Source organism: Bidens hawaiensis, unplaced genomic scaffold (assembly GCF_021521415.1).
Source record: "Bidens hawaiensis isolate Kalapana, Puna unplaced genomic scaffold, B.hawaiensis_p1.1 tig00009111_1, whole genome shotgun sequence".
NCBI classification, from domain to species: Eukaryota; Viridiplantae; Streptophyta; class Magnoliopsida; order Asterales; family Asteraceae; genus Bidens; species Bidens hawaiensis.
The window spans coordinates 332,910-404,998 of record NW_027491670.1 but is presented as its reverse complement, the minus strand read 5'-3'; the positions used below and the strand labels follow the sequence as shown (position 1 = coordinate 404,998).

The 72,089-nt window shown below is 34.9% G+C and overlaps 1 protein-coding gene and 1 pseudogene across 1 annotated transcript; one reads left to right on the top strand and one right to left on the bottom strand.

Moving 5' to 3' along the window:
* Positions 1-32,207: 32,207 nt before the first annotated feature.
* On the top strand, positions 32,208-32,726 carry LOC143531242 (inositol 3-kinase pseudogene; annotated as a pseudogene).
* A 2,546-nt stretch (positions 32,727-35,272) lies between these two features.
* On the bottom strand, positions 35,273-37,592 carry LOC143531235 (1-aminocyclopropane-1-carboxylate synthase-like). Its single transcript, XM_077026577.1, has 2 exons — positions 37,056-37,592; positions 35,273-36,370 (listed from the first exon to the last, which is right to left on the bottom strand). The coding sequence occupies exons 1-2, from the start codon at positions 37,517-37,519 to the stop codon at positions 35,371-35,373; spliced, it is 1,464 nt and encodes a 487-aa protein (XP_076882692.1). The 5' UTR covers positions 37,520-37,592; the 3' UTR covers positions 35,273-35,370.
* Between the last annotated feature and the right edge of the window lie 34,497 nt (positions 37,593-72,089).

The following is a 72,089-nucleotide window of genomic DNA, read 5'->3' as shown; positions in this document are numbered from 1 at the left end:
TTTTGGATGCTATTGTCCATGATTGCTAATTCTATAGAAGCATCTATACCTTCTTTAAATGTGGATTTTATTATTATTTGGATGGCTCCAACGTGAACCCATCCTAAAGTATTTCTTATTTCTGGTCTTACCTTTTGTATTTTTTCTTGAATATCCTTTTTAGATAATAAAGGTATCATAACTTTATTGGATGTTATATTAATATCTAGAGCCCTTTCTTGAATGTTTAATCCATAATATAAATGATGATCTCTAGGTCTTATTCCTAATCTTTGTAAAGTATTCAATTTAAGTCCTGAATAGTTTGATAACGAAAAATTTTCATGTTGTATTTGCTTAAGCTTTTACTTATCTATTAAAATTTCTTGTTTATATTCTCCTAATTGTTCATTTTGACAATCGATTATGTTATTATTTATTTTACTCCTAGAGGCTGTATCCAATCTATTCATCTTCAGATGACGTATATTCTGTTTCAGTTAAAATAAATATACTTTCATCAGAGTCTATTTCTTGAAAATCATTTATTGGTATAAAATCTCCTTCTTCGATCATTTTTCCTATATCCTCGTCTATTTCAAATATTTTAAGATTCTTTTTAAACTTTTTTGGACATTCATTTGCATAATGACCTTTTTCATGACAGAAATAACATTTACATTCCTTAGGACCTCGTTTTCTTTTATAAGTAGGCTTAAACGTCTTCTTATATCCCTTTCTCTTATAGTATTTTGTTTTACGCTTTTTAAAATATCCTTTTCTAATATGAGTTCTTTTCTTATATTTTCTTTTTATCTTTCCATAATAATATGAACTATCACATCCAATCATTAAAGGAATTTTTGGACTACTATAACATAAAGATATTTTTCTTTTTAATCCCTTGCTTAATTTAGCTAATATAGAATCTCCGCACCATTCACTTAATTTATCTCTTCCTAACGTATCAGCTGTTCCTGGATTATAAGTTTTTATTAATCTTTGTCCCCAAGGGTCTGGTATTTTTGCAAAAAATAATGCTAAATAACTATTCATATCCGGTACTTGATTATATATATGGTAATAATAATCTTGAAATACACAAATATATCTATTTATTTCACATATGTCACATAATTGTAATCTTATTAAGGCTGTTGAGTATTTTGCGATAGTTGCTGGGTCTTTTATAATATTTCCTTCTCCACAAAATTCTAACCTAAAGGCTTCCACTGCTCTTGTTATTATGTTTGCTATTATTTCATCTTGTTCAAATATTGTTCTCATTATATCTAAAGGTAAATTTTGCCAATATCTTAAAGCACTATTTATTAAAGTTCTTTCTAAGAATCCTTGAAGTGTTTCAATATCCATTCTATTAACAGAAACTGTTATTCTTAAAGCTATTTCCCATTTATCTATTGCTTCTTCCGCATTTTTTATACAATCTACGTCTAAATATATTCCAAAGGGATTAATCGGTTCATTTTTCATATTCTGGTATGGTTTATAATTATCTTCATTTTTTATTGTTGATTTTACAGCAGCATATCCTTGTGCTGACCTACGGGTTTCATCTCTTATTGGAATTTTAGGATTTGTACTTGAGCTTGTTTGTTCAGTATCATTAATATTAAAGTTTTCCTCATTAGCCTTTATATTTATAAAATTATCATTTAATTCCATATCCCCTATCTTTGTTATTAAATTTTCTATTTCAGGAGATACGTAAACTTCGCTTTCAGAGTCGTCTGAGCTCATTTCTAATTTCTTTTATATTCTTTAGGAATTTTCATATTTTGTAAAAGTTGAACTAAAGGTTCTTGAAATCTATTTAGGGTTATTTTGTTTTTTCTATTTGGGAACGCTGCTTCTAATAAATCTATAATCGTATCTAATTTAAAAATTATTTTATCTCCATAAAATATAATTCTTTTTTGTAATTCTATCATATCTCTATCTATTTTTAAAGAGTTTTCTGTTTCTATTAGTTTATTAAAACTATTATTTTCCATTACGGTGAAGGGTATTGCCAATCAGTATCATCATAATAGTATTCGGAATTAGTGAATTCATATCCACTAAAATTAAAGTCTTCATCTGAAATATAATCTTTATCAAAATCATAATCTGAATTAAAAGTTTGACTAATTTCTTCTGTTTGCATTATAAAAGTATTATTTATAAAATTAAAATCTAAGTATATTAAGTTATTAAAATCGTATTCATGTATATTAAATTCATCGGCTAGATTTTAATAAAATCTGAAGCATAATTCAATATACCAAGAAAACTTTGTACTTGCTTTTTATCTATTAATTTATTAGTTCAAGTAAGTTGTTATCCATGAAATTTAAGATTATATCTAAGTATAAGAAACTTATGAATTTTATAAACCACATATTATAACAAATATTTAATAAGTATGCAAAATTTAAACACATAGGGATTATTTTTAAGTGTAATTTAAAATTATTAAGGCAAGTATTTATATCTCTGTTTCAAATTAATTATGAGAATTTTCCTTATAAGACCCAATAGATTCAAATATTTAAAAGTATTTTAAAATTAAAAAGAACAAGGGTCCAACATGCTTCCGGACCTTTTTCCCGTTTTGACCAAGATTAAACTTAGATATAATCTTAAATTTCATGGATAATAACTTACTTGAACTAATAATCTTAAATCGTTCATATTTTTCCGCTGGTACCTCTGAAATTGGTATCAGAGCCACGCAAATTTCTTTCGCGGGGGCTCTAGCCGATGAATTTTATATACATGAGTACGATTTTAATAACTTAATATACTTAGATTTTAATTTTATAAATAATACTTTTATAATGCAAACAGAAGAAATTAGTCAAACTTTTAATTTAGATTATGATTTTGATAAAGATTATATTTCAGATGAAGACTTTAATTATAGTGGATATGAATTCACTAATTCCGAATACTATTATGATGATACTGATTGGCAATACCCTTCATCGTAATGGAAAATAATAGTTTTAATAAACTAAAAGAAACAGAAAACTCTTTAAAAATAGATAGAGATATGATAGAATTACAAAAAAGAATTATATTTTATGGAGATAAAATAATTTTTAAATTAGATACGATTATAGATTTATTAGAAGCAGCGTTCCCAAATAGAAAAAACAAAATAACCCCAAATAGATTTCAGGAACCTTTAGTTCAACTTTTACAAAATATGAAAATTCCTAAAGAATATAAAAGAAATTAGAAATAAGCTCAGACGACCCTGAAAGCGAAGTTTACGTATCTCCTGAAATAGAAAATTTAATAACAAAGATAGGGGATATGGAATTAAATGATAATTTTTTAAATATAAAGGCTAATGAGGAAAACTTTAATATTAATGATACTGAACAAACAAGCTCAAGTACAAATCCTAAAATTCCAATAAGAGATGAAACCCGTAGGTCAGCACAAGGATATGCTGCTGTAAAATCAACAATAAAAAATGAAGATAATTATAAACCATACCAGAATATGAAAAATGAACCGATTAATCCCTTTGGAATATATTTAGACGTAGATTGTATAAAAAATGCGGAAGAAGCAATAGATAAATGGGAAACAACTTTAAGAATAACAGTTTCTGTTAATAGAATGGATATTGAAACACTTCAAGGATTCTTAGAAAGAACTTTAATAAATAGTGCTTTAAGATATTGGCAAAATTTACCTTTAGATATAAAGAGAACAATATTTGAACAAGATGAAATAATAGCAAACATAATAACAAGAGCAGTGGAAGCCTTTAGGTTAGAATTTTGTGGAGAAGGAAATATTATAAAAGACCCAGCAACTATCGCAAAATACTCAACAGCCTTAATAAGATTACAATTATGTGACATATGTGAAATAGATAGATATATTTGTGTATTTCAAGATTATTATTACCATATATATAATCAAGTACCGGATATGAATAGTTATTTAGCATTATTTTTTGCAAAAATACCAGACCCTTGGGGACAAAGATTAATAAAAACTTATAATCCAGGAACAGCTGATACGTTAGGAAGAGATAAATTAAGTGAATGGTGCGGAGATTCTATATTAGCTAAATTAAACAAGGGATTAAAAAGAAAAATATCTTTATGTTATAGTAGTCCAAAAATTCCTTTAATGATTGGATGTGATAGTTCATATTATTATGGAAAGATAAAAAGAAAATATAAGAAAAGAACTCATATTAGAAAAAGATATTTTAAAAAGCGTAAAACAAAATACTATAAGAGAAAGGGATATAAGAAGACGTTTAAGCCTACTTATAAAAGAAAACGAGGTCCTAAGGAATGTAAATGTTATTTCTGTCATGAAAAAGGTCATTATGCAAATGAATGTCCAAAAAAGTTTAAAAAGAATCTTAAAATATTTGAAATAGACGAGGATATAGGAAAAATGATCGAAGAAGGAGATTTTATACCAATAAATGATTTTCAAGAAATAGACTCTGATGAAAGTATATTTATTTTAACTGAAACAGAATATACGTCATCTGAAGATGAATAGATTGGATACAGCCTCTAGTAGTAAAATAAATAATAACATAATCGATTGTCAAAATGAACAATTAGGAGAATATAAACAAGAAATTTTAATAGATAAGTAAAAGCTTAAGCAAATACAACATGAAAATTTTTCGTTATCAAACTATTCAGGATTTAAATTGAATACTTTACAAAGATTAGGAATAAGACCTAGAGATCATCATTTATATTATGGATTAAACATTCAAGAAAGGGCTCTAGATATTAATATAACATCCAATAAAGTTATGATACCTTTATTATCTAAAAAGGATATTCAAGAAAAAATACAAAAGGTAAGACCAGAAATAAGAAATACTTTAGGATGGGTTCACGTTGGAGCCATCCAAATAATAATAAAATCCACATTTAAAGAAGGTATAAATGCTTCTATAGAATTAGCAATCATGGACAATAGCATCCAAAATAGAGAAGAAGCGTGTCTTGGAATATTAAGAGGAAATTTACAATATGGAAAACTTAAATTTAATATTTATCCAAGAATTTCCTATCATATTCGAGACAAGGATTTTGATAAAACGTTAAGTTTATTACAAGATTTTAAAAGAAAAGATTTCTTTAAACAACAAAACAGGCCATATTCTATTACATATGCTATCTCTTATGCAATATCGAATACTCATCATTCCGATTGTTTTAGTATAAAAGACACAATAGATTTTCCTTTTTTATTTAATGATGTGTGTCAGATACAAACGCCTACCTTACCTAAAATAGAAGAAATAGATTCAAGACCATTAAGTCTTGATTTACAAGATAAACCGTTATTATTATCTAATAATGTTTCTTCTAGATTATCATTTTCTAATAAAAGTGTAATTAGTCACCCTTTAATAAGAGATACAAATTCTAATAGATTCTCTGACATAATTAAAGCAAAAGAAGATACTATAAAAAATTACAAAATACAAGGAGAATACTTTAATGGAAATAAATATTCTCATGTAAACATTTTAATAGATACAGGTGCAAATGGAAACTATATAAATTTCAAACTTTGTAAGAATTTACAAAAATATCCATTAGACGAACCTCACCAGTATACTAATTTTAATGGTGAACTACATGAGATTAATGAAGCTGTGGAAACTATGATAAAATTTGGAGATGAAAAAATTCCATTAAGATTACTAATAAGTAATGAGGATGAAAACGACACATTAGAAATTATGTTAGGATTGACATTTTAGAAAATGTTAAACCATATCAGATAACCTCCTACGGGTTAAAAATAACACGATATGATAAACTAATATATATACCAAAATGACAAGCCCTAGAAGTATTTATATTCCAATAGGAATCACTTATAAAGATTATAAAGCCGAGTATTTTGCAGCTTACATAGATAGTGGTTCAGGATTAAGTATTTGTAAACCAGAATGCTTTCCAGAAGAATACCATGAGGATTTAACACCTTGTAATGGTATTAGTTTTTCTAAGGATATAGTCTCTTTAAGAAGAGGAATAAGAAATCCAATAATATTGTTAGGATCATATCTAGTTAAATGTCATTCATTCTACTTTTATGATTCAGGATCAGACGTATTATTAGGAAGTGATTTTTTAGAAAGATTTAATAAGATAACTTTTGATATAATAGCATATCAAATAATATTAAAAACACCATGCCACCACTTAATAGTTGTTAAAAGAATAAAAAATGCATACGGAAGAAAATTTCCAATTAATTTTACAAAACGCGTCAGCAAGCGTGGTGATATAGGCTACAAACCAAACCCAAAACTTGAAAAAGGAATCCCGATTTTACAATGTTACCCAGAAAAACCATTAGACTATCAAGTAAATCTAAAAAATTTAGATATCCATATTGAAAATATAAAGCATAAGCTTAAACAATGTTATACAGATAATCCATTACAATTTTGGAATAAAAATCATATAACAGCAAAATTAGAAATGAAAGATAAAGATAAGGAAATAAGAATAAAGCCCATGAGATATAATCCAGAAGACCAAAAAGAATTTAGCATCCAATTAAAAGAACTTTTAGATTTGAGATTAATTAGAGCTAGCCACAGCCCACATAGTTCTCCTGCATTCCTGGTAAGAAAACATGCAGAAATAATAAGGGGAAAACCTAGAATGGTAATAAACTATAAAAAATTAAATGATAATACTGTTTTTGATGGATATTTCTTACCTCATAAAGAAAGTTTAATAAAGTGGACTAGAAATAAAAAGATATTTTCTAAGTTTGATTGTAAAAGTGGATTTTGGCAAATAAAAATGCATCCTGATAGTATTAGTTATACTGCATTCTCCACCCCTCAAGGTCAGTATGAATGGCTTGTGATGCCTTTTGGATTAAAAAATGCGCCACATATTTTTCAAAGAAAAATGGATACTATATTCAAAAATTACGATTTTATTTTTGTTTATATTGATGACATTTTAATATTATCTGATAATATCAATAATCATTTAAAACATCTTGATATATTTATAGATTTATGTATAAAACATGGTTTAGCCCTATCTGAACGAAAAACTAGCTTACTAAAAGATAATATTGATTTTTTAGGAATGAAAATAGATGGTAAAGGAATAGAACTCCAGAGCCATATTCTTGAAAAAATTATATCATTTCCTAATAAATTAATAGATAAAAAGCAAGTACAAAGTGTTCTTGGTATATTGAATTATGCTTCAGATTTTATTAAAAATCTCGCAGATATAAGAAAGTCTTTATAAGATATTTAGTTTTGATAAAAGCTTAGAAGACCAAGTGAAAAATATAAAAGAATATTGTAGGAACTTACCAAAATTACAATTACCTAAAGAAAACGATGATTTGATATTAGAAACAGATGCTTCAGAATATTATTGGAGTGAGATACTTAAAAAATGGACTATGACTCCGAAAATAAAAAAGTTGGTGAAAGCATTTGTAGATACTGTTCAGGCACTTTTAGTGACACTGAAACAAGATATCATATTAACGAAAAAGAGCTTTTAGCAGTTGTAAAAAGTTGTCAAAAGCTTTATTATTTTCTATTACCAGTTAGATTTTTACTAAGAACTGATAATACACAAGTAAAAGCTTTTATAAAAAACAATTTGCCCTCTAAACCTGAGTATAAAAGGTTAATTAGATGGCAAACTTTACTATCCGAATATAATTTTGATATAGAAATAATTAAATCTGATAAATGTATTAGCAGATTTTTTAACCAGAGATGGAAGATCATGAGATAGCCCAAAAAATGGATAAGCATATTGAAGACATGGATAGGCAGGTGGTGTCTATAAAAGAAATAATGAAAGATATGAAAGAGATGCTAAGTTATTTTAGCACTCTCCCTGAACAGGTCTCAGACCTAAAAGATTTGATCACAAGAAATTGTCTTCTTATAGACTCAAAAATAGTCTTTTATGAATATGATAGCATGATATTGAAATCTTTGGTAAAGCACCAAATAAAAGAAAGAGTGGATTTATCTCCTATATATAAGGAGGTGAAAATAGAAAAAAGAGATATCCCGTTATCTTCAAAGGGAGTTCAAACAATAGATCTTACTTCTGATCAAGATGAACCTAAAGAAAAACATTTTAATTTTAAACCACATTCTGGGCAGACTTCAAATTTTGATAATACTTTCCAAAGGATACCAACTCAACAAGATCTTGTTGAGCAACAGTGGTTTAAAATGAGAGATTTATATAACCTTAAAAATACAGATATAAGATATGTTGATTGTACTGGGGTTTACCCCAGAATTAATTACTTACAAGGTAATTCCCCTGAAGAAATAAGATACTGGTATGATTTTGGATCAATAAATTCAATATATCTTACATCACCAAATTTCCCAGAAATCTCCTTTTTACCAAAATGGGTTAGGGACGGAGTAAGGGACAGTTATCTATATAACTCTACTATTACTCCAAGTGATGTTATGGTGTTAAAACTATTTTCTGCAGGGCCTGATTTTTATAAAAACAATAATTACCCTGCATATCATCTGATTATAATAGAAAAGGTTCATGCATCTCTTTCTTACAATATAGAGACAGAAAGATTAAAAACTTTTCAAAGTTTTAAAGAAAATGATATTCATAACAGAAGAGCACTTGGTATGAAGATAGTTCTTTGTACTTTAGAAAATATTTTTAAAAGAGAATTTAGAACTTATGGAGGAAGTAAGATGCATTCCTCTGTTATGATAGCTCCAGCAAGGAGAACTCCTCCAGTAGCTAAAATATATATAGAGGATAAAATCAGATTTTTGGATACTGGTGTTATAGCATCAAGTCCTCAAGCTCAATATAAACTGTGCTTAACCAGAAAACATCAACACAATGTTTGTCCAGCTTGTTCCAAGAAAAAGGACAATATGATTATTGATTCTCCTAAAGAGAGTCAAACATCATCTGAAGATTAAGATTTTAATTAATCTTATAAAAATAAGATTTCATAAATTAATGATTTAATAAATAATGGATAAACTCTCATGAGATGCATACAAAAGTTGGAATGCATGGATCATATAAATCCAAATGTTAGAGTTCCCATAGGGAACATGGATGCAAGAGAAAAGAAAAGCCAAAGTTCAAGTTTCCATGAGGAATCTCAACACCAAATTCAATGATCTGACATTGGAGAATTTCAAGAAAAAGAATATCACATGGAAACAAGATATAGATGACAAAGTGGTAAAGTCTATCTAAAGGGATAAGGGGCCTATATAAGAAGAAAAAGAAGGAAGAAGAAGATCATCGGGCCTGGAACAAAATTTCAAAAAAGAGTGTTTAAGCTTTCATGTATTAAAAATAAGAGTGTTTGTATTTACTTATGTACTTTCTTTCACATCTTCATTGTAAAATACCCATCATGAAATAAAAACTTTCACTTTCCTTATAATACCTTTGAGTGTTCTTCCTATTTAGAAGTATTTCTCTTTTAAAAAGAGGAAATCTCCAACTACGAACTGTTCCTTTTTACCATACACCGGAAGTAGGAAACGAAACCTGGTTGAGCTGAATATTGCTGAAGGAGCCAGAGAGGAGTTACCTAAGGCTACTTAGGTTTGGTCTGGAATAACCTAGTAAAAAGACTCCTGGTGTAACCCGGCGATATCTTGGTCAAAACGGGAAAAAGGTACGGAAGCATGTTGGACCCTTGTTCTTTTTAATTTTAAAATACTTTTAAATATTTGAATCTCTTGGGTCATATAAGGAAAATTCTCATAATTAATTTGAAACAGAGATATAAATACTTGCCTTAATAATTTTAAATTACACTTAAAAATAATCCCTATGTGTTTAAATTTTGCATACTTATTAAATATTTGTTATAATATGTGGTTTATAAAATTAATAAGTTTCTTAAACTTAGATATAATCTTAAATTTCATGGATAATAACTTACTTGAACTAATAATCTTAAATCGTTCATATTTTTCCGCTGGTACCTCTGAAATTGGTATCAGAGCCACGCAAATTTCTTTCGCGGGGACTCTAGCCGATGAATTTAATATACATGAAAACGATTTTAATAACTTAATATACTTAGATTTTAATTTTTTTAAAAATGGTTACATAGAAGTATGTATTTCGCTTAATTATTATGTAAAATAAATGTTACATTTGTACAATTTTTTTTATATATAAGTGGTTGTTTTAGCTAGCAAGATGAACCCATGTTTTTCTCAAATACATACAAAGATGTTTTTTAACTCTAGTATAAATATATTGATTTTGTAAATTAATACAATATATATCTTAATGTCACGTACGTAACAATTTTAGTTGCATATGTAAAATTATTGATAATATTACTTATTTATTTTTGTTAATCATGTATGTGACATGAGGGGACCCTTTAACATGACTTGTAACATTTCATATCTTTCTTTCCTTTTACTTTTTTAAATAAAAACTCATGAATAATTTTTGTCTAAAATAACCAATAATTCAAAATACAGAAACCACCATTGGAATTCCATACTAAAAAAATACTATATTTCTTTCTTATTATTTTCTTTAAACTAGAAATGTTACATATGTAAATAGCAAATGTTACATAAGTGACTCGGTATATTGCTATGTAACTTGTTACGTTGTTATCTAAATAGCAATGTTACAAATGTGGACCAGTTAACATACGTAACATTACTGGTTAGATATGTAGTATTATTGATAATACTAATAAACTCTTGTAATAAAAAATCTCGTTTAATAAAATGAGAGAAAGATACAAGAGAGAGAGGATTGACATAAAGTGACGAGAGAGAAAATAGTGAGAAAAAAGAAATTTTTCTATGGATTTTAAAAATATAATGAAAGGGTGAAAGGACACATCTTTTCATGCTGACACTTCTTTTCATCATAATTAGTAGGGTAAATTACCCATCATGCCCTTCTCTTCACATGCCGTAGAAAATGATGAATTTTTTCAAAGTAGCTTTTTGTACAACTAATCTTATCCATTGAATTGAAAGATCTATGGTTCCTATTGAGTTTCCTTAGTTTCCTCAACTAAAGCGGGTTTTCAAAATAACACAACCCTATATAGGATCAGGATCATGTAAGAACTTTTTGAGAATTGAGAACTATAAGAACCATTTTGAACCATAAAAAACCCAAAAATAAAAAAAATCATAAAACAAAAAAAACAAAAAAATAAAAAAAGTAAAAAAACCAAAGTTCTTATTTATCATCCCGGTTTCTTAAAAAAAAATCTCGGTTTAGCTAAACTATACATATACATATATGTATAATATGTACACACATGTTTTTTTCTTATACACATATGTATAATTTAAGGTAAATGATAATGTACATATGTGTACATTACATAACTAGAGATTAAATGAAAGTATACATATGTGTATAGGTATAATATGAATTAAAAAGAAAAAAAATCAGTTTTTTTATTATACATTATGTATAATATGTACACATGTTTTTTCCTATACACATATGTATAATTTAAAGTAAATGATAATGTACATATGTGTATATTACGTAACTAGAGATTAAATGAAAGTATACATATGTGTATAGGTATAATACGAATTAAAAATTAAAAAAAATCATTTTTTTTAAAATGAAACCGAAATGAAATTTAAGAATTTTGGTTTTTTTACTTTTTTAAAATTTTCGGTTTTGTTTGTTTTATAATTTTTTTAATATTTTTTAGAAGGTTTTTTTAGTGGTCCAAAAGGGTTCTCAAAGTTCTCAATTTGTCAATGGTTCTTTAGGATCCTTACCCTATATATATATATATATATAGGATCAGGATCATGTGAGAACTTTTTGGGAATTGAGAACTATGAGAACCATTTTGGACCACAAAAAAATCCAAAAATAAAAAAAATCATAAAACAAAAAAAAAACACAAAAATAAAAAAAGTAAAAAAACCAAAGTTCTTATTTATCATCCCAGTTTCTAAAAAAAACCGTAAAAAAAATTATCGGTTTAGCTAAATTATACATATACATATATGTATAATATGTACACACTTGTTTTTTTCCTATACACATGTATAATTTAAGATAAATGATTATATACATATGTGTACATTACATAACTAGAGATTAAATGAAAGTATACATATGTGTATAGATATAATACGAATTAAAAAGAAAAAAAATCGGTTTTTTTTATTATACATATATGTATATGTACACACATGTTTTTTCCTATACACATATGTATAATTTAAGGTAAATGATAATGTACATATGTGTATATTACGTAACTAGAGATTAAATGAAAGAATACATATGTGTATAGGTATAATACGAATTAAAAATAAAAAAAAATTGTTTTTTTAAATGAAACCGGAATGAAATATAAGAATTTTGGTTTTTTTTACTTTTTTAAAATTTTCGGTTTTGTTTGTTTTATAATTTTTTTAATATTTTTTAGAGGGTTTTTTTAGTGGTCCAAAATGGTTCTCAAAGTTCTCAATTTGTCAATGATTTTCTTAGAATCATTATCCTATATATATATATAGTTGGAAGAAGTTAACAAAGTTGATTGAACCTACATAAATGAAAACAATCTTTAAGTCGTTGTTTGTGTATAAGTTTTCATTCATAAAAAAACACAAACCTTACACAAAATAATTCGTATTATTTTGCATTCATAAAATAGCCTATACAAACAACAATGGCATACACAGTTGTAATAGGATTTTAATAATACCCTATACAAACAATATACTAAAACAATATACTAGTACAAAACATTAATCCTACATAATTGATGGAAGTTAACAAAATTGATTGAACCCTGCACAAAATAACTTAAACAAATGAAAACAATCTTACACAGTTGTTTTTGTTTAGACTTTCATTCAAAAATAAACAAAAAACACTAACCTTATAAATAACCTACACAATTGAATTTAGATTGCTTTCCATCCATAAAGCAGCCTACACAAATGACACCAATCATATATAGTTGTATCTTTATACCCTACATAGTATTTTAATAATACCCTACACAAATGATATACTAACAAAACATTAATCCTACATAGTTAATGGGAAGTAAACAAAGTTGATGGAACCCTATACAAAATAACCTACACATATGGAAACAATCTTACAAAATTGTTTTCGTATAGGTTTTCATTCAAAAAAAAAAAAAAAAGAGACATCAAACAAAAAAAACACAACCTTACACTAAATAGCCTACACAAATAAATTTAGATTGTTTTTCATTCATAAAATAGCCTAAACAAACAACACCAAACATATATAGTTGTATTTTTTTTATCCTACACGATATTTTATTAATATTCTACATAGACGATATACCACAACAAAACATATTCATAAAACCTACACATGACTACACAAAACCTACACTTGCATGTTAATAACATAAATACATAATATACAACATGTTGACTATTAATATATAATAATCTACACGCCAGACACTATTTTATGTGATAATCATAAAAAAAACAAATATATAAGATGAGCATTAATTTAGGGAACTTGATGATGAGTATTAATTAAGGGAAACCGGATAATGAGCAATAATTCAGGAAGCTTGATAATAAGCATTAACTTTAATTTAATTGTGCCTATATGGAGATGACATTCCTACCTTTTTACTTAAAAAGACATTATTTTGGTGTCATGCTAATTAAAAAATTGGCATTCCTGATTTCTACCATTAATTACAAATGATCAACAGTTCAAATTGATTTCTCGCATTCTCGCTCTAATTTTATTTATCTCCCCAACCATTCCCTCTCTCTATATATATATACAGAGCTGATTTATTTCGAGAACCACTTTGAGGGTTAAGAACTCGAAAGAACTCAACGTAACAATTTTTTTTTACATATATGTAATATACGTAGGTTATATGTATGTCGAAAAATTACAACATTTTTTACAACCCGGTAAAATGTAATAAAATCTAGCATTCTAACCGTTATTGCAAAATCAAACATATTCTGGTTGCAATTCCGACCGTTGTACATCCGTTGACACTAAAAATAAGCAGGATTGTGAATGAGATAAAGGCATAGGGGTTTGAAGAAGATGGAGATGGAGATGAAGATGGTGAGACGGTTCAGTAATAAAACTAGCCTGATGAGTGAGTTAGATGAAGTTAGGGTAGACCCATGGAGAGAAAGACAATGACGACGCTACTAAGAGTTTGGTTATAACCAAATTGCATTGTTTGTTTTAGGCAGTGTTTTGAAACCCGGACTGGACCGGCCGGTTAGACCGGTCCAACCGGGACCCGTTGGTAAAACCGGTTCGGTTCGAAGCAATTATCCCTTTTCTAAAAACCCGGCCGGTTTTCACGTTAGCCGGGCGGGCCGGAACCGGTGACCCGCCGAGTAAACCGTAAAAAATAAAAATTAACCAAATAAGCAAGAAAATGTAGGTAAAACCCTGCCTCCCCATCGTTCTGAACTGAAGTCTCCAACAATGACGGAGGGGAGAAGAGCATCAGAACGATGATGGATCTGAAACAAAAGAAGCGATGCAGGTTACGATTAAATCGAAATAGTTCGCCGGTTCCGGATCTGAAAATGAACAGTAAAGCTGTAGAGAAAAGATGGGTTGAAAATGAAAAGGACAGAACTGCTATTAACCTAATTTAATAGTTGCCGGCTCATGACTTATCCTCAATCCTCATGTTTTTGTTTTTTTATTCTTTAATCTAATTTTATGATTTGTTATTCTTTTAAAAGTTTATATATGTATATTTTCTCTTTTCTAAAAATATGCATGCTGGTGAATTTTATAATCAGGTTATGAATATGATGTAGTTATGAATTTGTAAAAGACGAAAAATCTTATAATGAATATATATATATATATATATATATATATATATATATATATATATATATATATATATATATATATATATATAACGTCATCCGGGTCAAACACTGGTCAGCCCTTCCGGGTCAGTCCGACCTTTGACCAGGTAAGGCGTCCGGGTCGACGTCCGGGCTGGGTCTGAAAAAATTGGTTTTAGCCTTTAGGTATATTTCAACCTTTTATTTATTTATTTAGAACTTAAACCTTTTATTTATTTATTTAGAACTTAATAAATTACAGTTTCAAATATCCACGGGCCACGTTTCAAACTTAACCTCTTATTTTTAAATAACTTTTTATTTTATTTATTATACTATATACTAAAAGGGAGATTCTACTCTCCTCACAAATTTACTATTCCTTTTTACTACAAAAATTTAACCATGTAGAAATACATTGTAGTGCATATTTTCTTTGTTCACAACATAGGTTTGATAGAAGTTAAGCACACCAAATCTTTCAACAATGTTACACATTTACCCCTTAAATTTGTATATTACCCCCTCAAGTTTTATTTATAGTTTTTTATGACACAACCTCGTTACTTTATTTTCTTTATTTTCCTCTTATAACTTTATAAATTCTTATTTTTATAAAATTTAGAATATACCATTACGACAAGCTTATATTTATCTACGTTTTGATGTAAAATTCATTCAAAACGAAGATGTGTGTCCTAATGTACAAGTTATCGAATCACGTATTGACGTAGGCTATTGCGGTCTACTTAAAAACAATTATTTAAAGACTTCAATACCTATAAACTAGTACGGGTAAGTAAGTTCGTTTCCACAGGAACTCAAGGAAAGTGCAAGTTTATTTAACATACTAATTAATTATTGACTAAGGCGGACAGACGATGTCAAGCGATTTTTAGAAAAGATTAATTAAACTAAAAGATTATTTAGAAAAACTTTGTAAACAATATTAATAAAAAACATTCATTCTAGGTTCGGGTTATGTGTTCCATACGTTAATCACAGATTCTCTCGTCTTTGGTTTTGCAATAATTGTTAATCCTATGGTTTGATTTATGATGACAAACGATAACTCAACCGAATTGTTAACACAAATGAACCCGGACTCCACAATTGTCAATTCTATGTCTAGGACAACTAACTCAATGATAAGGTTTGATGATTCTAGTTCAATGACACAAGAGCTTAAACCCTAAATGTTGATGAACAACCAAACAAACGTTACACAAATCAATAATCGCAAACACAATCCTTAATCAACCAAATAACTAATTAAGCAAGACAAATCCATATAAAATCAATCAAGCTCTATTCATTAAGCATAAGAATCTATTTTCAACAGTATTTCACACAAAACCTTAGCCTAGAACGACCACACACGATTAGCCAGACATCGATATAATCGTTAAAGTACTTATCTTGATGAACATAAGATCTTAGGACAAACCGGAAGCTTTGGAATGATGGATAATCGCCCTAGAACTCCTCTTTTACCTCTGGAAGTCGTAATATGCCGAATGGGAAGGTTAATGGGTTTATATAAGGCAAACCCAAATTTTTGCCGACTTTAAGCATCTTCGCGTATCGCGAAGATGTTTTGGCTTGCTTCTTCGCGTATTGCAAAGGATAAAATAGTCGGGCCCTGTTTCCTGCAACTTCGCGTATCGCGAAGTTGCCCCTCCTGCATCTTCGTGTATCACGAAGATGCACTTTTTAGCAGAAAAATTATTTAATTCACTTTAATGTCTCGTGATGCGTGCACTTCCAATCTCTCACTTCTAAGCCTTCATTCCAAGCCCGTAAATATCCTCGATAAGCTCCATAGCATCCAGGTTCCTGAAAACACATAACAATGTTTGAAGTACCAATGTTCATTCATTTATTTAACTAAACTTAACTTATTAATATATAATAATAACTAACTTTTACCCAGCCATCACATCTCCACACTTATCCTTTTTCGTCCAGAAAAAGATTTTGCAATTGAATTAGAATCAGAGATCATTCTTACAAAATACTTCATAGATTATCTTAATTAAGCACAAGGAACACAAAAACCGCGATTGCCGATATTGTTGTCCACTTAAACCCATGCCTCAATACTTACCGAGAAAAATAAGGTGTGACAGTTTTATTAGTTCATATGATTAAAATGGAACCCACACCTCAAAGCCATGAAGCCACCTTACCATGTTTCATTATAGTTTTACCGAACCAGACCACCCTAACTTGACTTAAACCTTAACATTAAACGATCAGAATTTTGCACATTTATACAATTTTTCAAACCATATGTAATAGCTAAGACAATCTTGGATATTTTTATCGAACCAAAGCCTAAACTTAAGCATTAAAGTTTACCAGAGTGGCCGTTAATATGATTAAGGTGCAATTAGGTAACCAACTAGTAAATAGCCCCCACTACATGACATACCCCCGTTATCAAGCAACACCCCGAAGTCCATCACCATACGTGAGTAGGCACGAATTCATCTGTAGGGTTTACATATGACGTGACACATGTGGTCCGTTTCTTAATGGTAATGAGATGCGAGCACGGGGACCCCATATGACTAACAGCGTGTATGATCAAGTCAGTAGTGAATTTGTACTTTTAAATCACGTTTTGTGATCATGTTTAATGACTTATGAATTGGCAGATAAACTGCGGGTTTGCTCTTTTTAAGCTTATTTAATATACATAAATCCACTTAGGATTTAGGCATACCCAGATGATAAATCGCATACCGACCCATGGTCTCCGAACCCCGGATCATCCCATCAATACAGGATTTAAGGCCATAAAACCATACGCTTATGAAGTGTTAGCCACTTAAACTAGCAGTATTTTCATTTATGTTTATATCACAAGCCATCTAGCATACTCTAATGTTAAGCCTATCCAACCATTGTACTATAGACTACTTATATTAAAATATATCTTTGGTGATCAAATCTAATAGAAAGGTTTGAGTATGGCCCAATCTTTCATTCCAGTCCTTACACAGGCTTAGCTAAACAAACAAAACCCTGAAGGCGTTTCCCACTAAAAATCAAGAATTTAAAATTCAATTAAGTCTACAACCAAATTATCCTTTCATTCTCAAGGCTGAGCCTACCGGCCATCCCAAATTAAGTGTGTTCCCGTTCTATTTATCTCATATTATATAATAATTTTGAAAAATAACCCCCGATTTTTCTATCATTTTCCATTATTTTGCAAAAAATCTCAATTCAAGGAACATTAAAACTTTTAAATTTCTCCCCCATCCCCACACTTGAGGCAAACATTGTCCTCAATGTTTAAAATTTAAGACATAAAATAGGGACGGGGCTTAAAATTCACTTGGCAATTTTCAAACCAGGCCTAATGTGATGGTGGTTATTAAATATACATAAATAAAATTACTCTTTTAATACAAAAACTAATAAAACAAGGAAGGTTATGAAAAAAAATCACCTGATAGAAAATAAACTCTCATGTGCAACTCTCATGCCCTCGGTGATCTCTCGGTGAACTTACCTCCTCAACTCTCAAAAGTGATTCTGCAAATTCTCTCAAACATGTAGAAGCAAGCTTCTCAAAAATGTTAAAAATATAGGTATTTTAAACCGTTTGAAAAACCATTTATTTTAAATTACCAACCAAGATTAATTAATTTCATAACCAAATTTGTTAAACGAGTAAAAACGTTAAAATACCTAACTCCCTTTCGTAGGAATCATGATTGCATTTAACGTATGCAACAAGCCCTTTAAACCTCCCGGTACCCCGGGTGGACGAGTATGGTCTCGTGAGGGTTTATAGTGAACTACACCCACAAAGTTCAACTACAACAATAATATACACAAGCAACCACCCATAAGAATAAGTCCCGTCAAGTGTCCCAACCAAACCACCCATAATAACTATAAGCAAAATAATAATTATATCAGTACAACCTATAGGATAATAAAACATAATAAAATAAAACAACAATTAAGACCCAAAACATTGATCGGGACAGCTGCTTCCATCAACTCCTATTTCTCGTCAGAGTCCTCCTCCTCATCATCATCTCCATCTCTAGCTCGACCTGCTCCTGATCCTCCAACACCTGCATCATAAAAATCACTCGAGCCATACTGTCCATAACCGCTATACCCAAATCCTCCAACACCTGCTCAATACCCACCAGATCCACCATATCCTCCTATAGAATCATACCCAGTACCACCCATATCAAAACCACCAGTAGCAGGTGGCGGTGGCTACAAAGTACCCGGTAGTGGAATATGCCAATGATCAAACATGGTCCTAACGTAACCCCGCGACTTATCTCTGTATTCACGAAATTCATCTCGATACCCATGCAATTCGTCCCTCATTTGCAACTGCTGTTCAAACATGTAGTCTAAGGTCATGGGCTGCGGGTGCTGGTGCTGCACCACTGGTGGACTAGGTTGTCTCCTCTGGCGTGGTCGGGCATGTGGCTTCTCCCCACGCTGCCTCCGTGAACTACCCCCTGCTATATCATCCGCCATCCGTTGTGGATCTCCATAAGTAAGTATGCCCGCCTTTTGGGCATCATCTAGTGCCACAACATCTGTATCCGGTCCCTCCTCGAAATACTCCATCGGATATCGTCCAAACACCCCCAACAAAGTAGCAATCCTCGTGATCATAGGACCCAATGCTAAATGAGTCGTGGCCCCGCTTGCCCTACGACCTCCTCTCGCCATTGAACTCAACAACAAAGTGGCTCGATTAACATTCATGCCCCCAATAGTAGCCATCAAACACATCAAGTCTATATTATTAACCTTATCTCGTCCCGACTTTCAACCCACAAAAGTATAGGCTATCACCTTATGAATATACATGTGGAGTGGATTCAGAATGGCTGAAGCGACAACAGTGCTCGAATGATAACCATAGGCAATAGTACTCCAAAACGTAGCCAACTCGGTAGTCGAAATCCAATGCGGCCGAGAAGCAGTAGAACCCGTGGTGAACCCCCGAATACTTTCCCGAAACTCGGGACCCGTACCCTCGTGTTCCCCATACAAACCCGCTACCACAACGAAATGGGGTACCGTAAACTGGAACAACTCTCTCCCCAACGAAAAACTCACTGCATATGGCTCATCAAAATCATCTGGATTATGTCGAAAAGTGGAATAAAACTCGTAGACCAACTCCACATATTGCGTGTCATTAAAACTTAGTATATCGCCCCATCGTTCCGGTAGGTACTCATTAACTCTCCCAACTTGCCCAATGTATTCTAACACCTCCCAATCAAACGTACGGCAGCGCAATAATTGCATGCCCCGAATATGCTCAAACATATCATGTTCCGGGGTGCCGGGGAGAAATCGCAATATGATGTGATTCTGTTCATAGCCCCCTGTAATATCCTCTATAGCAGCCCCAAAAACCTCAATCTCGTTAACTGCATATATCTCTACATGCCTATGCTGTTGAGAAGCATAATCAAAAGTCTGCTGCTGCTAAGACCTCTTCCTCGACATCTGCAAATAAATATGCCAAAATAAGAACATGTCAAAAACAAGTACGGGCGACAACCGTATAGCATTTCGGTCGCGATTGTCCCCAATAGATAAAATTTAATTAATTAAATTTTTTTTATATATAGACTCAAAATAATAAAAGCAAAACACTCAAACCGCACGTGCAAAACAAAACGTGTAAGCATACCCCAGTCTTTGTCCAATAATCACACCCGACACCAAACACTTTATCAAACTCATTCTTGTTCACAAACCGACACATACTAGTTACTTTTTAAAAACTTTTTACGACCCCTTTCCTGGAAAAATTTCCATCATTCAAAATTACACAGCATCACCGACATCTATCAAAATACCGACCCAAAGTCACCAACTTTTATTAAACTTTTTCAAAAATTTGACTCGACAACTCGCCGGAAAATTGTTCCTGTGAACAAAATTCTTTTGAAAACACCACCATTCATCAAAAACTTTACAAGCATTTTCAAAATCTGACTAAAACTTCATTAATCCGGTAAACCTATCCCGGAAAATCCGACATCAACTACCCACGAAATCACTAAACCCGTCAATCGCGACCACAAACACACCCAATAACATGCATTCATCAACCCCAAACAATCTGTGATATACCATTAAAACTAGAAACAAACCAATTGCAAATGAAATTAAACACATACCTTTCAATCGGATTTGACAAAGATGATGAATTTAAACAATGAAAATGATGGTAATGATGGTAGCGGCTGGCGACGATGGTGACAGGGGTGGTGGCGGCCAGAAATATGGTGTGTGGATAGGGTTTGAGATAAGAAAGATATGGTGAAGTGATAGGAAATCTGGTTTTAACTATTTTTTCGTCAGATTCAAGCATCTTCGGATTACGCGAAGATGCATGTCTTGCATCTTCACAATACGCGAAGATGCAGTTGACCTTTGACCGTTGACTGATTGACTTTGACCGTTTGACTTCTGGCATCTTCGCGATACGTGAAGATGCACGCCCAGCAACTTCGCGATACGCGAAGTTGCATTTTCACAGAAGAGTTTTTACGGTTTTTACGTTTTAAATATCAGTCTTTTAAGTGTCTTTTAAGCTACTTTCCCCCGTCACCAACTTAGGTCGTCAAATACCAATCACCTACGTACCTGGGGCTCCCTCTAGCGACGCACGTGCTTTCCAATTCGTCTCCAATGCTGATCATCGTGTCGCTTCCCCACACTCGATCCTTGCTCTACACTGCACGATTTGAGGAAAACTATTAGCTAACTACACTCATTATACAAAATTTACAACTTACAAATGGCGGGTTGCCTCCCGGTTAGCGCTGAATTGAATGTCTACAGCTCGACATTCCTTGGTTCTTCAATCAACCAAATAAGTCGGCTCATCCGCCAAAAAGTAAACCTCCGACTCATGTATCTCTTTGTTCAAATCCGCATCCTCCAAACAGGGCTTCAACCGACGGCCATTCACCACTTGCCTCAGATGATCATCAAAATCTTCGATCTCAACCTCTCCATGCTTTCCAACCCTCTTGACTTGATACGTTCCCGTCCATTTGCTCTTCAATTTTCCTGGGAAAAGCTTCAATCTTGAGTTGTACAACCACACTGGTTGCCCCTCCTCGAATGTCTTTCTTCTAAGCTTCGCATCGTGCACTCGTTTCATCTTATCTTTATATGCGGACGCATATTCATAAGCTTCATCTCTCAACTCTTCTAACTCGCATATGTTCAACTTTCTTTGTTTACCTGCACACTCATAATCTAGGTTAATATTCTTAACTGCCCATAGAGCACGATGGGCTAGCTCAATAGGTAAATGACACCCCTTTCCGTAAACCAACCGATAAGGAGTAGTTCCAATAGGCGTTTTATAAGCGGTACGGTAAGCCCATACAGCATCGTTTAGTTTATTTGACCAATATTTTCGATCGGGCCTTACCGTTTTTTGTAAAATCTCTTTAATTTGCCTATTAGAAACCTCCACTTGCCCACTCGTTTGAGGGTGATATGGAGTGGCAATACGGTGGTTTACGCCATACCGTTTAAGTAGTTTGCCAAAATTGAAGTTTTTGAAATGTGAACCCCCATCGCTAATGATAACGCGAGGAACACCAAAACGTGAAAAAATATTGGACTGAACAAACTTACAAACAACGATATGGTCATTCGTCTTGGTGGAGATTGCTTCTACCCATTTAGACACATAATCAACCGCCACCGAGATATATAGATTACCAAATGAATTAGGGAACGGGCTCATGAAATCAATCCCTGAAACATCAAAGTTGTCGACAACGAGGATTGGTTGCATGGGTATCTCGTCCCTCTTTGAAATACCCCCCATCTGTTGGCATTTAACACAATTCTTCACAAACACTGCTGCATCCTTAAAGATGGTAGGCCAATAAAATCCACATGCAAGCACTCGATGTCCCGTCTTCTGGCCGCTGAATTGGCCTCCACAAGGTGATGAGTAGGCATGATACAAAACACTTCGGATCTCTTTCTCCGGTATGCAACGCCTCATTACTTGATCCGCTCCAACTCTGAATAAAACCGGATCTTCCCATGCATAGTACTTCACCTGCGAGAGGAAGTGCTTCTTCTTATTCTTTGGCCAAAACTCCGGAATGGTCTCTGCGACAAGAAAATTAATAATATCATCATACCATGGCAACATTGAAATAGAAAACAATTTCTCATCCGCGAAAGACTAATTGATGGCCCTCTCGTCTTTCTCCTCCTCTTCTAGTCCCACAAGTCTCGACAAATGATCCGTAACCACGTTCTCGCTTCCTTTCTTGTCGCGGATCTCCACATCAAACTCTTGGAGCAGTAAAATCCATATGATCAAGCGCGGCTTTGCGTCTTTCTTCTCCATCAAATACTTAACAACGCTGTGATATGAAAAAACAATAACCTTGCTCCCCTAAATGTAAGATGAAAACTTATCAAGTGCATATACTACTGCGAGCAACTCCTTTTCCTTAGTGGTGTAATTAATTTGAGAATCGGAAAGGGTTTTGTTCGCGTAGTATATGGCAACGGGCTTCTTGTCCACCCGTTGACCCAACACGGCCCCGATCGCATAGTCATTTGCGTCACACATAATCTCAAATGGAAGTGACCAATCAAGTGACAACAATATCGGGGCTTCAACCAATTTGTTTTTTAATACATTAAAAGCATTAAGACACTCTTCGTTAAAAACAAATGACACATCTTTTAACAACAAATTACACAACGGTTTAGATATAACGCTAAAATTCTTAATGAACTGTCGATAAAAACCAGCATGACCCAAAAATGCCCTTATCCATTTTATATTAGTAGACGGTGATAAATTAGATATGACTTGTATTTTCGCCCGGTCAACCTCAATCCCCCTACTCGAGATGACATGTCCTAAAACCGCCCCTTCTTGAACCATAGAGTGGCTCTTTTCCCAACTTAAGACCAAATTCGTTTCCACACATCCTTTTAAACCTTTAGTTAATTCATAGAAGCATTTTTCAAAAGATGAATCAAAAATAGAAAAATCATCCATAAAAATTTCAAGTGAATCCCCAACCATATCTGAAAAGATACTCATCATGCACCTTTGAAAGGTAGTCGGGGCATTACACAAACCAAAAAGCATTCGCCTAAATGCGAAAGTGCCGTATGGACACGTGAAAGTGGTCTTATGTTGCTCATCGAGGTGAATAGCAATCTGATTGTACCCCTAATAGCCATCTAAAAAACAATAAAACTTCTGACCTGCAAGTTTCTCGATGATTTGGTCAATGACGGCAAGGGAAAATGCTCCTTAGATGTTGCCTCATTCAACTTCCTGTAATCAACACAAATCCGCCACCCGGTTACCGGTCGGGTGGGGATTTCCTCACCTCTCTAGTTACGGGTTATCTGAATACCCGCCTTCATCGGAACCGTTTGCGTTGGACTTACCCACGTGCTGTCTAAGATCGGAAAAATGATGCCCGCGTCCAACCACTTCAAAACCTCCTTCTTCACTACTTCACGCACGTTTGGATTCAACCTTCTTTGTGCATCATGAGCGGGTTTTGCCTCGGATCGGTGATGATCTTATGCATGACAATGGATGGGCTAATCCCTCTCAAATCTGCTATCGTCCAAACAATCGCCGCCTTATGCTCCTTCAAGACTTCCACCAACGCCTTCTCTTGCTAGTCTTCAAAATTTGCAGCGATGATGGCCGGTAAAGTCTCTCCTTCCCCCAAGAACACGTATTTCAGGTGTTTCGGGAGCTCCTTCAATTCAACAGCCGGCGGACTCTCCAATGATGGTTTCAACTTCGAATCGATAGTATCGGGCAACCGCTCCACTTGCTGAGACCATGGTGGTTTCTCAATACTTGCATCATACAACTCCACTTCTTCTCTACTTCTTGCAACTATAAGACATGCTTAAGTGTTTTTCTGCAACAAATAGCACACTCCTCTGTGGCATCATCCTCACTTTCGTGAGGATTCAACCCGTCAATGACTTCAGCCGCGAAGCATTAATCACTCACCAGAGGGTTAAACACGTTTGAAAACACATTAAGCCTAAGATTCTTATTACCAAAAGCCATGTCCACTACCCCGGTCCTACAGTTAATTAAAGCATTCGCGGTGGCCAAAAAGGGCCGACTGAGAATCACGTTCGGTTGCCGTTTCGGGTCAACCGTCACGTAGTCTAGAACCAGGAAGTCAACCGGGTAATAAAAATCTTCTATCATCACAATCAAATCTGTCACGATTCCTCTAGGAAGCTTGAGTGTCAAATCGGCCAACACCACGGGGGTGTCGGCTTTTCTAAGTGGACCAAAGTCGTAGTGGTCATACAAGCTTCCTGGGAGAATACTCACCCCAGCCCCAAGATCTAACAACGCCCTAGTCATTTTAAAATCGCCCACTTGAATGAGTATAATTGGCGTTCCCGAATCTTGTAGCTTGGGTGGGAGGATACCCGTCAAAACCGAACTCACATTTGCAGTTAAGTAAACTTGTTTAGGCAACTTGTGAGTTCGTTTTTGAGTACACAAGTCTTTCAAATATTTAGCGTATGCAGGGACTTGTTTAATTGCATCTATGAGGGGTAAATTAATTTTTACTTGTTTAAATATTTCCCACATTTCCTCTTGCTGTGGGCCACTCTTTCAAAGTGTCGATGAGGTCTCGGGGTTCACCAATGCCCGAGGGAACGGGACGGTTTTACTCGTTGAGCCCGTCTCCTTGGCGGTTTGTGTTCCAGTCTTAGTTTCAGTTTCAATTTTATTTTTATTTGTTTTTTTTAATTTAGTTTTCAGTTCAATTTCAACCACATCGTCACTTTTCCCATTTCCCCCCAAGTCCTCCACCACACCTTAAACAAAAGGTGGTGGAGTTACCCCATTATTATATATTTTACCACTCCTAAGGGTACATACCTGGTTGACATGGGAATTCTTACCATTCGAAGAGCTACCACTCTGATGGCTCGGGTTCTTCAAGGTATCACTCGGCAACTTGGATGGATTTCTCTTCAAATTCGCCACTTCCTCAGCAAGCTGGCTCACCTGTTTATCCCTCGCAGCATTGGCTTTCTCTTGGAGCTCTAACCTTTGATTTACACTTTTATTTTGAGCCTCCTGATCAATCTTCATCTTCTTCAGAAAGTCCATCACGTCTTTAATCGACTCTTCCTTATTACCCGAAGAACTTCCTTGACCTTGAGCCGCCCCTTGACTTTGCTGACCCTGCTGATAACTCTTCTGATAAACCTTATTATAACCTCCCGACTCCTTTTAATTTATCCATTCTGACCATTACCCCTCCCATTCCCATACTGCCGCTGATTTGACTAATAACCTTCCTTTTGGGAATTACCTTGAAAATTCGGGTTTTGTTGCGTGTTCGGATTCCCATAACTGAAGTTAGGGTGGTTCCGGAGGCCCGGGTGATCGATGTTCGAATTCATATTCCCATTGTTGTATCGCCTCTAACCTTGAACAAAATTCACCTCCTCTTCTTACTCTTCTTCGTCTTCCAACACTACTCCACAAGTGGCCACCACATGGCCTATTCCTCCACAACCTTCACAAACTAGATATGCCTTTCCTGTCTTGCCTTTCTCCTTAGTACCTACCCCCATCAACTGATCCAACTTTCTCTCCAACCTAGCCATACGATCATCCGACTCACCACTATCCACGGCCTTCACAACTGCCCTTTTTACCATGCGATTCGACTGAGCTTGCCTCTTCAAATTCATTGCATGCCGCTCTAAGTGTTGCCAATCTTCATTTTCATCATTAGTCAAAAATGACCCATTTGTGGTTGACTGAAGATCACGAACATCGTCACTTGATAACCCGTCATGAAACGCTTTGATCAACTCCCACAATGCAATCCCATGATGCGGGCAAGTTCTCAACAACCTCTTGAATCTCGTAAACGCTTCATGAAAAGTCTCACCCGACCCTTGCTAAAAATTTCTGATGGAAGTTCGGGCCTCGGACGTTCTTTGTGGTGTGTAATACTCGTCCAAAAACTGTTGAGCCAGATCTTGCCACATGTAAATACTTGCTGACGGTAGAGATAAAAACCACTTCTTTGCTAGATCTTTAAGACTGAACTGAAAAACCACTAGCTTGACTTCATCGGCAGTGAACCCTTGACTTGAGATGGTGGCAAAAGTAGCAATAAATTCGTTCAATTGTAGGTATGGCTCTTCAGATGCTTTCCCATGAAAAGTAGGCATCCCAGTCAGGTTACTCTATCTTACGTAAAACGTCCTTCCTTCTCTAACCGGGATCATAATAGGAAGCGGGTTCGTGGCCACTTGAGGAATAAAGTGACTTTGAACTCCCAAAATGGACGGTGGAACAAATGCCCTCGGGAACCCATCATCAAACTCATACTCGAGAAATTCCGGCTCGGGAATCTCTTGTCTTTTTGGGCTCGACAGTTTCTCGATGGTTGAACGGGTTCGGGTGTTCGGTTTCGAGGGGGTTGTTGTTGTTTCCTTCTATAATACCGACCCCCTTGAACATCCTCCATCTCTTCTTCATCCTTGAACTCATCAAAATCTTCAAATCCCCTTGGCCGATCATACTCGAACTCGACCCTATTGTGTGGTGGTTCAGACCTGATGGAACGTTCATCTCTCATTTGATATCTTCTTTGAGCTCTCGGATTTCGGTTTTGGTGAATGGGTGGGTTGAATTGTGGTAGGTCATTGAGTGGTAGGTTTTGTGGAATGTTTTATGGAATGGGTTGTTCTCGATTGTGCGGCGGATTACGATCATCGGGTTGAAACCCAGGCGGAGCCGGGTAGGGGTTATATTCTTGATGATTCATATCTTCTTCTTTCGGTCTTGAAGTTTCACCCTTTTAATGTTTTGCTCGGTTTCTTCTCACGGCTTTCTCAATCTCAGGATCAAACTGCAACACCTCCTTGTCTCGAGCAAACCTCGTATGCATCAACCTAAAAGATTAACTGCACACACCAAACAAGCACACCTCGTGTAAAATCAACGAAGAATAGAAAATAAACCAAAATTAAACTATATTAAACTAAATTATGCTAATTTAAGCTAAACTAAACTAGACTAAACTAGTGCTAAGCGCGTTAAGTCCCCGGCAACGGCGCCATTTTGATGTAGGCTGTCGCGGTCTACTCAAAAATAATTATTTAAAGACTTAAATACCTATAAACTAGTACGGGTAAGTAAGGTCGTCTCCACAGGAACTCAAGGAAAGTGAAAGTTTACTTAATATTAATTATTAATTATTGACTAAGACGGACAGACGATGTCAAGCGGTTTTTAGAAAAGATTAATTAAACTAAACGATTACTTAGAAAAACTTTGTAAACAATATCAATAAAAAAACAATCATTCTAGGTTCGGGTTATGTGTTCCATACGTTAATCACAGATTCTCTCGTCTTTCGTTTTGCAATAATTGCTAATCCTATGGTTTGATTTATGATGACAAACGATAACTCAACCGAATTGTTGACTCAAATGAACCCGGACTCCACAATTGTCAATTCTATGTCTAGGAAAACTAACTAAGGTTTGATGATTCTAGTTCAATGACACAAGAGCTTAAACCCTAAATGTTGATGAACAACCAAACAAACGTTACACAAATCAATAATCGCAAACACAAATCTTAATCAACCAAATAACTAATTAAGCAAGACAAATCCATATAAAATCAATCAAACTCTATTCATTGAGCATAATAACCTGTTTTCAACAGTATTTCACACAAAACCTTAGCCTAGAACGAACACACACGATTAGCCGGACATCGGCATAATCGTTAAAGTACTTATCTTGATGAACATAAGATCTTAGGACAAACTGGAAGCTTTGGAATGATGAAAAATCACCCTAGAACTCCTTTTTTACCTTTGGAAGTCGTAATATGCCGAATGGGAAGGTTAATGGGTTTATATAAGGCAGACCCTAATTTTTACCGACTTTAAACATCTTCGCGTATCGCGAAGGACAAAATAGTCGGGCCTTGTTTCCTGCAACTTCGTGTATCCCGAAGTTGCCCCTCCTGCATCTTCGCGTATCGCGAAGATGCACTTTTCAGCAGAAAAATTATTTAATTCACTTTAATGCCTCATGATGCGTGCATTTCCAATCTCTCACTTCTAAGCCTTCATTCCAAGCCCGTAAATATCCTCGATAAGCTCCATAGCATACAGGTTCCTGAAAACACATAACAATGTTTGAAGTACCAATGTTCGTTCATTTATTTAACTAAAATTAACTAATTAATATATAATAATAACCATGGTTGTAAAATTCGTTAGGCGGTCCTAGACGGTCGACTGGGGACTTGCGAGTACTCGGGAGTAGTCCGGGATTACTCGGAAAATACCTAAGGAGTACTCGGCTGAGGCGGGGAGTACTCGATCTAGGCGGGGAGTAATCGGGGAGTACTCGGCCGCCTACTCGGGTGTTTTACAACATTGATAATAACTAACTTTTACCCAACCATCACGTATACAAACCGTCAAAGCTACTTCAAGTTTTCGATTTTTTTATAAAATTTTCCTCTTAAAACTTTAAGAACATGATATTTTATAATATTCGAATTTTCCTTGTGAGATATTTATTTTTATCAACGTTTTGATATAAATAACTTTTACATTTTTTAACAAGTAACAGGCCGCGGCGCGATGGTCCCGTGGCAAAGAGCAGGTCCTAAATCCTAGTTATTATTAACTAGTGCTTTACTCGGCACGTTGCGTCGGGCATGTCGGTAAAAAACCCATTGGTGATAAGCCCAAGCGTTATCGGTCACGCGCGTTGAGGCTGGTAAATCAACGCAATGTCATCGGTTTCGGTTACGTGAATTCAACACGAATTTAGACATTATCGTTACGCTCGTTACGGTATAGACAACATTGGTAAAACCTGAACGTTAAAACCCAAATACTAAATTCGTCAAATTAACATATAAAAAAATTAAATTATTCGACATTAATTTAGTCGGTAAATCCACGAGGTGGTAAAATCCATGTGTTGTCGGTCCCGGGTATTGATATGGTAACTCGACACAAGTTCGGACGTCGTTTTGGTTACTTTTGTTACAGTACCGTAGCTAAAAATGAATATATATATATATATACATAAATTTGAGGTGGACCAATAGGGTGGTGTCGGTTGGTAAAACCGGGCGTTGATAAAAACACAATTGTTATCGGTCCGAGACGTTAAGCCCTATGCATATTCGATCGGTTTCCGTTATGTTTGTTACGATACCAAAAAAAACAAAAAAAAAACCATAATGCCAATAACCAATTTGGTGCCACCAAGTGTCCCAATCGGCACTTAGCGGCGCCAAACTACTTAAATGTTATATATAACAAGTGTTTAACCCAGCGCGTTGCACCGGGACAGATTGGGAAAACACGGACGGCGATAAACTCTGTCCTTGTCGGTCCCAAGCATTGAGGTGATGAGTCGACGTGAATATGGATTATCGGTTACACGCGTTACTGTGTAGACACTATTGGTAAAACCTGAGCGTTAAAACCCAAAAAAAAACTATTAAAGTAACATATAAAAATATTAGCATGTTAACAAGTAAACTATTTGACTTTATTTGGTCTAAAAAATCGAGCGGTGGTAAAACCCAAGCGTTCGGTTTTGAGCATTAAGGTCGTAACTCGACACGAGTTCAATCGGTTTCGTTTACTTTCGTTATGGCACCGGAGCTAAAAAACGGTAAACATATAAAAATCGAGGCGGACCAATGGGGTGGCGTCAGTTGGTAAACTCAGGCGTGGGTTAATTCCAGCACGTTATCGGTTCTGATCATTGAGGTTGTGAGTCAACGAAAATTCAGTCAGTTTCCGTTATGTTCGTTACGGTACCGGAATACAAAAACAAAATGACAACTACCAATACGGTGCCGACAAGTGGCCCAATCGCCACTTCACGGCACCAAGCTTGTCATTTATTATATATACTAGTTTTTCTACCCGGCGCGTTGCGTCGGGGCAGCTGGCTAAACCACAGCGTTGAAACCCAGGCGTTCGCAAAACCCTAGCATTGAAACCCGGACGTTGGTAAATCCCAAGCATTACGACGATGAGTTAACACAAATTCGGTCATTACTGGCTGTGTTTGTTACGATATAGACACCATTGATAAAATTTGAGCGTTAAAACCTATAAGATTAATTCGTCAAATTAACATTAGCATATAAGAAAACAAAATATTTAAGACAATGCATATTTGGTTGGCAAACCCGAATGGTGGTAAGACCCAAGCGTTGTCGATCCTGAGCATTGAGACGGTAACTTGTCACGAATTAGCGAATTCGGTCAGTTTTGATTACGCGCATTACGGTAACGGAACTAAAAAACGAAAAAAAATATAAAAAGTGAGGTGGACCAACGACCAATTGGGGGGGGGGGGTCGGTTGATAAACTTGCGCATTGGTAAAACCCGGGCATTGTCGGTCATGAGCTTTAAATAATGCCGCAAGTCTGCGTGATTTCGATCAGTTTCTTCAGGTTTGTTATGGTAGCGGAACTAAAACAAAAAAAATTAATGTTTGGTAAGTTTCCATTACGTTTATTATGATAAATGAACTTAAAAAAACAAAATTCACCGACCAATACGGTGCCTCCAAGCGGCCCAATAGACCACTTGCAACACCAAATTTCTTATTTATATATAGTAATCTTACAATACTAATAAACAAAAATAATGATGCTTAGTTGTCTTAACCACTTTCAATCATAGCATAAAATTCCTTCCTAATTTTCTAATAAGGGAAAATTCCCAAAATAGCTCTTTTTAGAGAGAGTCCCCAAAATAGCCATTTTTTCCTCAAAATCTTTTATAATTTGGATTGGCAAGACGCTTTAGGAAAAGATGAAAATAAAGGAGCAGGCCAAATTTCGAAAGAAAGTCAGGTAGGAGACGAGATTTCGTGAAATAATGAAGGTAAAGTCCAAATTATTTTGTAATCTTGGAGCAAAAGTTCAGATTTTTCCAAATCTATTTTATTCAAAAAACCGTCTTGAGAGACTGTTTTTTTATGTTTCCTACCTTTCCCGTCCATATTTTCAAATTCTTGGAAAAACATATTTTTTACAATTATACCCCTGAACCACCACCACCACCACCTTGAACCACCACCATCACCAACGTCGTTGCCCCACCCTATCACCACCACCGTCACTACCACCATAGCCGCCTCCACCACCTTGAACCACCACCATCACCAACGCCGTCGGACCCACCACATCACCACCATCACCGAAGTCGTCGGCCCCACAAACCCTAATCATCAATGGGTGCAAATCCAAACCTAAACCCTCGTGGGCTAATCGTCGGTAATTACTGCCATGACGTCTTAATCAAAGACGACGTCGTTCTCGCCCAATCCCTCGGCGGCGCCGTCGCCTTCATCTCCGTCGTACTCGACGGCCTCAACATCAATTCCGATTGCATCTCCAAAACCGACAACAATTTCATCTACACCACCAACACCGTAAACCACCCACCTATTTCATCGCCGGCGCATAAAACCACCGTCGTCCATGCTTATTTTATCTTCGACCCGTCGAAGATCCATATGGAAGATCGGATCCTCAAACGGGTCGAATCTTGCGACCCGATTACCCTGTCGGATCTCCCCGACGAAACCCGTTTCAGTTTCGGTATGGCCTTTGGAATTGCGGGTGAGAAGATGCTGGACATATGCGACGTCGTATTGGTCGATATTCAAGCTTTGATTCAAGAGTTTGATGCAATTGATGGGGCTGTGAAGCTTGTGAATTTGAAAGAGAGTGGGTTTGTGCATTTGTGAAAGCTGTGAGGTTAGATTGAGCAGAAGGAGGTAGCCATTAATGGGTTTTGATTTTGTTCATGAAAGAGGTGCCTCTGCTGCAGGTTGAGTGGAATCTATGTCTCAACGGCGTCGGTGATGGTGGTGGTTCAAGGTGGTGGTGGTGGTGGTTTAGGGGTATAATTGTCAAAAATATATTTTTCCAAGAATTTGAAAATATGGACGGGAAAGATAGGAAACATAAAAAAAGCAGTCTCTCAAGACGGCTTTTTTGAAAAAAAAAGTTTTGAAAAAATCTGAACTTTTGCTCCAAGATTACAAAAAATTTGGACTTTACCTTCATTATTTCCCCAAATCTCGTCTCCTACCTGACTTTCTTTCGAAATTTGGCCTGCTCCCTCTTTATTTTTATCTTTTCCCAATGCGTCTTGCCAATCCAAATTATAAAAGGATTTTGAGGAAAAAGTGCTATTTTGGGAACACTCTCTAAAAGGGGCTATTTTGGGAATTTTCCCGTTTCTAATATCCCTTCTCCTTAATCTATGCTATCCATGGGTCATGAGTAAAAATGGTTTGACCCATGAGTTGCAACATTTTCAATATTTTTAAAAATATTATGTGCACATTAGTAACCATTTACAACAATTTAATACATAAAATATTATTATGCTAAATGTATAACTTATTTTTATTAAAGAAGTCAACATTGTTTAACACTAAGGGCTCGTGAATTCACTTTGAATTATAAAAAGCTTCTCACATCATATATATAAAGTATTAATTATACTATTTAATTTAATTTACAGTTAATGTAATTATTTAATTTTGAATCTTTAATTTATTTTTCTCAGCGTAATCATTCTAAATCCGAGATGTTTGTTTTTTTCTTGGAAACCGTCAGTTCCTGTTTTTTTAATCTCATAAACGTTTATCACATAACCAATTACAAAAAGAAATAGGATAATATACAAAAACAACATTTCTTGGCAGTTAATTTTATATGATATGTACCAAATCATTTTATGTAGTTCTAATATTTTGGTTTTATTATTGTTGTAAATCCGTTTGAATCCATTTTTACTGCTTCTTCGAACTCATAGCAGTATTGAATCCATTTAACAAATCCTGTGTAATACACGGGTTCAAAAGCTAGTAGTAATAATAATAATTTTATTAGTTTTGTTTATATATGTTTTTAATTTATCATTTTACTTTTTTTATTTTTGCATGTTTTTTGTTTTATAATTTCTTTTTATTTTTCCTAAAAAATCTTTTTTTTGTGATCCGAAATGGTTCTCAAAGTTCTCAAACCTAGTCATTGGTAGTGGTTCAACTTAGTCGTGTTTTAATTTTAAACAATTCAGTTTCGATTTTCGGCGACAAAAAAAAATGCGTAAAGTTGGCACATGGTTTAATTTAAAACCATCAAATCGAACTACAAGTAGTTCTGCATAATTTTTTTTACTTCGTAAACTATAGAAATATTATACTCAAATTAAAGATAATAAAATAATCGTTTTTTTGATGACATTTATTTTAAAAAATATTAACGTATGAAAAAGTTATGAGCGTTTAAAAATCGTGGGGTAGTTGGGTTAAAAGTGAAAATTAAAGAATATATAATTTAAAGATCAAGGACCAATTTTGAAACTTTAAGGGATGAAAATTGTAATTATTTTGAAAAAAATTCAAAATGCACATGAGTTTTAATGTTAAAATGACATTGTTGCCCCTATTGAATATTGTACCTCATGCATTAAAGGTTGTAAATTACTTAAAGGAAGCGTCTTAATTTGCACATTAGTGATATATTATATATAGTATAGATAATTACAATACAATTAGAAACATAACCAACTATGACCGACTTGCTAATATTGGTCCCTCAAATTTACTGACTTGTGACTTGTAATCTGAAATTACGTCCAACACGCTCTATGTGGGTGGTTCTATTTAACAAATATACTGCATAGGCTACTGCTGCTTTCCAATAATCGTTTAATACAAATAGGTTGTTTCAGTATTTTGGTTGTTTACAAACTCAATTTACAAACCAATTTTTAAACTTACAATGCATACATTTAGTGAATAAATTGGCTATATCAGCAAGAACATATAATTTTTCTCTACTCGTGAAGTAACAAACATGCTTGTGCGAATTCAGGTCGTAATTGCTCGTTAGGGTGTCCGGAATGTTCATCGGGTAAGGGTTTCGAGTAACTAGGGTAATATCGGCAACATTGCTGCCAATGTTCGGCTTCGCATAGTGGGTACCACGTTTGGCTTCCTGTAACATTACCGAATTGGAGATAGTGAAAGTGAATCGGGTTGGGTATTGTCTTAGGCTTCCACCCCATGTGATTTGGCCAGATCAGGTAGCGGGTTCATTAGGGGCGAGTCCTCCGGTCACCCTTACACATTACATGAAGTGTGTGCAACAATGTTATGATCATTTTGCCATACACCTTATTACAAATACGGCAGTACCTTTATTATTTCACTTAAATTGAAATGCATCAAACTTTATTTGTAAGTTGCATAAAAAAAATTACAAGGAGATCATCACACGCTACATAGTTGAACTTGTAACACCCACCCTTTTCTTACGAAAAAGGCTTGCAAACGTTATTGTATACATGCATAAAGAATAAAATTATCCATTCGTCTAGTTTTGTGCTCGAAGCATGGGCGAGTTGAGTGGTGAGTGAGGCGACATGATGTCTTCGAGCCTCCGAGAAGATAGCTTGAGTTGAAGGTTGTTTTGCCAGCATTGTTTCTTAGCCTTAGCCATGGCCTTGGTCTTGATCTCGAGCATCCTAGTTTCGTGCACAAATGATTTGATCCTTTCTATCGCAACCATAACCGTCGCGTCATCCATGTTAGCAAAACATACACGAAACCAACCTGGTTCATTGCAATGGAAAGACGAGCCTGGTGAAACATTTAGTTTGATTTCATTTATTATAATTCGCCAAAACGTCATTTCTGATTCGAAAGTTGGTTCTTTCAAGAAGCGACGTAAGTCCATCCAGAAGAAAAGCCCCGCGTTGCTCTCCAAACTACCTATTCCAACTTGTGCTAGCTCTCTAGTGAACAAGTCGTGTCGGTGCGCCAGCCTGGTCCGACTCTCATGGATAAAGTTATCAACAAAATCATTCTGAGACAGCATCGATGCAACCAGGTTTTGTGTTTGTGTTGAAACAAGCCCAAAACTCGACATTTTGCGTGCGATGTTCACGAGCGTATCATTATAGGAATAGATTATGCCAACCCTGAATCCAGGAAATCCCATGTCTTTAGAGAGACTATAAACAATATGGACTAGATTGTGATCGCATATTGTGGGGAACTCTTGAAGGATTTCAGCTATGCTCACGAATTCGTTGCCGGTAGTCACCGTGCCCGCATAAATTTCATCACAAACAAGGTGGATGTTTTTCTCATTGATGAAACTGACTAAGGTTTTTAAGGTGTCCTTATCAAAGAACGTACCCAAAGGGTTTGATGGGTTTGTTATAAGTAAGCCTTTGACTTTGATGTTTGATTCTTTTGCTTTGTCGTAAGCTTCTTCAAGGGCCTCAAGAGTGACCTTGAAGTTGTTAGAGCTTTCACAGACTACAGGTATAAGCTTGACTCCGGTTCGCCATTTCAAATCGCGATCAAATCTAAAAATATTGAACACACAAATTATGGTACGCAAAAATGTAGTAACTACACAAATACTCTTATAAAAAATAAACTTTGCATAAATAAGTTTGTTGATTGTGTAGTTGTCTCAGCTTCTTGTTGAAATGCTCATGAACTCCTTTTTTTTTTTAAGTGAAGTTGGTTTTGTTGGTAAATAAATAAAGAAATGAAGTCGAAGTATTTAATTTCACCTAAAGGTTCTAAGTCATGTTGAAAATGGATTATAGTTGACCTTGAGTTTTCAATTAAAAACATCAAAACATTAAAAATTTGTTCTAGTCATTAAAAAATATCTAAACAATATTAAATTGTATAAAAGCATACTCAGTTGTTTAGTATAAAGGTCCAGAATGGGGTCAAGTGTTCGGTTATAAAAATAAATAATTCTTGACTCGGAATTGTATAAAACAGTTGTAATAATAAAATACAAATACAAGCTTGACTTCTTTCATCTTTTCTATCTCATCATGAGCATTTTATCATACATGAAAGTGACATCATTAATGATAAATCATGTTCTATAATTATACAATAATTAAAATTTCTTAATACCCAGAATTAAGCCCTTAAATTTAAATTTTCTTTTCTTTTAAACAAATATAATGATTTACTTGATAATAAAAGGTATTTCAAAAGAGTTAAGCCAAAAGAATATATGCATACCCTGGATAATAAGGGGTGGGCACCAAGAAGGCTTCACCAGGGTTAGCCAAGCAAAAGGCCACAGTCTCATGAGCTCCTGTGGCTCCACCGCTCATCACAATCCGATCAGGATCGAATTTCACACGGCTTCCTCTAACTCGACTCATGAAGTTGGCAATCGCGGCTCGGAATTGTGGCAACCCATGATAATCTTGAAAAATGGCAATCTCCTTGAAATCAAAGCCACCTTGCGGTGTGCATATGGAGGCTTCAGGGTGGTTCATGATCCATTCTTGAATCAAATCAAAACAAAGCTGGTTCTCGGCCAGACCCATTTGAATAACCCCAGATGGGTTGGTTTGAGGATGGTATGGGTTGGTGTCATAGGCCTTCCAGCCATCAAAATACGGTGAGTTTTCGCCGTGGCCGTCGTTGGTTGCGATCTTGGATAAGAACTTTTGGGTGTTGTTCAAGCCAACCTCCATTTCTGAGTGAAGTTAAGAGACAGATGGAGGTTGTTTTTGAGGTAATAATTAAGAGTTTAGCTTGATGACTATATGAACTGGTGTAGGGTACTATATATAATGGAAGGTGACGGTGTGTGTGTGTGTGTGTGTGTGTGTTGTGTGTGTGTGGTGTGTGTGGGGGTGGGGTGGGGAACGAATTGAGGTGAAGAAAATAGACTGCTTAACATACATGAAGTTTCCTGTAAATTGAGGGACCATTTTTGTTATATTTTTTAAGTCCGGGGCTACAACGGTTGTCATTTCCCTTTGTTCCTTTCTTTAGAAACAAGAAGTGGTTGATTTTTATAATTATTTGTATAAAATACAAATAATGCAAGGAGTTTTGGGACAATTAGCTTAATATGAGTATTTATTATTTCATTAAAATCAGTAGCATGCTTATCCATCACATCCTGCTTTCGACAATACCAACTAAAATATTAAAACTATATATGTGGAAGAATAGGGCATGATATTATCCAACGTTGTTGAGAAATTTGCATAAGAAATTGACAATCCCTAGATTTTTAATTCAAAGGTTTTTGATTTCGAGTTCATAGTGTGAAAATCCGACGGGATGGTGAAACCGTCAGACCTGGCGGAAGCAGCCTCCTCCACCGTCGGTCTGACTATTTTCTCTTACGTTGGTCACTTCAAAGTTACATCGAAGCCATACTTTCTTCCATCGGGGGAGACAAAACATATTCTATACGGCGAGTTTTTATAGGTTGTTGATTTTGTCAATGGAGTCTGGCAGATCCAATGGAAGGGGATACAACAATTGTCAATTTTCAAACCCAAAATCGAACACATTTTAAAAATTGTACATAATTAAGATATTAAATTATTATTTTCTATGTTACAATTTCATCTATTATGAATAATTAAATAACTTCAAAGCTATTCAAACATCATAATAACCAATCAAATTCAATTAAATGAAACATTTTTGATACACTTTCCCTGTAAATTGTGCTTCATTTTTCTAACTTTTCACAACTAAATATATGAAATTTTATTGTTATCCTTGTATTTTGAAGAGTTTTTGCTTACTTTAACTATCCAACGTCAAATCGATCAAGTTCAAGTTTTCATCTTTTATTCTTGTGTTCAATCCTCGGATATGTTTGTGTTATTTTTCAGCATGCTTTTATCGTTTAGAACTTAATACTATGTGCAGAAATAATTTAACAACAATGCTAGTTCATCAAAAATAAACCTGACTCGCTTATGTATTCATTCAGTTTGGTTAATTTAGTTATTTTGTTATGAAAGATCAAAAAACTAATTCTTTTCATCGCATCAACTAAAAACAATATATTTAATGTGTCGGAAATGAACCCAACATAAAAGTTAAGTTCAGATACGACCGGAACTGACCGCTCGCTTAAACTTGTTTTCCGCCCGTTTAGGATTTTTCTTAAAATGGGCCCGACTTAATAACATGACTAAGAAATATTATAACCCAACTTTATAAATAATTAAAATTAACCAACTTATAAATTTTACGATGGAAACTCTAAAAAATATACAATTATAGAGTAAAATATATATCTTTGCTTTCAAATGTTTAAAACACTAAACTTTGAACTGAATCTTCTAAGTATTTCATTTCTGTTTATTTTCTTGAATCTTATATTGAACCTAGAAATATTTTCTAGGGCTGCTCGTCGAACCGAACTCATCCGGTTCAGCTCGCTTAAACGCATAGTGCGCTTTTACTCGTTTATTTTAACATGTGAGTTTTTCAAAACCATTTTTTATCTTTTAACATTTTTGGGGCGTAACACGTTACCGTCCCTCTTTGTTATTTCATGATCATTGTTTACAAAACGATTCGCAATTATGTCATGCATGTTAATAATATCTTTCATATTGTTGATGAAGACTATACGTGTATAATGTGCAATGTGTTTATCGTTTACGGTTTGTACATCAATAAATCAATTCAAACATCAAAGAGGGACGGTCCGACAGGACGTACCTGCGCCGCCTAGACAATGTCCCGGTTGGACTAAATGGTGGTTATCATTCCGCTAGGTTGGGGTGCTACTTTTGGTTGCTTTCCATTTACTTTACGTTTGAATATATTGTATTCTTAATAGGTGAATCGACAAACATTATATGTGTGTGTGTGTGCACGCACAAAACTTATGAAAGCTCACCAACATGTGTTGTTGACAAAAAAAATATTATTTTAAATGTATTGCAAGTTGAATCTGTTGATGTGCTAAGGACGAAGACAATTAGTTTACTTTAGGGTGTATTAAATAAAGGCTTATGTGCTATATGATTAAATGAATTTTGTTTTGTTTTCTATTATGAGAAATTGTGTACTTGCTACTTTGTGAAATGGAATAAATATAATTATTGTCACTTTAATAGTATTATGAGCTTATGAGTTATCTGTATGTTGCACTCGGGCGTATTCCGTTTAAAGTGGCGTGTTACGGATTGTTATTAAAGCCAGGGTGTTACAGGTGATGGTTATGTTAGGTATGAAGTTCAAGGGACGGCTAAAATCGGAAAAAGGTTGGTCAAAATGGTTATTTTAGGGAGTTTTCCTTTTCATAATAATTTGTAATAACCTAAGTAAAATTCAAGAGTTAAAATCTCTCTCTCTCTCTCTCTCTCTCTCACACACACACACACACACACACATATATATATATAGGGGAAGGTTAACGTACAATAATCGGTTATCGTACATTAGGTACGCGAGCTTTTTGAATGTCGATTTCAATTTCACGCGGTGACATAATTGTAAATAACTTAAATTTAATTCTATGATCTAATTCATCAATTGATTCATCAAGCGTCCATCCATATCAATATAATTCAACCGTCGATCAGTATTAAACTAATTTGCAGATCGATATCAAACTAATTGAGTTAATTATCTAACCCTAAAAATGTTCGTTGCCTGCAAATAAAACAGAACGTTTTATCAAAACGTATAAGAAGAATCACAATTTAAGGCAGAGTTTCAACCTAGAATCACAAATAAAACGTATAAACCTAGAATGTATTAATAGAACCTTTAAAGGTTTAAAACGTATAAGGAAGAATCACAAATAAAACATTTCAACCTAGAATGTATTAATAGAACGTTTAAAGGTTTAAAACGTATTAACAGGACGTTTAAAGGTTTAAAGCTAATACGTTCTGTTAATACGCTTTAAATCTTTAAACCTTTAAACGTTCAGCTAAAGCGTTTTTAGCTTTAAAGGTTCAATGTCAAAAACCCATCATCCAGAACTCAAAATTGATCGATTGAAACTTCAAATTGATGATTAAGTGAATCGATTTCAAAGATTAACCGATCAATTAGCTCAATTTCAATTCAACTAAACAAACCTTAAATACACCAACACGTTATACAACATTCTAAATACACCAACACGTTATACAACATTTGTATTAAAGAAAATTGGTTTTGAATATTATAAACTTTGTCTTATTGACAAATAACAGTCCTAATTTAACACTTAACTGGTGGCGGTCCCAACTAAAGTTGTATATGTTTACAACAGTCCGCGACTAACAAATCACAACGCCGTTAGTTACAAGTCGCTCGGAAAACTCTCATTTTTCGTTAGAAAACTCAACCTGAACACCACCACCACGAAATGACTCACCATTAACCAAGTGCCACCACCACTTGAGCACCACCAATTGACTCCGATGGTAGTTTTAGGGTTTTGGTAAACTCACTAATTGGGACTTTTACTAGAAAATGTTCATAAAGGTCTGATCTAAGGTTACAAAGAGGTCTTGGTCGAAAAGATTGAGTATTCCGGCAACAGATATAATTTTTCGGGCCAAAAACATTTTTCCAACGGCTGCAATTAACAACGTTAGGGTTCTGTTAATTGGGGACCATTGTAAATGCAACTTTAGTTGAGACCGCCACCAGCCAAATGTTAAGTTAAGACTATTATTTACCAATAGGACATAGATGAGATTATTTAAATCCAATTTTCCTTTTATTAAGACCATCACAAATAGATAGTGTTTTTGTGAAAACACTCACAAAAACACTATCTTTCTCCTCTTTTCTCTCTCCTCTCTCATCTCTCTCCATCACAAATACATTCTTTATGCATTCTTTTACAAGATTCTTTCAACAATGTCTCTCCTTCATATCATACTATCTTTTCTTCACATCATCATTTTTTCCAGAAAACACCCTAAGAATTCTCCTTTGTTAATGCTTTAATGTACAAATTTTGTGAGAAAATATCAATCACATTCAATAATTTTATTACCTAATCATTCAAATTTTGTTTTTAAAAGCATTCCTGTTTCTTTTCCCATCTACTAATCAAATTTTAGGAAAATCATTTAAACAATTACTCCAACTTGTTCCTTATCTGGGTCTAAACCGTTTTTCCGTTTTTGTATGCTCTGAAAGATCTAAGTTATGTTCTATTGTGGATTGGGTTTTGTTAAGCACTTAAGCTCAATGGTATCCTAGGCCGGTGGTCTTGTCTAGAGTTCCAATTTCGTCATACGAGATTGCAGAATTGGATAAATTATAAATGATGATTCGGTTTTTGTCTTTTGTATCAGGTGATGATAGATGGTCATAGTCGTGGGATGCAAATGAGGTATTTACGATTAAATTATCAAAAATCTTGTTCATTTTTTAGTTTGACCATCAACGAATTATGCGTTTAATTGGAATAAGTGGATGCCAAAGATGGCAGGGATCATCACTTGGCGAGCTAACTTAGACAGATTACCGACTTTAAAATTGATAGCAAAAAGAAATATAAGGGTCAAGTCGGTGATGTGTAAGTTTGTAAAGACTAAGGTGAAACAAAGAAACAATTGTTGCCTTTTGTCATTTTCCTCGCTGTATATATGACAGATTATCTCACAACGTATAATATCCTATCGGTTTATAATTTTGGTATTAAGGACGTTTTAGAGGTGCACACGTTCTTGAATGTGTCAAATAAATTGGGGAATGTAATTAATGCTATCATCCTTACTATTTTGTGGTGCATTTGGAGGCCCCGAAATGATTTGGTGTTAAGTCGAAAAACTGCACTCGCGAAGTAGTTGAGGAAGTTGCAACTCTTAAGTTTTTTATGGGTTCGAAATCGGTTGAAATGTTCTTCTGTTTCTTGGAAGGGTGGAAGGAAACTTAGTTAGGGTAATAAGATGGGTGGGCAAATTGTGTGTGGAATGTTTTTCGGAGGCTTTCGAATTGGGGATGTACTTTTAAGGGCTAGCTACTTTGCCTTTATTTTCTTGTTTATAATATAATTTTCATTGCTCGTTCTAAAGAACAAAAAACGAAATAAGTTCTTTAACCGTCTCAAATTTTTAAGGGAAAATAAAGTAGTCCCTCATATGTGAGAGCAACTATTCATTGCGGTATCCATTATTTGATAATTTAATGATATAAAGAGAAAATAATAAAAATAAATAACGAAATAAATATTATTTAATTCAAAAGAAAGAGATCTAAAAAAATAAGATATGCATGCTTTTTTAAGTTTTTTAACTTAAAAGAGGTAAATTTTGAAACTAGTGTCTTTAATTAAACTATATGAATAGGGAGAGAACTCTAGGGGATGAACAATAAAAATGATATTTTGGCTAAATAGGTTAGCAAGACATTTTGGTCTTTCGTTTTTGTAATTAATGGTAGAGACCAAAGTATAAGTAAAAAGAGGGAAGTGGATGTACTTTGGGGATAGCCATGTCCATAACTTTCATACGGTATTGGTTTTTTTTTTAAGTTGCGCCACAATGTCGAGCACTCTTTTAAAAAAAAGTTGCATCGCAAAATCACCCTTAATCCTAATTAAGAAGAGTGTCATATGTCATCTCAATAATCATTCTCAAGCTTCTTAGACAAAACTTCATTTTTAAGAGGATCCACCCCAGTAACTGTAATTGTAACTGCCCTTAATTATACATATAACCATTATAAGTGTATGCAATTAGCTGATTATTGTAAACAATTATTGGGTTACATATTTTAAAAGCTGAATTGACAACTTTATATTTAAGTATTTCACAGCTAATATGGACAATGACATGAGAAAAACAAAGTTGAATTTACTAAACAATTAAAACCGTATGATGCCCTTTTCATACTCGTACTCCTACTTGTACCCTTATTCTTTGTTCCTCCTACCTCCTAATGTTGGCTCACCGTCACAAATCACAACCTACCCCCATGCCACGCTTAGTATGGAATCAGATTTATAAATCATATATGGTACGTGGGAAATAATTAGTCGGTCTCTAAAATTTGAATGAGTCCTGATATGACGAGTGTCCTTACTTTCTTGTATTGCATACATAGATTCCTCTTATCGTGTTTGGGTTAGATATCTAAATGATCGCTAGTGAACATGTGGTTATGATATACAGTACCCCTTAATCCTTATTATAGATCTCATAGCGCGGACCTTCCAAAAACGCTGCACAATATTGTCTTGATCCATCGCTTACATAAACTAAATATAAAATCCCTTGCCAACACGACACTGAACTTAGTTTGCTAAATAGCTAATCTCTTCTCCATGAGTCGTGAACTCTATAGTGTAAAGCTCCAGTTTTGTGACAATGTTGGGGCCCCTTGTCTTTCACTTAATATATTATTTCGCAACAAATATGTGGAGATAGATTTCCATTTTTTCATGGAGAAAGGCACACAAGGAGCTCCAAGTTGAGTTCATGATTCATCTCAGCAAAATATTAGCTTTTTAATGTGTTCATTAAGCTTCTTTCTACATTAGATTGGGTCTCTATATTAGCCACGTCATCAACCACATCATCATCAACAACCACATCATCATCAACGCCATAAAACATAAACGGGGGGTTAGACTCCTTTAGAAAAAAAATCGATGGAAGAATATATGTTGAATGTTGAGACTGTCCTGATACACACTACAAGAAAACTGCATATTAGCCGCGACATATGTCGCCGCTAATAGTAGTAAAAATCGCCGCTAATACTATTAGTGGCGACATGTCGCCGCTGATAAATCGCCGCTGATAATTTGTCGCTAATAGTCACATGCCTTCGCTGATAAGTGCCCGTCGCCGCTAATACACATGTCGCCGTTAATACTCTTTCGCCGCTAATAAAATCTGTCGCCGCTAATAGTAGCAGGCACGCAGTCCAGCACCACTCTATTTTCGGTTCCTTTCCTGACCAGTTTTCCTGCATTTCATGATAATTTCCAGATTTCCAAAACAACACAAATCCAAAAAATTTCATACGCATATATCATAAACATAAAACATCGTCTAAGTAGTTAAGATAAAACACGAAAACAACCGTATTAAACATTACAATCGTCTAGATAAAACATCGTCCAATATACTCTCACTCTTCCTCATCCATGTCGTCTTGGTCGAATAGATCATCATGATTCCTTGATACCTTGTTCGATGAGGGCGAGGCATTATGTTGTGACATACGAGCTAGAAACTCCGGGTCGCTAAAAATTCGATCTAGTTGAGCCTATAAGTAAAAAGAATAATTAATTACTAACATGTATGGGTCAAAATTACCTAAACCAAATTACCAAGATAAAAAATATATATATTTTTTACTGGTGTAAAGAATGGCTGTGGTGTCGGCTCCTTATCACATTGATCCGCGACACTCGAAGATACGACTATAGAAGGTTTAGGCCCGATACCTCTCGTACACCCGCGTCGACGACCCAACACCTTTTCAAATATTCCGACCGCATTTGAAATCGGCCCATCAGTTTCTTCAAATTCGCCTTCACTATTAGGCTCAGTTTGCTCCTCGATCTCACTCCTTAATTCATTCTATATTTTACAACAACACAAAAGATGATTAATATATTTGAAAAATATACTTTAATAAATATATGTGAAAAATATACTTTAAATAATACATACATATTGACGCTCCGCCACCTCACTATCAAAAGTGTCATCACATCGACAATGAGCTTTCCTAAAATCTTGGAGCTCGTTCAGGCGCTGTATAACATTAAATATTAATATGCAGACAAATAATATATATATATATAAATTTTGTATGTGTAAAAATATAAATCATTACATTTTTGTAGCCATAGCTACTATAGGATGCCGTCCCCCCCCCCCCCCCCGGGTTTGTGTATTGCTGCTTTTGTCGGTTTGCTATGTTGACCGACGACCGATTTTCATGTGACATGGTCTGAAAAAGGTCGATAGATTTCTTCCAATTTTCTTCACTCATCTCCGTGGGGGGTTTGCTCTTTGTTAAGTCTATATTAGCATTCCACCCACAGCCTTATAATGGCCTTTTGCTTTGCTTTTTCGATCTCTATATCGCTTTGAGATATAAATACTGCTTCTATTATCTTTTTGTATCTCTGTCGGCTATTGGCGGTATCTCAATTTCGTCAGTCCACTTAGCTACACCTCGTCGAAATTACAACGGTCATAACGTAGACGGCCGGAAAATATTAACGGTACCTCGCCGACCAACCCGAATAACAGTAAATATACTACAAATATCTCCCCCTCTCTAACCTGCCTCACCGTAACTCCGATACACAACCATCATCGTCGGCAGCCACACAAACGAAATCCACATACCTCCCACCCACCCATCTACACGCCACCACACATCACCACCTTGTTGGTGTTGAGAAGATCTGCTCTTCCCGTTTACCGTCACCATCATCATCGGAAGTACTCCGCCGCACAGCCGGTTAACTCTACTCCGGCAGCCACCGCCGCCACCTGAATTCCAACAACTATTGGCCGGTTAATTCGCTCCTCGCATTCACCATCATCATCGGAAATGAAGTGATTATTATTATTATTATTATTATTATTATTATCTACCCGTATTATTATTATTACTATTATCATATTATATTATTATTAGTATTATAATAACGTTCTCTCCGTACAATTACCAATTACCCCCAACATTCACATCTCCGTACAAGTCCTCCGGCAGTTTTTCCGGCGGTATCAACTGGAAAGCTTCCGACAACAGGTAAGTCTCTCTTCTCCACTCGCCCCTCGTCTCCACCACAAACCACCCGCAAGCCACCGCTCGAAACCGAAGGAGCGAGACAACGAGATCGTAAGTCGGCCGGCGAATTTTTTTTACGTCTTATTTATAGTTTTTGCGGTACACAGGTATTTCTACCCCTTTAATCTTCACCATCCTCACTAATCTTGTTTCTTTCTGAGCACTTTTGCACTTGTCAATTTCACAATTTGAGTTGGGTTTAGCTGCCCGATTTGTTTGAATAGAGCTGGGTATTGGGTTTCATGATCTAACTTCAATTGCTGTGTTATTTCTACACACTATTATTATTATTATTAGTTTTTGTTACTATTATTATTATTATTACTATTGATTTGGTGTTCTATTGCTTGTGTTTGTGTGATTAGTTGCAACCATAGAGCGTAGGAACCATGACTATTACTTGAGACCATGTCCTGAAACGAGGGGTGTAGGAAAGAGTAAAGATAGGGAGCGTATATTGTCTTTGGCTTCTTGGAATGTAGGAACATTAAATGGTAAGTTGCTAGAATTGGTAGATGTGCTTAAAAGACGTAGTGTTCAGATAGCATGCCTCCAGGAGACTAAGTGGAAAGGACATAGAGGGGCTGAGTGTAATGGGTATAAGTTGTGGTACTCGGGGTCTGATGGAGCTATGAATGGAGTGGGGTTTCTAGTGGCTAAGGAAATACACACTAGTGTGGTGGAGGTGATAAGACATAATGACAGGATTATGGTGTTGAAATTAGTACTAGGAGAGGAAGTAGTGGCAGTAGTCTCCGCCTACGCGCCTCATGTAGGCCTAGGGGATCAGGAAAAGAGAGAATTTTGGGATTGCCTAGACGCAGTGGTAAGGGGCATACCTAGGGGGGAGAGGATTTGCATAGGAGGTGATTTTAATGGACACATTGGTAAGGCTAACGATGGTTTTCAAGCCGTACATGGGGGTTTCGGTTTTGGTGATAGGAATGAGACCGGAACAGATCTTCTAGAGTTTGCGGTGGCACATGACCTAGGTATTATAAATTCTTATTTTAGGAAACAAGATTCTCATTTAATCACTTTTAGCAGTGGCGGACGCGACAAGCAAATTGACTACCTTTTGATGAGGCAAGGAGACCGACGTTGGTGGAAGGACTGCAAAGTCATACCTGGGGAGGCAGTTGTGACTCAACATCGACTACTAGTGACAGATATAGCCTTCAGAAATAAGCTGACTGTTCGAGAGAAGAAAGGTACACCGAGAATTCGATGGGGAAACTTGAAGGACGAAAATCTCCTACTGTTTAAGGATAAACTCATACTGCATACGCGGGCTCGACTAAATGGGGACTCAACTCATATATGGGAAGCTATGGAGACAAAGATCATCCAAGTAGCAAAGGAGACTCTCGGGGTCACAACAGGAAAGACAAGTGGGCATAAGGAGTCTTGGTGGTGGAATGACGCAGTGCAAGACAAGATAAGGGACAAACAAGGATGTTTTAGGGAGCTAATGAGGTGCACGAATGAGGAGGAGCGAGTGGAATTGAGGGACAACTACAAAACGGCCAAGATAGAGGCGTAGAAGGCAGCGGCGGAAGCAAAGAAGGCGGCCTTTAAACGGATTTATGAAAGTCTAGAAACAAAAGAGGGGGAACATGTTATGTTTAAGATTGCCAAAGCCAGGGAGCGTAGAAGGCAAGATCTCGGACCGGTGAAGTTCATAAAGGATACAGATGGGCATGTACTGGTCAAGGAGCAGGACATCAAGCTAAGATGGCAAACCTACTTCCACAATCTTTTTAACAATGGGAGAGCTTACCAAGAAGAACATGACAACACAAACTTTCAACGACAACAATCGAATAACTGCTACTGCCGACGGATCACACGAGAAGAGGTGAAGGATGCACTTAGGAGGATGGGAAGGTCTAAGGCGGTTGGCCCAGACAACATACCCATCGAGGTGTGGAAGTGTCTGGGGGAGGAAGGAGTCATGTGGTTAACTACTCTGTTCAATAGTATTCTCAAATCAGGTAAGATGCCAGACCAGTGGAGGAGCAGCGTTGTAGTTCCTATCTATAAGAACAAAGGAGACGCCCAATGTTGTGGTAACTACCGAGGAATCGCTAGGAATCAAATAAAAGAAGCTAGTTAATTAAGTAAATGACAAATAATTAAATGAAGAATATTCAAATTAACAAATCACTTACACCAAGATGCTCGAACAAAGCATTTTTCTCCGCTTCAAACACATTCGCCCAACTTTCCTTATCAAAGGCGATGTTCCTCCCCATGTATATTCCCACCTCGCGAATAAACATGTCGGCAACCTCACCAATCGGAATGAATGTAGCACTCCTGTCAAATATGAGAGACAAAGGCCCCCCATTTTTCTTGTATGCAGCTGCCAATTTCTTATTTTTGGCAGGACCTCGTCCCTTACGTCGAGCAGGTAATGCTACAAATAAAATTAAAATTTATTAGTCACAACATGTATATTTATAACAATATATCTATTTATAATAAATGAATAAAATATAGTAAATAACTAAATTATAGTAACCCTTACCATCCTCCTCGTGAACACCTCGCCAAAAACCACCTGAAGGTGGCAGATCCTCGGCACCATCGCCGCCATGTCCTCGAGGCATGACGTCCGCCATAATCTGAAAAGTTATAAGATATGCAATACAAATATATAATACGATTCAAGTTTTCTATTGCTACATAAAAATACAAAGTTTTCTTATAACCACATACAAATACAAATTACAACTATTATTTTAATCAAACTCTCCCTCGGATTCTTCAGTGTCTGCCTCCGATCCCTCCGTGTCGTACTCAAAATCATCCTCGTCATTATCACTCTCGTCATCAGACAATGTATTAGCGGTAACCATTGGCGGATTAACTTCACTTGACATCTCACCCACAGTGACATGAGAAGACATGTTTAACAAGTTTTGAGTAAAGTCAATGGAAAGTAAACAATTAGATGAAGAATTGTTATGAACAACGTCAAGATCTTCTACTAAGTCATTGTCAACATTTTGAGCATTTTCAACGCGGCCATCGTTTAATGTAGGTAGATCCCAAATTTTTCGATGATTAACATTCTCGACAACCCATCAGTGGTTATTATTTTGTTTTCCTCGACAAAGTTCTTGAATGTAAAACACTTGTTTGACTTGTGAAGAAAATATGAGTTGATCTTCTTCGTCCCATTCGTGCTCTATGTTGATACTGGTGATATTATTATCATGTCTAACACCCCTTCGAGTATTAAACCATAACACAACTCAATGATCTCTTCTACTTGGCCATAGTATTTCTCATGGTTCACTCCTTCTGCTAGAACCCCGGAGTTTTGCGTTGTTCGTTCTACGTCACGACCACGCACCATAAACCGAACACCGTTGACTATGCAAGCATTGTAAGTAAAGGCATTTATTTCCACACCCATTGAAAGAGCATACATCTCTAGGTGGAATTCAGGGGAATTTTGTACTTTCATCGAATATAACTAACAAATATAGAATAATGTATTACTTCATCAGGTAAATGCATAACTAAATGAAAAGGGAAATACCTAACAGATTATATAGATTACCTTCTCGAGAGACCATTTCGGGAATTTAGTTTTAACGTCATCTTGGGGATGTTCATATTTGAATTCATTAAGTCGACGACAAAAATATAGACCCAATAAGGAAAGAGAAAATACTTAACAGATTATAAAAAGTTAAAGAGATGAGCACTTACTTCATATAGTCCCTAACTTCTTAACAGCTATCGAGGACAAACTATTCGAAATTGAGCTTCTCGTTGATAGTAAGATATTTGATCTTCTTTGCGCTAGCCGGGCGACATTTAGACTCAAACACCCACAACTTAGTTTTTTCGACAACGGCATCTTCGTTTCGGTCGGGGTGATTGAACCGAGTTTGAACATCTCGAAGATACATCGAACAAAATGATAGATCCTCTTCAGCAACATAACCTTCAGCTATAGAACCTTTTGGCCTTGCCTTGTTTATGACATAATGTTTTAGTTTTTTCATATACCTTTCAAACTGATACATCCATCTCATACAGACTGGACCTCCACGAAGTGCTTCATCTGGTAAATGCAAAACTAAATGAACCATAATGTCAAAAAACGCTGGAGGATATATCAACTCTAACTTGCACAATATCAAAAGAATAGCTTTCTTTGCTTTCTTCATATCATCTACCGATAGTGTTCTTGAACAAAGCTGCTTAAAGAACGTGCAAAGGTCTACTATAGGCGTATAAATATCTTTGGTCAAAAACCCTCGAACACCAATCGGTAACAAGCGTTGCATGAGAATATGAAAATCATGAGATTTCAACCCAGTAATGTTAGAGTTGTTATCTGTGACTCTCTTGCTGATATTAGATCCAAACCCATCCGGCAGTTTAACATCCTTTATAAATTGACAGAAAAGCTTTCGATCACCGACCTTTAATGAGTATTTTCGGTGGGGCCTATAAAACTTGTTACCCTTTCGTTCCAACCATTGTGTTCTTCGAATATTTAGATTTTTCAAGTCGACTCATGCATTTGCCGTGTCTTTGGTTTTATCGTTCATTAGAAGAGTACCCAGTAAACTATCGCACACATTTTTTTCGATATGCATTACATCTAAGTTGTGCTTCAGCTGGAGAGAGGACCAATACTCAAGTTCAAAAAATATGCTTCGTTTGTTCCAGTTCAACTCGAAATCCTCTCGCTTTCTCTTAACACCTCCAAAATCGGGATGCTTGCCCGGTACACGATAAAGTAGACGACTTAGTTGATCTTCTATGTCAACAGCACTAAATTGTTTTGGAGGGGATCTTGTCTCGGGCTCGCCGTTAAAGTCCAAACTTTTTCTCCATGCGTGGTTAGCATGTAAGAATCGGCGGTGACCGACATATACGACTTTATTTGTTACGTGCATTGAAGGAGTGTCTTCGTTACAAGTCGGGCATGCCTTGTAGCCTTGCCCTCTCCAACCAGATAGACTACTACGAGCTGGAAAGTTGTTTATGGTCCATAATAGCACCGCCTTCATTGTAAAGAATGTGCCGCGTCTTTAGTACGTACGCCTTCTTGCCACAAATGCTTAAGCTCACACACCAAGGGCTTAAGGAAAACGTCCATGTCTTTTCCGGGTGATTTAGGGCCAGGAATTAGCAAGGATAACATGAATGAGGACTTTCATGCATAGCCATGGAGGCAAATTGTATGCGGTGAGTACAACTGGCCACGTGCTATGAGCCAAAGACATGTTACCAAACGGATTGAAACCGTCAACTGCAAGCCCTAGGCGAACATTTCGGGGTTCCCTCGAGAAATTAATGTCACACCCCGACTAGCACAATGTGGAAGCAAAAAACGGGAATGTAACAGACACCTCTGGTATCAACACATTGTTTATAAAGAAACATTACAAACTAACTTACAATATATTACATTTCTTTGTTCTATCATTGTTTTACAGTCTAGGTGATACAAACAAAACTAGTTCGTTAACTATACGATCTTACTACTAGTATCCTTGCTTCTATTCACAAAGCATCAACCACACACCTTGGGCAAGTAACAGATCACCAAATCATTCCGATTTAGGTACACCTGAAAAGCAGTTTAAAACAGGTCAACTACTAGAGTCGGTGAGTTTCACAAGTTTCAAGAAAATAGTAATGAGTGTTCACAAGTTAACACTTGTCATTATGAAATAAGTATGTATGTATGTAAATGATGTAATTATGCTAAGCTACAGTGAAGCCTTGACTGTATGTGCTGCGTGCATCCATTTCCCACGCTCAATCAACCACTATGGCCCCTTTTCCGCCCACAACATGCCCCAAGTAGCTATGTCTAACACTACATAGCGTGTTGTATAATTATGGTCATGTGCAAACGGGGTATAGTCTCAGCAATACATGCCGGCTCCGTTTGGGTTTGTTAAACAATTAGTACTATTCACAAGCCATCGGCTCGTAGTTAATCACTATGTTAGTGGGGACTTTCGTGTGTTAGCATTTAGATAATTCACATCAATACATGTTTCAGGTATGTATATGTAATCAAACATTCTTTTCACCCCAAAAGTTCGTAAAACTTTTTAAAGAGTGGGGTCATGAAACTCACGGTTTAGTAGATAATCAGTACTGTATCAGCTCGTGGTTTGTTCGGTCCGCTAGCAGTAGTTCCTATAATCAATATTATAATAATATTAATATTTTAATATTATTATAATCTCAATACTAAAATGGGCTGTATAACTAATCTGGGTGTAGCTGGAACGCCCAGAAAGTGGCAATAGGCTTAGGTTGTGATGTTGTTCAATGTCTAATACTTAAAATCGAACTTGGCTCAGATTCCCGTTTTCCCAGCTGCGCCAAGTTGTTTGTTTACGCGTTTAGAAAACAGTTATGGGAAAATAAGCTTGGGTAAATGTATTGGTTAATAAAATGATTTAAGTTATAAAGAAGGATCACATACTGGGGTCCCGGATTAGCCACGGGGCCCGTTTCCATTTATTCAGTTTGATTAAGAAGAGACGCGCACAATCCACCCGAATTGTTCAGGTTTCTCATAGAAAAGTTCGTTTTTACTTAATTATTCCAAAAATATGATTTTTGATTACTCTTGGTGTTTTGATATTCCCGCAGGTTCGTTAATCGCGAACTTGCTGGTTTTTATAAAAACTAAATTTGTTTAATATTCAAATTAGCATAATTAATTAACTGTTAATTATTAAATTATGAAAATTTAGCCACTTATCAATTAAAATATGTAGAGTTTTATAAAAATATTTCTGGAATTATTTACTGATTTATTAATTTATAAAAATTCATTTTATCAGCTATATTTCGCCTGAAAATCATCCGTTTATCCCAAACAATTTCCAAAAATTCCACAAACATTTTTGATTACTCAAATCATGTCCCAAAACAACCTTTATCAATTTCAGAATGTAAAAAGCTCGTGCGATATTCTTTTCGGCCCAAATTCGGCTATAAAAATTCACACGAACGCATATACACGAAACACCTTTAGACTTCTCCAAATGATCCCAAAATTCATATGTGATCAAAATACATCAAATATGAGTTCCCAGAAAAATTTCATAATTTTTGAAGTATTTTAGCTATTTTTCCCAAATAAACGTCCCAATTTGGTAATAAATTCGCCAAATATTCTCGGATGGTTGAACAATTACCAAATTTAAACAGGGTCTCATTGAAATGGTCCCTGATGTACCTGAAAAATTTCAAGGCCTAATAATATGCACATCATAACCTTAACCTATACAGCCCGTAAGCGAGTGTTTCGGCATTACCTTAGTGATTTTGGTTCGATTTCGCCCTTCTAATCAAGTTTTCAGGCTCTTGTACTTCTATACAAGATAGATACAAGTCCTATATCACAAACAAAGCAGGTTTCATCAATATAACAGCCCTTTAACTTAGGGTTTCGGCTAGTGCACAAAAACGAACTTTTGAACCGTCGTTTCAACCCTTTAATCCGTGTTTATGGCCAAAAAAACTATCAAACCAGGTTCCCTACCATGTGAATGATCAAAAAATGTTTATGGACCATTTTTGGGATTTTTACATGGTTAGGAATGATTTTTAGTAATCAAGACATGTTTTTATGGTATTAATCAAGGTTAAGCAAGTACAAAAGTTACTTATTTAAGCTCCTTACCTTAGGGTTTGAAGGATTCTGGAAAATAAGGTTTAGAGCTGCTTGTAACTCAACTTCTTATAAATTAGAATGAATAAACAAGTTTGCAAAACAAGTTTTATAAAAAGAATGGGGGGTGGGGTGGGCTGGTCCGATCGGAAGTCTTCATGGGCCCCCTTTGGGCTATTTTGGCCCAATATTCTGATTTCTCAAGCCCAAATATGAAAAGCCCAGTCCAAATTTAGTTCGGGTTCGGTTTTTGGCGCGAAAAACTTATCGGGTGCGTTAAACAGCGCGAAAACGTGTGTTTTTCGGCTAGTTTTGTGTAAAATTATAAAAACATACTATATGTTTGTAAAAATCAAAAATATTTTCACGGATCGCTTAAAACATTTCAAATAAGTGTTTGGTAAGTCTTTTTTGGCTTAACGGATGATACAATTCTTGGTTTGTAACTATCTTTCTCATTTAAATCTATAGCGGGTAGTTAAACGAGCATGTTTTCGTTTAACTTGTTTGCTATCAAACTAATGCCATATTACTAATATTTTAGCTTGTATAGATCGTATATCACTTATAGATGCCCCCCCGAGATATCTGGGTCATAACCCGACCCGTTCGGTTAATCGTTCGTTTGTTACGCAAAAGGCGTTTATTTGCTTAATCGGTAAATACGTACTGAGGTGTACCTTGTTTTGGCTCAAATGTCACAATTAAGGTACTTTTTATCAAATTCTTTCCATGAAGATCCATCAACAGGATAACCCATCGTACCATCTTCTGACGTCCGGTATTGTGCCATATCATTTCTTTTGCCGTATGCCTCGAACAATACAAACGTCTTAGTCTGGGGGTCAAAGGAAAGTATCGTAACACCTTGTGAGGTACCTTTTTGCCCTTTTTTTTATATCAACCCACCGAATCTCGTTACAAACAGGACAATTCTACAACGATTGGCGTTCTGCCCAGAAGAGAGCACAGTCATTTTTGCACACATCTATCGACTCATACCCCATGCCAATCTTCTTTAATGTCTTTTTCGCTTCATAATGCGAAGCGAAAATCTTGTTGCCTTCTGGATGTGAAGATTGCAACAGCTCGAAGAGCTCATCAAGCGAACTATTAGTCCATTTGTTTTTCACCTTTATATGCATAAGCTTTGCTAAAAAGTCGAGGGAAGAAAACTTGGTACAACCAGGATATAATTCTGACTGGGCTTCCTTTAACAACTCTTCAAAATCATCACGGACATCACTACTGTCTGAACCCGAGTCCCTATCATCAACGTTGGTATCCTCTTCCCTACATTCATTCATAACGTCTTCGATAACGTTGGCCATATCGTTAGTTGGCGTAATCTCGTCTACAATCACAACTAGAGGAATTAAACTTTCACCGTGATAGATCCACTCAGTGTACGTCCGACAAAATCCATATGCACGCATATGACATTTCATAGTTTTGTAAGGTATTACTAAAGAGTTCTGACGTTTTGAACACGCACATCTTACAAAGCCTCTGCTATCAACTTGGTTTTTGCACATCTCGATAAAAGACTGGAGTCCTTGCTGATACTCAGTTGATCTAATGCTTGGATTGATAATCCAATTTTTATCAGCGGACATGATCATACAACTGAAACATAATTTAGGGTTTCATGCTACGGGAAAATATTAGAAGATTGTTTGGACGGCCGATTAAGTATTTACAAGGGTAGGCTGCTAAACCCACCTTTTGAATACTTTATCTCATATATGAATATGTATTACACAATTGTTTGTTTAAGAAAAATTCGGTAGCATTTCCCCTTAGCTCCCAAGTATATATATATATATATATATATATACCCGAGGAGCAAAAGGAAAATGACAACCGAACCTTTCTTAAATGAACAATCATGTAATACACATTCACATCCTAAATGAGATAAAGTATCCAAAAGGCAGTCCCAAAATGGGGACAACCCAAAATTGATTTCTAAATCAATTTTGGGCGGGTATTCTAAGTTCGTGATGATTAAAATGAGTCGGTTTTACCTTTTTAGTACCGTCTAAAAGGGTCCGTTCAATATTTAATTTTTATAATAACTTCATTACACTAGTAATTATATTTGAATAATAAAATAATAGGTAAACTTTGGATGATTTTTACATGTTTGACTTGTTTCAAATATCCCTTCTTTTCAATATGAATTAAAAGGCTCGGGATCGGGATAGTTTATTATACGAGCTAACACAAAAACCACCATTGTTTAAACACACAGATCGAGCATAAAAGTATGCTCGTCTAGTAAACGAGCCTGTCATTTGTATAATATTTTAACAAATATATTTAATAATTATTAATTAATATATATGATATTATGAAAAAATAAAAAAATAACTAAATAATATATATTATTTTATACATAAAATTATAATAGAAAAAAAATATAAAAATAATAATAATTACAACAAAAATAGTTAATATATAGTAAACGAACCGAGCCCGAGTTGGGCTCGGCTCGGCTCGGCTCGGCTCGTTTCCACCCTTATTAACACCATTGTTTAAACACACAAATCAGTCCTAATTAACACCATTGTTTCAACAGATCGGCAATTATACCAGCAAAACCCCTAAAATTATAAATAAACACATCACATAAAACTATTGAAACAGCAATTATACCAGAATTATACGGGCAATTAAACCGGTGTGGTGGTAGCTTCGGAGTGGTGGCCGGCGTCGGAGGCAAAGTGAGCAGGAGTGGTGGCCGGCGTGGTGCGTCTAAGTGGTGGCTGGCGTCAGAGACAACGATGGAGCCAAGACAGCCGTAGTGGTGGCCGGAGACAACGACGGAGACAACTACGGAGCCAAAACAAAGTGAGATAAAGTGAAAAAAGGATGAAGATAAACATAAACCTTACCGTAGTGGTGTCCGGAGACAGCGACGGAGCCAAGACAGCCGGCGACAACGGCGTAGTGGTGGTCGGCGAGATGTTATGCTGAGCAGTGGAGACGGTGAGGTGTGGTGAGGAGCAAAAGAGAGGGAAAGGAGGTATAAAACCCACGGGATATATTTTGCTTATTAGCGGCGACGGATTTCCAAAAAAACCTACCCATTGGATCAAAACACCTTTTAACGGTTCAGATTCGTTTCTAAAAACAAAAACGCGGATCGTCAAATGTCGCCGCTAATAAGGTCGCCGCTAATACCCGATTTTCTTGTAGTGACATTTTTTAAGTTATCTTTAACGCCAGCTATTGACCAATGAGTCAAAGTTGGACATCCCTAAATAAACAACATTTGGTGGTGTAACTAATAATTCATTTTCATTGATGTAATCACATTACGAGTCATGTCCTTCTAGTTCCTCGTAGCACATTTTATGTCAGCGGTAGTTCACAACTTCTACTATTAGGGGGTGTTTGGTACAGAGAAAAAGAATGGGAAGAAATGGAAATAGAAATGGGAGAGAAATGGAATTGGAGAGAAATAGAAATGGGTGGAGAATTGACAATCATTTCCTTTGTTTGGTACAATAGAGAAATGGGTGGAGAAACGGGAGCAGAGACGTGATTAGGGTTCCGCCTCGGCATCATCATGGTGGAGAAATGGTGGCTCATAGACGCGTCGCAACACCGCGAACGGAGTAGAGCGTCATCATCATCGCCTCGCAACACCGCCTCGCGATTTAGGGTTTCGTTTTGGCTCAGAGACGCGAACGGACGTGGCTGCGGCGTCGGCCGCCGTGCCGGACGTCGGCATCATCATCACCATCGCCGGTCGGAGCATCATCATCATCATACGCGAACGGAGTAGAGCAGAGACGCGATTTAGAAGCAGAGAGAATTCCATTTCTCTTCCAAATGGAGAGAATTGGATTTCTCTACTTTTTGCCTACACCCAATTCTCAGAGAAAACCAATTCTCCGCCCAATTCTCCGCCTAATTCTCCCAAACAAGAGAAACCTAATTCTCCACCCTCAAATCTCTCTACCAAACACCCCCTTAGTGTTTGGGGAAAGTGAATACGGTGCTATCAGCCATCTAAGGTTAGACGCAAAACCCATCAAAACTACATAGTTTTGATTAAAAATAATTAATAAAATTAATTATATTCCTTGTTTTCTCCAAGCCTCCTCCCACCGATTGTTAAGTTCAAAAATTTTGCACTATCATCTCTCCGGCGAATCGGTGACCGGCACCGTGCTCTGTCAGTACCAGACAAGGATCTGCAGCAGGCAAACGCAATCGACCTAACTTGAAAAGCCTAATTACAAAAAAATCCGTCTCTAGTTTCCTTCACAAAACAGAAGCGCCAAAGTCTCTCTTCTTCCCATCACAAAGCAAAATAAAAATCGCATCCTCATAGTATAATATGGCATATGTTATGTGAAATTCAGATTCATAATTGCTCATGAGCTGTGAGATTTCCTTTTCATTTTCGCAATAAAATTACTCAAAAACACTAAGGTTGTAGATTTCTTGTTTGGTCTATCTGGAAGATTACCCTCTTGGCCCTCATATGCACAAATCTAGATGCCTACGTACGAAATAGGAAATCGTTGTTGGAAGTAATTTCCAACTTGATAGGCCCGTCACATGTAGGTAATCTGGTTGGACCTATTGGGCCCATGAAATTAGGGTTTTATATATTTGGTAATGTCTTGGCTAACAAGTTTGGTTAGTCTATATAAGCCGAGTTATGGTTAGACATTAGAACAAGAAGTTGGTGCAACCAAGTTAGGGTTCATCAAGAGTCAAACCGAGTTAGGGTTTGAGAGTTTGTAATCAGTTTTTTGAGTGAGATTTTCTGATTAATATAAACGAGAGTTATTCGTTTAGTTCGTGTTTGATTACCAAGTTGGGTTCCGTGTTGAAGTCACTTTTCCCAAGCAGGTCAGTCAGAGTCGGATCTATAACGGCGATTTGTTGTTCGGCGGCAACAATAGGGAGAACCAACGGAAAGCTCAGTAACGTTGGTTGGGTTCTTATTGCATTCTTTTGTTGAAGTGGGGTTTCTTGTTTTGCTATTAATTAACCGAAGAAGACTGCTAAAAAGTCACGGTGGTGTTACAAAAGCCAAAAGTTCAAAAAGGATTAAAAGCTTGGCTTAGTGGCTTACAAAGGAAGCTAGAAGGGTTACGAAGAAAAAACATAATATTTTAAGCAATTTATTTTGTTTGAAGTTCAAGTGATTTACGAGCAAAGGGATTCAGTTTTGAAAAGTTGTTCAGATTGATTTGTTCATATTCTTTCAACGGGCTGAAGCAAGGGATTGGACAAACGGGTTTAATTCAGAGTTTGTTTTTATACGAGTTGAACGAGTTATGTTCTGACCAAGGGTTTGATATTTTGGACCGATTTGGGAACTTAAGAAGATCAAAAAGACTAATGTTCGCTTGATTGGGTGACAAGGAGCGCAACCAAAGTGGTGGATGTGCGTGTTCATATGACCGAGGGAATGGTCGGGGACAAGGTCACAGGGGTAATCGAGTTCGAGAGAGCCGAAAGAACACAGTCATGGATCAAGAGAAGTTCTGGGAGATCAAGACCAAGATGGTTGTAAAAGCCAAGAAGGTCAAGATCATGGTTCGAATCAAACATGTGAAGAAGACAAGTTTGGAGACAAAGATTCACCTATTTCGAGTCGGAAATTAGGGGGGTGATTGTTGGAAGTAATTTCCAACTTGATAGGCCCGTCACGTGTAGGTGATCTGGTTGGACCTATTGGGCCCATGAAATTAGGGTTTTATATATTTGGTAATGTCTTGGCTAGCAAGTTTGGTTAGTCTATATAAGCCGAGTTATGGTTAGAATTAGAACAAGAAGTTGGTGCAACCAAGTTAGGGTTCATCAAGAGTCAAACCGAGTTAGGGTTTGAGGGTTTGTAATCAGTTTTTTGAGTGAGATTTTCTGATTAATATAAACGAGAGTTATTCGTTTAGTTTGTGTTTGATTATCGATCTGGGACTTGAATCGTTGCAAGAGAATTTTTTTTGATGTTGTGAATAGTCTGCTTTTGGATTAATATTAGACTAAACTAAAGCTTCAATCAGTGGGAGGAGGCTTGAAGAAAACAAGGAATATAATTAATTTTATTAATTAGTTTTAATAAAAACTAGTTTTAATGGGTTTTGCGTCTAACCTTAGACGGATGACAGCACCGTATTCACTTTCCCCTGTTTGTTTTTGTATGTTTGCTTGATACGATTCTTTTAACTAAATTTTATGATATGTGTATTAATTACGTACTATACTCTATAGTATTTATATAAATAATGTTTTTTGACGCCGAGGTCTCATCGGTACGTAGCAGTCTGTCTATCCTCGATAGATAGAGGTAAAGTTTCTAGCAATAGGTTTTTCCATTTTCTTTTTTTTTTGTGTTATAAAAACAAAATGAATTAAATGAAACTTTGCGTGAACTACAACAATCTAGATGAAACATTTTTCTACAAAACCTTAGCACGCTAGTCTGTTATAGATATGAAGACCGATTAAAGAAAAAACCAAGCATGGACCATAGCCCAAATATTAATCAACTTGTACTCGTATAGGCAAGTTGATCGACCCAAATTAAAAATATTATATATTTATATCCATTCTCTTGACAGTCATTTGATGAATCGTATGCATATGCTGTTGAAACAAATTCAATGGATCATATTTATTTATACTTCTGCCAGACAAGCTTAGTAAATTTATTCAAGAAAATCAGTAGAATGGTTTCTTTGTTTTAACTAGAGAACTAGTAACCGTAAAACTCACGGGACGCATCTACATTTTGCTAACAAATGAAATAAGGTAAATCTTTAAATTGGCATGTATTGCCGGGCATGTGAACTTCAAGAAATAATATTAAGAAACTAGTGTTAAGAAGATTCGTATATAAGACCCTTGGCAAGGATAAATCATGTGTTTATCACTTCATTGTCCCTTGAAGCATACTCTTTTTGTTATTTATCGAAAAATGACAACTTTTATTATTTCTAAAAAAGAAGTTTATCAATGAACCAATACACCCAAATAGGCAAATATCACTTCAACAATGTTAGTCGAATGATATAATATGAGATGTCGATTCGTCATTCATATATGTGATTACTGTTAATCTAGTACACATGCATACTTATTTTGTTTATTTACAAGGTTATTGATTTGAGGATTTATGTTCTCAAAAAACATATATTTTAGTGTGAAAAGGTATATAATATTATTTTTCATAATAAACAAAAATGATTGGTTCAAACTTTCATTTTATTATAAAAGTTGCAACATATTTCTATAAATAATTACATAACGTGTAGAGGTGGATATGAACGTTATTAGAAAAAAATAATTTGCCTTTTTTGCATGTACTTTATTCATATAATATAAGATATTTTCAGAGATATTCTCCAACAGTCGTAATATTTGGTTCATGTACACTGTATTGATGGGTAAAATATTTAATGATCTTCCTATTTTAAAAGTAACAAGTAAAATTTATCCACGCTTTGTAATGAAAATCTGATCAGCATTGATCCGTCTCGCGTTACGCCATCAATACAACGTCAGTATTTGATATAGCAACCGAAAGATAAAACCTAAAAACTAAAATTGAAATATGCTCAAGACACAAATGTCTTAAATTGATAAAAACTATAAAAACTAAAATGAATAAAGGTTTGGATAATGCTGATATCAGCATCACTGTTCTTCGATCGTAATTGATGTGGAAATGATATTGTTGGAACGCTATCAGTATGGTTTGCTACAGGTACCAGCACTGTCTATAATTTGCAATATAAAACAGATATTTTTTACGAATACAAAACTCTTGTACATTTGTATTTTTGACTATTTGTACATTATGTTTACAAAGAAACATTTATATCGATTCATAAATAAATATAAGAACGTGACAACAATTTACTCTGAATATTTTAAAAATCTTATCATAAAAGTACTATTCATAAATCCTACGGCTTCCTTCGATAAGAAGTTCTCATTTTTAGAATGAAAAAAAAAAGGCATTTTTTATATTCTATAGATAATGCATGTTTTTCTAGAAATTAACAAAATATATAAAAGAAGTAAAAGCTATATAATTGAGGTCGGTGATAAAAGTTTTTTTATGATATTCCATATTATAGACCATCAATAACGTTACGTCAATTTTACTTGCATGGCAGGTCAATGATGGAATGCTAATAAACGCCCATTGGAGTGTGCTTCTGGCTTGGGTGGTTTTGGCCAATCGGTTAATATATTTAATTAGGTTAGAGTGTATGTTTCATATGTGTGAAAAATATAACCAAAATAAATAAATTATTATATATAATATGTTGATTTAGTTATTTCATATGATTTTCTAATAAGTTTTTAATATATTTATGTACTACTAATTTTAAGTTGTAAACGATACCGTGGTGTTTGCTTTATTTTTAAAATAAAACATTCATACCGATATTATTATATTAAATATTGTATGCATAAAAATGATACTTATAACAAAACATTGTCACAGATTTAAAAAATAAATTTACAAAGACAAAAGTTTGGTTAAAAAATAAAATAAATATATATAACTTATGTTTTAAAATAAAAAAAAATAATAAATAGTCTTAAATGTTTGGGTTATAGAGATATGAGAAGACAATGTGATTAGATAAACAATGTATATAATATAGGTATCCGTTGGTATTAAACAAAAAATATGAGTAAAAGAGATTCGAAAATCAAAATCAGACAAAATAATTTTGATAGTTATGGTGTTAGCTTTAAAACTTATAAAAAGTTTGAATTTGAAATTTTCATTTTGTATCGGAATTCTTTTATAATAGAAAAAGTATATTTTTAAAAAAATACAAAATAATATTAACATAAATTTTAACCTTAAATAGTAAATGTAACAACAAAATTAAAATCAAGGTTGGAAGTGTACAATTTTATTGTTTAATTCTCTATAATTCTCTTTTAATCTTTTTTATGTGCAAAAGTTATAGCTCTTTCTATATTGCTTTGAATTCGACAACCAAAACACATTTCATATTATATAAAGTAGTCGACAGAAAAGTTATTTTCTGCTTAGTCAACAACAACATAAGAACTTTGTTTCAGCATCCAATTTAAAGTTTAACAATATAAAGTGGTAACAAAATAATAGAATATGCAAAATGTCATATGAATCTTGAACTGATTTTAACATATCTTTTTCGACCATATTTTATGCATGTCCACTACCATAATTTATCTTAAAAGTCAACGCAAATTTAAGTCCAATTAACATAACAGTTATAATAGGAATTTTCTACAATTTGTTAAGTATTTGGTTGTGAGAAATAGCTAAAAACATGTTGATTGTGAAATCAACACAAAATTATAGAAAATGTCCTTTATGTTCATATTTAATTTCACTATGTGTCCTTTATCTTCAAAATTAATTTGCAGTTTTCTTTACGTTTCAAAATCCAACAATGTCTGTTCTTTGATCCTAACGCTGTGAAATTTGATCGTTAAGTTATGTCATGTGTAGCTCACGTGGGGGCACAACAGTAAGACTAAGACAGGTATGAAAAAATAAAATTTTTATGTAGTTAATTAATACATTGACACCTTTGCGACAACATGTATTAATTTGTATTTGTACTTTTGCATGCATGGTGTGGTCAGTGATTATGTGTTATGTGTCGCTTTACCACGGACCAAACATTTGAAACTCGATTTGCTTGAATGTGCTGAGCACTTGGGTTTTCTGGCTAGTCCTGGACTTTCACTAGGCACAGCCTTTATGGGATAATCGGCGTGTACATGCCTAGTTGGGCTTGTTCGCTAGCTGTTGCTGCTCGCCTGATGACTTTAAGACGGGACGAAAACAGTAGACCCATATCATAAGTAGAACGGAGGCTGATCTTCGAATACCAGACAAAGTCAGGAAGATTGACTCGTGACACTTTGCTACAAAGTTGTACTCCAATGATATATCTACCCATGATCTTAAAACTTTAAAGATAATAAATAACAGTATCTCATGATGTTTTATGGGTAGCTAAGATAATATTAGGATAATGAAAAAAAGCAGTTGCTATTGTGATCGATATTAATATTGAGATCTTATCCTTTATCCTTAATACAATTTGGATTGCAAGATCGAATAAAAATAAAAAAGCATGTCTTGATACATGTAATATGTGTGCAAGACTATTGTGTAATGTTAGCTTTATGATAAAAATATGGATACACATGAAAGTATATCTTGTAATTTAAAAAAAATAAAATAAGTGTGCCATTAATTAATTAGCCACACGAGACGATTCGAATGGCTACACGTACGCATTACGCTTGAGGCATGATCAACACACATTATTAAAATTTAAGACTGCACCTATATTCCACCAACCTCATTGACTGTCCTTCACATGTCCAACACTTATTGGCCTGCCCAATTTGCACATTACTCGCTTTCCTTATTTCATTTTCATAAACTTGTCTAGAAACGCCATTTTTAATATATAAAATATTACAAAAGCGGATAACTTAAAGAAGAGCGTAAAGTTGGCTGTCTGAGTGAACGGGGGGTGTGGGGGTGGGGCTTTCGGCTAGAACACCGTCCCCCGGCAATAGGTTGGGCGATAGGGAGCGGGGGGGGGGGGGGCATAATTTGTTATCGGTTTGGGTTAAAAAAATATTATTTTATTAAATGGACCAATGACAACCGTTTGGGGAAGGGGGGGGGGGGGGGATTTTTGATGTGGAACACCACTACACCCCTAAAATGAAAATAGCTCCTCTACCGATGTGACACCACGTGTGGAAAATCCTCTCCATTTTGTAGCCCTCCACTACACTTAGCCATATATGGTATATGACACGGTTATGAGTAATTGTAAGTAGATGAGAGATATATGTTATATGGTAAAGTTAAATATAGGTTTCCATTGTTCACATCGAATAATTTTTAATTTTTTAATATTTTCTGAAAGTGGTTGTGAGTAGAGGGGGAAAAAATAATGAAAAAGATATAAAAAGTATTATTTAATTTAAATAAAAAGCAAATGTAGTGATTTTTATTATAATTATATGGATATGATAGGAAATGGGTTGGAAATAGTCCACATGGTTTAAAAAAAATAACATGTGTATTACAGTTTGGGAAAATTCCTAAAATAGCCCGTTTTAGAGAGAAGTCTCAAAATAACCTTTTTTGTTTATTATTTTCAAGAATTTGTATTTAGGAGACACATTGGAATAAGATAAAAGTCCAAATTATTATAAAATATTGAGGGAGCATGCCATATTTTTTCTTAACTTTTCTTCTCAATATGCAGTCTCTCAAGACTGTGTTTTTATGTTGCCTACATGGCTCGTACATATTTTCATATTCTAGAAAAATGGGCTTTTTAAAATTCATCTCGAAAGACGTATTTCAAAGACATTTGTTCTTAGGAGATAATATTATTGTATTTCCTTGTTCCTCCAGATCTTATAGTTCTTCATCTTATTCATATATATTTTCAATCTCAATCGTCAAATCATCCGATCAATTTATGAATATGTCCGATCATAAATTTTACCTTTCCAACCTTGCTTGTATGATAAATTAGATATGAATCTTTGACCAGTAATGTTCACAACATCCTTCCCTTTAAGGTTACGTGGGTTATCGTCAATCAAATCCTTAATGATGAGCCACCACTTTTTTATTAGCATTGCGATGATTGGGATGTATTTCCATCTTAGAACATGTATGAACGCCATTAAATGATGTTATAGTAAATGCTTCAGTATCTTTAATGCTTCGTGACCGCAAAAACCATGAACACCCTTCAGACCTACATCGCACATCTAATCTTTGTTTATTAGATCTAGAAGTTATAAACTCAAACCCCTCGGTTAGTGTCATAATTCCTAGCTCAAGTTACAACCTTTCTTTGTTCATAAACATTTTCCCTAAAAAAAGGATGCGAAGATGAACTAACAAATTTACTACTATATCCTTTCTTTTGAATTAGAAAAACTATCTTCAAGAAGTAATGGTGGGTCATCATTCAAATCAATATATTGTTTAGTATATTCACATCCACCATTAATCAAATCAATAGATTGTTGAGCTACACATCCAGTACCACCAAAATCATCATATTCATAAATTGATATATTCAAAATTTGGTATAAATCGTTTTCGAGGGACATTCATAAATTGATTGGATGATTTGATGATTTGACCGGACATATTCATAAATTGATCGGATGATTTGATGATTGAGATTGAAAATATATATAAAGAAGATGAAAAACTCTAAGATATGGAGGAACATGGAAGGAATACAATAATCTCGTCTCCTAAGAACAAATGTCTCTGAAATACGTCAAGGCGAATTTTAAAAAGCCCATTTTCCTAGAATTAGAAAATATGTACGGCCCAGGTAGGAAACACAAAAAAACAGTCTTAAGAGACTGTATTTTGAGAAGAAAAGTTAAGAAAAAATATGGTCTGCTCCCTCAATATTTTGAAATAATTTGGACTTTTCCATCAATATTTTTCCATATTGGTCTGCTCCCTACATATTTTTAAGTCTTTGGCATACTCCCTCATAATTTATATCTTCTCCCAATGTGTCTCCCAATTACAAATTCTTGAAACTAATCAACCAAAAATAGCTATTTTGGGACTTCTCTCTCTAAAAGGGGTTATTTTGAGAATTTTCCCAACATTAATTAGTAAACTATGTAACAACTATATAAATGGAAATTTGTATTAGGTGGCAGCAAAGGTGCATGGTCTGGAAAAAGGACATGTGGATACATGGTTTTGTTCTAATAATATAGATAGATTTTAAGAAAGTCATTATTGCTTTATTGAGGTAATTAATATTAAATAGTACGTAACAAAAGCATTATTTATTATATCATTTAATATAAAAAGTTACTAAATTGAAAGAATGGTAATTAAAAGAATAGTTAATAAGGTGGAATATGTATAAATAGAAACTAATTGGTTGGCATTCTATGTGGATGATATAGTTAAAGGCCATGTGAAAACATGTTTTGCTTTAATATAGTAGTTAGATTTCCTTTGGATTTCAAAATTGTATAAATTTGCCGTCTACTGGGTAAAAATTAGATGTACGTTTAACTTATGTGTCTATTTTGTTTTATGATAGTAGTGCATATATCAACATTGAAAGCATTGGATTATTATGGAAAAGAGTAATGGTAGCTACTAAACATTAAGCGCACAATCCAGGTCAAGGTTATGGTCATTTTCAGAAGGTTAGTGGTTTTGATGTATCAGTTTGGCTGTGACAAATATGGTGTTAGAAAGCAAGTCGATTGTTTGTATATTACTTGATAGTAAATTTAGTCTTACGGACAAGTTTATATAATACGCACATGTACTTAGGATGCTGTAGCCTTTTGTTTTTGTTTTACAATAAAAAAACACCACCTTGATGGTTTTTTAGGGTCAAATGTTGCTAGAGAAGGCCCGCTTCCAAAGTCTGATCCACACTTTTTGCATTCTTCTTCATCTTGAGCAAACGCATTTCTGTCTTTGTGTTTTTTTGAGTAGTTTCATTTTGTTTTAAACTTTATTAAACAACTTTACACAGAGGGTTAAACGCTCCGCAACGCGCGCAGGTACTAGAATTAGTTTTATTACAATAATAATTAGTTGCTTAGGAGCATGTTTGGGATTGAGTTTGAAAAATGATTGTTGGCTTATTTGTGTTTTCAAAAAGCCAATAAGTTAAAATGCGTTTGACCATCACAAAAATCTTTTTTATTTTAGCATTTTGAATGGGTTAAAAAGCAGTTTTCTAAAAACCTCAAATCCTGGCTTCTTAAAACGGCTTTTGGAAAAAGCTAATAAGCCAATAAGCATTTTTCAAACTCAATCCCAATTCCCAAACATAAATGAAATTTTATAGATATATGTCAATAAAATAAAAATGAGAAAAATATATAACCTATTCAAACAAACGAAATTAATATATTAAATAAAAAAATAGCTTTTCATAAAATAAAAGTATATTCATTTTTATTAATCTCAACTATTGCCTTTTGGTCACTACCGGTCCCAATTAATGAATTGGCTACTGACGGTCTCAACTTTTAAGGTGTTTGTTCCTAATGGTCCGCGACTAACAGAATCCTAACGCCGTTAGTTTCAGGTTGTTGGAAAAACGTTTTTGGCCTGGAAAAGTCAAATTTGTTGGCGGAAAACACCACCTGAACACCGCAACCACCACCAATTGACTCACCGCCAACCAGCTACCACCACTTGAGCACCATCAACCGATTCCGATGATGGTTCTAGGGTTTTCGACGACTTCAATAATAGGGGCTTTTGCCAGAAAAAAGGTTTATAAAGGTCCGATATAAAGTTACCAAGATGTTTGGAACGAAAATGTTGAGTTTTTGGGAAAAATTTGAGTTTCCAGCCAAAACCGTTTTCCGGCGACCTGAAATTAACGACGCTGGGATTCTGTTAGTCGCGGACCACTAGGAACAAATATGTTAAAAGTTGAGACCGCCAGTAGCCGATTCGTTACTTAGGACTGGTAGTGACCAAAAACGATAATTGGGATTAATAAAAACCAATATACCTAAAATAAATAAGTTGGTTAACTAATTAGCAACTTTTTTTTCAAAAGAATAAAAGAAAATGAGTTATAGAAGCTAAACCACAAGTGTCAAAATAGTAATTTACTATTCTTGTTATAAAAATCCTTTATTGGTAAGTGGCCAAAATCGCAAGCTATATTAAATGTCAGTGATTTATTCACAAGTTTGTGTTTTGAGCCGAATGAGCGATATGAGAAAAACCACAATGACTAAAATAACAATTTACTCTACATATACGCGCAGTGTGGAGTTTGATTCCTATGACTTTTGTCACCGTAGTTTCCTTATTTAATGTTTTGGCACCAAAACTTTTAACAACATGATAATTCAAGCCCCTTTAGTTCTTTCTTGAAACTTTTCTTGTGTTAAGTTCATACCAAACTTCCAATATCTCATAATTATATAACTTTGGTACCGGTATCGATACTATCGAATGGTTAATCATATTTATTTTTTTAGTATTCAACTAGTAATTTACCCACGCGTTGCGCGGTAAAATTGGTCAGTAAAACCCGGTGTTGCAGTGCGAATCAACGCGAATTCAGTCAATAGTAGCAACGTCCGTTACGGTACTGGAAGTAAAACAAAATGGAAACAAAAGGATAAATGTAAAAATTGAGGTTGGCAAAGGGTGGCGTCGGTTGGTCCCGGACAACGGCAGCAAGTCACCACAAATTTAGTCAATATTAGCTACGTTCGTTATAGTACTGGAACTTAATCAAAATGAAAACAAAAAATAAAAATTGAGGTGAGTCAATGAGGTGACTTTGGTCGATCCCAAACGCTGAGGCAGTGGCTCTACAACACTCATATAACATATTATAATTTTCTTTTGTTAACATATTTAAAGCAATGTTTATTCGGCCAGTAAACCCGGGCGTTGGTAAAACCCGATCATTGCAACGGCGAGTCGACTCGTATTCGGGCGTTCCGGTGGTGAGTTGGTAAAACTAGGGCACTGGTAAAATCAGGGCTTTCCGGTGGAGGGTCAACGTGAATTTTTGTCGATTTCATTTACATTTATTATGGTACCGGAACTAAAATTAAGTTCAGTAAAACCCGGGCGTCGGTAAACCTGAGCGTTGTCGGTTCTGGACGTTGCGTGGTGAGTCGGTAAAACCCGAGTATTGTCAGTCCCAGGCGTTATGGCGGTGAGTCGACACAAATTCGGTAACACGAAAAACAAAACGATCATTACGAATCTAGAAAAAAAGGTGAGTCAGTAAAAACCCAAGTATTGTCAGTCCCGAACATTGTTACAGTGAGTCGACACGAATTCAGTAATACAAAAAACAAAACGTTTATTACGAATCTAAAAAGAAAAAACAAAAGGACATAGCATTTAGCCAATAAAACTAAAAAATTAAAAAACAGTTGGACCGTTGAGGTAGTGTCATTTGGCCCAATCAGGACCTTGCGACACCAACCATCATCTTTACTTATAGATATATAATATATAATTGATGTAAAGCATATGTTTACATCGTTTTAAACACATTATGACTTTATTTCTTGGTCATTTTCTTCCAATTGCTGTACCAAGTATTTATTTCAAACAAAAAAAAAATGAATTGAAAACAGACACTGATCAAAATGTATATACAACTAACTAGAAGATCAAACATTAAATCAAAATGTATATAAGAAGTATTAGCAAATTATACAAGATAATTTATCAATGATATAAAAATAAATTGTATAATGAACTTTTTTTTTTTATTCCACACATCCAATAATGAACAATGAAACCCCAACCCCCTCAGGTAATTAGTTCCTCCAGTAATTAGTTCGGTTGATGATAACATGAATCTCGATCAATTTACAGCATGTGTGATGTTCTTTTAATATATTACAATTTTATTTTTCCAGGGTGTCATTACCGAATCGAATAATTGCCGCCGCATCGCACAGGGGAATTCAAATAGTTACATGTATTCTTCGATGATGAATATTTAAATAACACCTCTTCACAAACATGTATCTGGGTTCGAAGTTTAATCGTACCTAAAAGAAAAGGTCTTATATTTAACGATTGATATTCTTGTTTAATTTCGGATGGCGCATCAAGAAGTATATTATATATATATATATATATATATATATATATATATATATATATATATATATATATATATTAAAAAACAAATGTTAGTAAACTCACAAAAATCACTATTTATAAAACTAGCCACTTACTTCTATACATATGTCAAAAGTAATTAACTCTTCCCCTAGGTAGTTAGAACTTCAACTTATTTTTATATTAAAAATCATTTGTACATATTTTATAGCATGTTGTACTTCTTTTGTTGCATATGTTGTATCATGGTCTTATATATTTTTATATTTGTCTTCCATGAGGAACTATACTTCCCATATTATATCTCCCTTTTTGTTCATATTTTTCTTGACGTTGGTTTTTCGGAATATGCTTTCTCGCAATATCTCTTCATTTCAATATAGATTTTAAATTCATTTTACATGTGAATTTATTAGAAGTTTTTGAATTGGCATTTTGTATGATGTAAACATAGGAAAAAAACATCATATGCATGACAACTTTGCCACATGCCGTAAAGTGCACGGGTAAAAATATTAGTTCTTGTTTAATTTGGAGATTTGGAAATCAATGCATTGTTGTTGTAGTGGTATCTGGGTGTATTTATTTCATCGATAAAATTACCATATTTTATTTTTTGGGTTTTCTATTTCAGTTGCTATAACGAATACCAGTACCAAATCGACGAATTCCCACCACATTGCACGAGGGAATCCGACTAAAATAACACTGCTAGAACAAGCATGCATTTGGGCTCCAAATTTGATAGTACATAAAAGAAAACGTATTATATTATCATTAACAATTGATTTTCTCGTTTAATTTTGGAGTTTTGGAAGTCTGCCAATGTATTATTGTTGTGATATTTGGGTGCATTATTTTATTGCCATTTTTCTAGGAACAATAGAAGGAAATTAATTCCATCATTCTGCTTATTTTCTTGAATAGTTTTATAAAGCTTGTCTGGTAGAAAAATAATTAAATATGATCCATTGAATTTGTTTCAACAGAGAATGGATAGAAATGTAAAATATTGTTCATTTGGTTCAACTTGCATATACTAGAACAACTTGATTAATAGTTGTGCTACGGTCCATGCATGCTTGTTTTTTTAATCTAACGTCGGAGTGCCTAGTGGTAAGGTTTCGGTTTAAATAACTGATATGCTACATCTAGGTCACGCAAAGTATTTTTGTAG

Coding starts and splice junctions, on each gene's coding strand:
- LOC143531235 (XM_077026577.1), bottom strand. CDS start 37,519: ATGGAGGTTGGCTTGAACAACACCCAAAAGTTCTTATCCAAGATCGCA. Junction 36,371..37,055: donor CCCACCCCTTATTATCCAGG/GTATGCATATAT, acceptor CAATATTTTTAG/ATTTGATCGCGATTTGAAAT.